Source organism: Aplidium turbinatum, chromosome 9 (assembly GCF_918807975.1).
Source record: "Aplidium turbinatum chromosome 9, kaAplTurb1.1, whole genome shotgun sequence".
In the NCBI taxonomy this organism is placed as follows: Eukaryota; Metazoa; Chordata; class Ascidiacea; order Aplousobranchia; family Polyclinidae; genus Aplidium; species Aplidium turbinatum.
The window spans coordinates 4,579,424-4,651,512 of record NC_137480.1 but is presented as its reverse complement, the minus strand read 5'-3'; the positions used below and the strand labels follow the sequence as shown (position 1 = coordinate 4,651,512).

The 72,089-nt window shown below is 36.9% G+C and overlaps 2 protein-coding genes and 1 long non-coding RNA gene across 3 annotated transcripts in view; 1 reads left to right on the top strand and 2 right to left on the bottom strand.

The window, feature by feature from the left end:
• Window positions 1–18,599: 18,599 nt before the first annotated feature.
• Window positions 18,600–40,935, top strand: LOC145777721 (uncharacterized). The gene is made up of 9 exons (XM_082589160.1): window positions 18,600–18,723; window positions 19,036–19,160; window positions 24,215–24,272; window positions 26,280–26,428; window positions 27,595–27,679; window positions 35,181–35,281; window positions 36,103–36,289; window positions 39,010–39,523; window positions 40,141–40,935. Exons 1-9 carry the CDS (start codon window positions 18,687–18,689, stop codon window positions 40,433–40,435), a joined length of 1,551 nt encoding a protein of 516 aa, XP_082445286.1. The 5' UTR covers window positions 18,600–18,686; the 3' UTR covers window positions 40,436–40,935.
• Window positions 29,767–32,760, bottom strand: LOC145777685 (uncharacterized). The gene is made up of 3 exons (XR_014290349.1): window positions 32,637–32,760; window positions 32,274–32,464; window positions 29,767–29,939 (listed from the first exon to the last, which is right to left on the bottom strand). It is a non-coding gene; the product is annotated as an uncharacterized LOC145777685 (long non-coding RNA).
• Window positions 40,936–59,646: 18,711 nt separating the features above from the next.
• LOC145777251 (uncharacterized) overlaps window positions 59,647–72,089 on the bottom strand; it is a 13,535-nt gene continuing 1,092 nt past the window's right edge. Inside the window, exon 2 of the mRNA XM_082588585.1 lies at window positions 59,647–68,583. Coding sequence (XP_082444711.1) covers window positions 64,473–65,378 — 906 coding nt within the window. The 5' untranslated portion in view covers window positions 65,379–68,583 and the 3' untranslated portion in view covers window positions 59,647–64,472. The remainder of the gene's footprint in view (window positions 68,584–72,089) is intronic.

Genomic DNA, 72,089 nt, shown 5'->3' with positions numbered 1-72,089 from the left:
AGTGCTCAATGCTAAGCAAAAAAGCAAAGCAGATCGAATTAAATCAAATATAGTTATTACTATCTGAAGCCTTTACAGACTGTTTCACCTAACGGATCATCAGAAGGTCTTATTCAAATAGAATCTATTTGAATAGATTCTATTTGAATAAGACCTTCTGATGATCCGTTAGGTGAAACAGTCTGTAAAGGCTTCAGATAGTAATAACTATATTTGATTTAACTACCTATTATATATTATATATATATTGATCAGAACTGACGATGCACTAACAAGTGCGAAATATATTTTCTGTTACATCTACTGACTACCGTACTGATCCCTGTTACCTTAGCAATTAAGGTTTTAGCTTATTATATATATATATATATATAACCTAGAAATATATTCAAAATTGCAAAATAATTTACAGACTTTTGGCATCTACATCATCTATTAGTTCCTGGAAGAATCTCACGATACTAAGTTTTACAAACTTGCTCAAATTGAATTTCTGAAGTGAGAGTTAGCCATTGGCCTTAAGGTTAGAAGAAAGTTTTTGATGAAATTTGTATGTCCGAAACCACCTATGATATGAAGCATCAATTATATCTTGAATTCCATAGTCTTGCATATATTCCAATTTCCAAATTCCTCACAGCAGCTTTATATAATATGTGAAATATTTATTTGCATGCAACAGCAGTTTTGTTAACCTGTAAGATACACCATAAAATTGTACAACTTTGCCCAGAAATTACAAACTAATTGAAAATAATTTGTTGTAAAGTCGGTTTTAAAAGGGTTAATTATAGTGGCAATGGTCATTGGTCAATATAGTTAGTAAAAACATTTGCTAAAATATACAACTTAAAGTGTTGGAAGTTGTTTTATTCAGTATTTTTTCATTTTGTTTTGCTGGGCAATGTTGTTCTAAAAAAGTAATCGACAAATAACCATATGTATACAGAAAATATCCCGAATGGAAAATATCTATATGATATAGGTTTCACCTATTAAAGAAGGTTGCCAAGCTGCTTTGCATATCAATGATATCCGTAAACGTTTTATTTTATCAAATAAAAATAATGCGCATTGCATCGAACAGCCTAAAAAGGTTTTGTCATCATCATTAACTTGTCCCTTCTTTAATGGGTGAGACCTGACGTTTGCGATGCGAGAGGAATCCGCCACATGTTGTATTCCTTTGCCAGGCTTCCCGGTTATTAGATTTTTTCTGAATGAATACTTTCTGTATGGATTTTTTCTGTATAGATATTTTCTGTATTAATTTTTTTTGCGTGGATAATTTCTGTATGGATACTTTCCATTCGGGATTCTTTCCGTATGCATATTTTCTATATGGATTTTTACACTAAATTCTTCTAAAAACAGCGTCTTTACCCACAGATGGTTTTCTGTTTATATAAGGAATATTAGGCTATAGTATGACCCAAGATAATTATGTTTACAACATTAAAACTTCGCCGACAAAAGATTAAAATAAGTGCTAAAAAATAAATGTTAGTCTATTTGGTCAGTTTAGTTCAGTTCAGTTTATTTTTGCTGGCGATAAACAAACAAAAAGTACATACAAATTGAGTGTCTATCAGCACAGTAGGACGGCAACGAAAGACCTGTAAGGTCATCTATGTCAGCTGCCACCCTAGCCTGTTGCAGGTAAGACAGTAATAACAAAAAAACAAATAATCACACTAAAAAAACAAAACAAAAAACGGACTTTAGATTTAGACTGTAGTGTGTTGTTGAACAAAGCATTAACAAACTTCTCAAAGTTTAATTACACTTGCAAACAATTGTACAATCAAACCACACACCTTTGAAGGCCAATGCATCCAAGTTAGCCCACGCACATTCCCAACAATAATACCTGATCACAATAAGCCTCTTTTCTTGAGCAAATTGGTTAAACATATCAATCAGATAATTGTATCAAAACGTCTGGCAAATGGCTGATATGATTAACCGATTTCGTCTATAATAGGGTACACTTCAGACTTTTCTGTTTTTGAAGCCTTCACAAATTAGACATAGTAAGTTTTGTATAGTGCACTTGATGCATTTCTTTCACTACATGCTGATAATAATCTGTAAGCAAAGTGATCAGACAAATCAGTTCGAGAAAAGTGACAGTTTTTTTTTTTTCTTTTTTAGATCTTAGTAACGTATTTCATCAATACGCAAATCCGCACTGAGTTCATTTAATTTTCTTCTTAAACCAAGTTGGAAAATGTTGTCAGGTTTCTTGTACACTGTTACATTAGATGAGTTACATCTAAAGAATTCAAAATAAAAATTCAGAATTCAGATTGATGCAGGTTTCGAAATATCCTTTATACAGTATAAATTTTCAAACTATCTTTCTAAAGTTTGTTTGTTGGTACATGTAAAAGAAAATTCCTTTTTTGTTACTGATAGAATAAGAGAGCTTTAGTAGAGAGTTAACTTTGTTGAACCACAGTGGGTGTAAACATTACGAAAAGATTGCTGATCTCCAACTTTTTCTATCTTTTCCCAACATAGCAGAGGTTTAGAGAAAGGTAAAAGCGACAAAACATAATGGGCTTTCTAAAACAAATTAAAATGTATATTAATGGTCACTAACACCAAAAAATGGCCTACTTTCAAATCTAATAAAAAATTTAACTTCGCAAAAAGTCTCAAATCTAAAGGCTTCGGTTTTCCTGGACAACCAAACAAACAGCACTGCAATCATCGTGTTGCCATTGTCAAAATTTAAAATAACTGTGATGCCGATACAGCAGTCCCGGCTCACTATTTATTAAGTCAAGTCAATTTATTTTGTATAAAATAATTGTGCTTTCTTGTCAATATCATCTTCTTACTTTATTGTTATTGTCATCTTCTTTAAAGAAATGTTAAACATACACATTTTATATTACGTGTAGCCTATGAGAAATGCTAATGGTTGGTTGGTTTTGAGTCTTTATCCTCGGACTGACAAAGCCTTTGATAGGCAGTGATGGGCATTATCGGCGATAATTTACTGGCGATAATTATCGGCGATAAATTTTTATCGCCTATCGTTATCGCTCAATTATTTTTTCAGTTATCGTTTATCGTTATCGCCAAAGGCAATATTTGATTATCGCCGATAAGCTATGGCGCTTGAAGGAACTGCTAGTAGTGTGTTAATGTCTAAGCAAAACGCTGTTGGTCTGCAATTCTGATAGACTTGAAATTTCTTTCTGCTTTAGCTTCTATGTCTTATAATAATAATTGAGAATTACTGTCTTATTTGCTACAATAAGTAGGCAAAGTGGGTTTCAGTTTGTAGCCTTTTTTTGCTCCTTTACTTGTGAAAGCAATGCAACCTATCACTTATGGCCTACTTGCACTGAATATGAACCAACTGAAGTAGGCTAATAAGCTGGACTGCCATTCAATCAGGGCCGTAGCCACTAGCCAGTGTTCCCTCTAAGGTGTGCAACTGAGCAAATGCGCAGTAGCCTACCACCAGACTATTTGCGCAGTAAAATCTCATTCTTGCGCACTTGCAATTTCCAAATTTAAAAGTAAAATGATCTTCAGCATTATTTTTGGACAGAACGCTTCTGCGCTTATCGTATTTATACCGTGTGCTGATGCGCATGAGCATACAGTACCCTTTTGTTACATCACAATCCTTTATCTTTGCTTCAAAAACAAACACAATTTGTTCGCTTTTTATTAAACTTCTTCTAGACCAGTGGTTCCCAAACTCGGTTCACAAAGTTGGTAATTCATTTTAACTCAGCATTAAAATGCTCATGCTAACTAAATCAAATATTTGCTCAGCATAAAATTTTCTTAGAGGGAACACTGGCCGTAGCCTAACTTCGTCAGTTGGGGCTCCGATGCAAATATGAGGCCTCCATTTGTTTCTGTGCTTATTATAGAACGTAGAAATGACACATGAAAAGCTCGCAGGAGCTACAGACCACGAAACACCGGTGTGTATTAAACCTGTCAGTTTTGCAAACTTAAGAGGCTTTGAACTAGTGACGCATCCCCGGTCACCGAGATTGACAGAGTGGAGTTTCCGATTGTTGTTGAAGTGTTGTTATCGGGAAATTATTTCATTCATTAGGAACCGCTGAATTTAGAGCAGTCCTGAAATGCGTTCCGCAAGCGCACATACCGAGAGCCAAACCAGTGCCTCTTGATCTTTATTCAGGCGTGAAACGAATTGTCACAGGCCTACGCAAACACGAAAACTATGAAAACTACAACACAAAAATTTATTCCATAGTTTGCTTCCACATATATATGCTACAATACAATCGAAATAAGGTATTTTTGACCAGTTGAATACACTTGGAAAATTCGGCTCTTAATTCATTTGCAGAACAATAGTCCTAAAAGGAAAGAACTTGTCTAGTGATATCGCAATCATCACGCAAGTCATTTCTTAAATGCATGCCTAAGTAGGCTACTTGGCTCGGGACCGGATGATTTTATTAAGCTGGTGAGCCTATAAAGCGGGAGACAAATTTCTGCGTGTCCTATCACATAACTGACAATGGCCAACTGTAGCCAACCGTGGCTAAAATTTGCTTAAAAGGTGCACTGCAACGAAAATATATAGCTTTTTTATTCATAAATTTTTATGAAAAAAAGCGATTTGTAACAACAAAATTTTTTGGGATTTGTCATTACCTCAAAAATCTAAAAAACGGATATTGATTTGAAGGATTCTGATTGGTCAAAATCTTTGATGACGTAGTTGGTTGTTCAGGCAGAATTCAGAACCATTATTTTGCATACAAATAAACTATATACAAGTGGGCTACATATACAGAGAACAATTTTATACTTGAGTTTTACGCGTTGAGATGGTTTTTTGTATGGCCCCCGGTTAAGTTAACGGAAGAATCGTGAAAGGGGTAGGCTAAACTTTCATCGTTTATCTCTGAATAATCAAGACAAGCTTAAGAAATGGATTTCTGCGATGAAACTCAAAAATCCACCAGTCAACAAGCACTGCCGTGTGTGCAATGACCATTTTCTGGCCAGCGATTACCAGCTTGATCTACGGGCAGAGCTACAGGGGACCACAGTCCACACTCAAACATTTGCTCATCTCTGAAGCTGTGCCTTCTGTCTTTGATTTTGCAAGGTATGTGAAAGCCACTGTTACTGTAGCGCTAGCAAAACTTGATTGACCTGGGTCCTATGGGTCCACATCTCTGAGTAAGTGGACGTTCGGATCGAATAACAAAGCGGGAAATGAACAAAGTTTTAAAACAGGTCAGGAAAACATTGGCAGGGGAGGCAACTCTAAGCATATAGTTTTGTTTCATGTAAACCATTTGGTTCAAGCCAATTATTTTCTTGCATTTTTTGCAGCTTCACCAGACAGTGGATCAACAATTGATATCTACGCCAATCCCAGATCTTGAACCACCTACCCCTGTAGAACCTAAACTTTCCATCCCTGTGGAAGTTTCAGAAACTGAGCAAGTAGTCACCAAGTTATTGCCTACCTGCATACAGGCACACAGACAGACCCTCTTCCCTCGCCACCACTTTGCTCTGCTCCATGTTGCCAGGCACCAAGGATCAGCACACCCAGAAAACTAGCCACACAGGGTCCCATCACAGCGAGGAAGTCTCGGACCACATTAAACCTGGATTGTTCATTTTTTAGTGATGTGTCATTAGAAGTCGATGAGACGTATGAGCTATCTGACTGAAGCAGCAGTGAAGGCCTATATGACTCATGAGACAGATGAAGAAGAGATTGTCTGTTCAACAAAGACTGTACCCAACTGTTAGATTTTGAAAATAAATAAAATATATTGTTTAAAAAGTGCCACGCCATCATTTCATGTTGCTCACCAGTGGATAACATTATCAGAACATTGTACAGGGTCCATGATCACAATTCACAGTGACGGCTACATGCAATGAACACCATGTCTACACATGGCGCTTGTGCAACGCTTTCAATGTAAACGTATGAAGCTGCCAACTGAGTGAACAACCAACTACGTCATAAGGCACATAGCGCCATCCGGTGGCTGATTTTCTTTTCGTTATATTGACCAAACAAAAGGTTTATAAAAAAAAAAAATGGAAAAAGATAATACTTAAACACCAAAGAATCACCAAAGAATTTTCATTTTTCATTTCAGGTCCCCTTTAATCTGTTATCAACTGTAGACAACGATCGGTTCTTTTCTGTTACACGCCATACATTTTTTGCGACGTGCTAAAAAATGCGTTTTTGCGAGTTGTGTCAGCAACGAGCCGTGTTTTATACAACCCAACGATCACATACTGGTAACATTAATAATGATCACAGGCTGTGATCTGTGATCCACAGCGGATTAAAGCTTGAAATTTTCAAAAGCAATACGAATAATAACAAATTAGTTATTCTTTTTCCACAACTTCAATTTAACCGAAAGTTGAGCTTAGGCCTATTAAGCTGGTTTTGGGCTTGTTAAGCTGGGTTTTTTATTTCAAGAATGAATTGCCAGGAGTAATTCTTTACCGGACCTAATTGCGCTCATTAAGCTGGTGGGCATATTAACCGTGGGCTTAATAAGTGGTATTGCGCTTTATAACCCGAATATCGCCAAACCCCAAGAATCAAACTAGCACCGCTTAACCTTGAAGCTTCTTTGTTCACGAAGTCAGGCCCTTAATCAACTCAGCTATCAGGGCGGACAAATGCACTTTGTACTTGATTAACTTCATCAAATGAAAACTTAGAAGTTTGAATTGCCAGAAGCCCGTTTCTTGCAAGAAGCTCAAAGAACATGATGGATCTCATTTACAAAACTACAAGAAGAAAACTAAGAAGAAAACATTTACGATTGTTTTTATGTATGAACTTACAGTAAAAGGATTAAAAGTTCTTCAACTTTGCACATTTATTTGACGCCACGACAGACTCATATAGGGCCTGTAACAGGTTGAGGGCAAAGTTAATTTTTGCATTTGCATAAACCAATATATTACTGTGCTGTATCAAGATAATTGAACTCTCAAAACTGTTGTTCTAGAAAACAGAAAACCTATGTTGATTGGTTTATGCCAAAGGTATCGTTTGTAAAAGAGACAAGTCACTGTTGAAGAAATAATTAATCAATGACAACTTATTCGTGATTTGCTTTGTCAAATTGCTGAAACATTTCCTTGGTACACGTTTGTTCATGTTAGCAGCTAGCAGGGAGATTCCTACAAACTCACTTGACCACAATTTCCATCCTGTTTCGCAAGCCTGACAGTGTTACATATTCCCGAAATCGAATTGGTTTTCCGTTTTGATTCTATCTAGTGCCGTACCGACATAGCCGTAGGAGATGAAGATGCGAGAGGGGCAGTCGCATTTCGGCTACAAAAAAACCTTGAATTTGACCAAAAATGTAGCCTAAATTGTAAATTGTTGCGGTTTTAAAAGTATATTTGCAAAAAAACAAATTGTAAAATTTTGTTTGCACCAACAAAATGTTTTAGACTATATGCCGTACCCTACGTCTATGAGTAGAGGTAGGCTACCTTATTTCAATGTTAGAATTGCATAATTTGTATTGGCATCTCACACTATGGACCAGTAGGCTAGTTGGACTATTAGCTTCTGCCTGCTCACATGTCTTGAAAGCACGTTTTTAAATTTTTTGTATTGACGCAATCGGTAATATTGACGTAAGCGCCACATCAAGTTGTTCAAAATGACGTAGGCTACAGTTTTCTAATTTCAACTCAAAAATTGCAAATTTGAATAAATGTCGCTGATTTCAATTTATGCTAAGCCTACTTATTAAATAATCCTGTCATCTGCATCATCAAGTTAAATCTTAAATTACAGTAAAGAAACTTACTGTGCTTTAATTTCAAAGAGTTTAAATTCAGCTGAACAATTTTCCAAATTGAGACAATGTTTCAAAACAAGAAATTTGCTGGAATTATTTGTTTGCTACTTTTATGTACAACTTTTATGACCATAGTTTATGAATCGTGAATGCTACTATTATTATTATTTTTACTGTTGTTATAGAATACTTGCGAAACTTCAAGAACTTCGAAAACTTCAACAATCGGAAACTTCACTCTGCCAATCTCGGTAACCGGCCCTGCGTCAAAAGCTTCTACAAGTATGCGAAACTACCAGGAATAATCTATGAAGGCTTTGTCAGTCCGTAGATAAAGATTCAAAATCAACCAATCCTATTCACAGTGAACATGTTTATGTAGCCTAAGCCTACATGTCAACAATAATTGAACCTAAATAAAGTTTGGTTTACTTTTGCAGATTACTTATTGTTTGTATTTCGGGAATTTTTTACGAAACACTTTTGGACTTAATAAGTTTTTTCCAATCGCAATGCACAAATTCAGTTAAATTCAGTAAGAAAATACTTTTTCTATTAATTTCTTCAATCGGTGTGTTTCTTTCGATGTGAAGCTTATGTTGACGAAGTCATAACCGGCACCGGGAACCTTTTCTACTTTAACCTAACATAAATATGCTTTATGACTTTACTTGGTTGGATGTTGACTTTTTGTTTTCCCAGACAATTTTGTTCATTTGCATTTTTGATGAATCATGTTTAAAGTATCACTGTAAAAATAAAATCTTAAATTATGACATTACAACAGAAGTTAAATTTAAATTTATTTCATCGCCAAAATTGTTGAGAGACCACAACAGGATGTGACGTCAAATCAAATAACAATCAACAAACGAAACAATCTTTATGACCGCAAAATCAGAACAGTCTAAACTCTAAATATTGCATTAGTGTGAAAATAACCCAACACTTGTGTGAGTTTATTTGATATGCTATTGCCCTAACTTAGACAGTATCCGGTTTTAGAATTCTAAGTAGCTATATCTACAGCATTGGTTGACATGGTTTCGATTTGTGGTGTGGCAAGTGCTGCCGGGGTTAAGGTTAAAGTCAGGGTTAGTATTAGGATTTGAGTTTTACTCTCTTCCCAATACTTTAGAATTTGTCTTCAACGGCTTTGAAGTTTTCTCAAATTAGGGCAGAATTCCTTATCTGGGAACACTAGTGCTGTAGATATAGTCAGATCCTTTAGAATTTGCTTTTGATTAGGCTACTTCATTTTGCTCTAGTTTTGGGAACCAAACAGCGACAAGATAGCGTGAGAAAAGATTTTTTTAATAGCAGAATTAATATAATAGTAGGCTAACATAAATCATGAGAAGTTTAGAAGATAGACATCCTGTGCTTTTGCGGATTTGATAAATTTAAGCTAACTTAGCTAAGAAATCCTCATGTACAAAGTTAACTTTCCGAAAATTAAACTTGAGTGGACATCGCTGTTCCGACATGTTGAGTCTCTTGTCCCAGCACTCATTCCAGCAGTTGGTTGTCATTGTCAAACGGTATTTTTAACAGTTTTAGTCTATTTACTGTAGTAATAGGTTTTAAACATACGTAATTCTTTTGTCGGTTTTTAAAAGAAAATTTCTACTAGCAGCAATGATTTTGTGATCAACCCACTGTTGGTTGAGGTGCTTTTGTCTCCAGATGGTTAGTATTGCAACAAATTACGGATTTACATGTCGTCTCTTTTAGTCATCTCACATTGAACAAAGCGCAAGAAATTTTTTTTTTGATTGATTGATTGATTGAATCTTTATCCTCGGACTGGGAAAGCTTCTTGCAGAGCTTAATCCTGGCAGTTTCGCATACTTGTAGAGGCTTTGAATCACTGACGCAGGCCCGGTCACCGAGATTGACAGAGTGAAGTTTCCGATTGTTGAAGTCTTGTTGCCAGGGAATTATTCCATCCATTAGATGCCGCTGAATGGAGAGCAGTCCTTAACGTGCGTTGCTCAAGCGCACACCCCGAGAGTCGAACCAGCGGCCCTTGATCTTGAAGCTTCTTCGTTCCAGAAGTGACGCGCTAACCAATTAGGCTATCGGGGCGGACATGCTTGGGGCATTGAAAATCTGGCATTCCATTCGAGTTTCGACTTGTCGATCGGACTGGAATTTACAAAACACTTTTTGCCTACATGCAAACAGTATTGCCAATGTCTTGCTTTTCATTTACTATGTGGCAAGTAAAAGACTGTATATATCAGAAAACTTAATGTCTATGTTGTGGGGATCTCGCTAAAGTAAGACCACGCATTGACAGGAAGCAAAATATTATCATTTCTAAAACTTTCCAAGCAAAATCTGAAAATTGTTATTTGAATCAATCTTAGACTTAAAATTTTTGGAATGTGGTCAAGTTAAACTGTTTATAAAGTTGTAAAGATCATAGAACAGTAACTTGTGGCAACAATTACATCTGAATTGAGTTACTGCATGTTCGACATAGGCCAACCGTAGACAGAGAACTGCATTTAGTTTGGCATTTGAAAAGGTAGCTCAGTCTGCTTTATCATTTCACGTTGATTTTGCGCCATGTCTTGCCTTGCTTGTCATCTTAGGTGTCAAAAGTGTCAAATCTCATTGCTCGGAAAAAAGAAAGTTCACATTTGTGAATGATTTAATTTAGACGCAGACTAGTAAGAGGAGCAGTGCTGCATAATGGTGTATAAGTTAGCCTGTGATTTTAGACTAAAAAATTAAATAAGTATCGTAAGGAATGTAAAGTGAGCCAATGCGTTTATTTTATTATAACATGGATTGTGAAAAACATAGATGGTTGGTTTTGAATCTTTATCTTCGGACTGACAAAGCCTTGATAGGTTATTCCTGGCAGTTTTGCATACTTGTAGAGGCTCTTGACGCAGGCCGATTACCGAGATTGACAGAGTGAAATTTCCGATTGTTGAAATGTTGCTGCCGGGGAATTATTGCCTCAGAATGCGTTGCTCCAGCGCACACCCCGAGAGTCAAATCATCGCTGTTTGATCTGGAAGATTCTTCGTGCACAAAGTCACGCGCTAACCAACTGAGTTATCGGTGCGGACCGATTGATTGTTGTTTTCTCCAGAAACACTCAGGGATTAGAACTGGGTGAAATATTAGTTGATTAATTTTTATGCTACATTTATAGCAACTGTAGAGTTCGCCTACTGTTTTGGCGTACTTTCAAAATCACAGATTTAGTCCACAGAGCACTACTTTTGTTGTACAGTGTATGACTGGTCTTATACTTTGTTTATGTAAAAGCTTTTTGCTTAGAGCATTCGTTACATAGTAAGCAAGCTACATCACTACGCATTTAATGTGTCTATTCATGCCCCTTATGTACTGCAGGAGAAGTTTTTATTGACCTAAAAATCTAAAAAAAAATTGACTTTGAATTTCAAAAGAGAATGGCTTGATTGAGCTGACGAAAATTTGACTTAATTATTATAATTAAGTATTGTTTTTGGCATGCCATATTTAAAACAAAGCTTTTCAAACAAAATGAAAATGTAAATCAACAAAAAAACGTTGAAATTTTCAAAAGAATATAGTAGGCAAGACTGAAAGCAGTATAAGCAGGCAACTAACTCCTGAATGAACATCACGTTCATTATGAACAACAGTTGAAATGTGACATAATGTTCAGTTCAGGTAAAAATTTCTTCCTATAAGAGCAGTGTAGGCTACTGTTCATAATCATGAAAGAAATCAAGGGCTATACTCGAAGGGGCGTCACTCTGCAATCGATTGCACGCATTTCTGTGTCTTGCCAAATACACAGCTACATGCTTTTGAGCGGTGTCGAACCGGCACTTAATTAACTTTCTGGTCTTTCAATGTTTATTGCTCTAGAAAAATTGTCGTCATTGTTTTGCAGTGGTTTCAATGTTAAGAAGCTAAACGAAGCACAGATTGAAATTGGTATACAAAAAGTTGTTTAAGCAATAGCCTATCAGTTTTTCTCAGCATTTGAAAGAAAACATTTGGACTGGACGTGCCAATTACATAAAGTCTACTCTATTGACCTAAAATTAAGAACTTGACCAAACGATAATGAATCAAATTAGGCTTTTGGAACCTACTCCTTGTGTCCAGAACTCTTACTATCAAAACCACCCTGCAATAAGTTACTAAACCAACTTAACTTTGTTGACTTTGCTTGCCCTAGTAGCCTATGCCCCTTTTACAACTCAAATCTATCTTTGCTTTCGAGTTCGCTTCTTTAACGAGTTAATGGCCTAATGTTTTAGTGTTTTTTCCACTTTATAAATCGGTTGCATAGTAAAGACATATTTGTTTTTAAAAACTTCGCCCACCGTTTCTCGGGTTGCTTCAAAGCTTCAAAGCAACTTCTTTCATTGAAAGATAATTCCTGATCCAATGTGTGATTGTGGCTTAGACCAGGGCTTCCCAAACTGGGGGTCGCGACCCCTTGAGAGGTCGCGTAACGAACTTTGGGGGTCGCAGAAAGTATACAAATTTTACACAAAGCACTGCATATTAACACGTATGTGCAAGATGCTGTGAAAGTTATTAACTTTATTAAGAGTCGTGCACTCAATAGACTACCCGTATTTTGTAAATTTATTTAAGTTTGTGAAATATGGAATAGGAGTTTAAAACCCTCTTTGCTGCATTGTAAACGTGGACTTCAAAACTAAAGTTATTAGTGTTAAAAAAATTAAGTCGTAATTTTTCCAACGGAAAAAAGTTTAGACTTTGTTTAAAAAGGCTTTTCAAATTATGCTATTTTTCCGGTTTGTTTGAAAAAGGGGAACAAATTTAATTTGTCCTTCCAAGGAGAAAACATCGATGTTTTTACATTGAAATCTAAAGTTGGAGCGTTCATCAAAAAATTAAACATCTAGAAACAAAAGATTGAAAATGATTCATTTGAAATATTCTCATTTATTGAAAAGTTTTTGGCTAACAATGGCGTGGAATCAAACGTTATTAAGCTTCTGGTTATCGACACTTGTCAAGACTGTTGAAAGAGGTTAAAAAGTATTTTTATCTAGAGTTGGACAATATCAATTCAGATTGGATCCAGAACCCATTTGCAATGCAAAAAACAAAGTACCGCGCACCTCTCTTTCAAATCTCAGGAAAAATTTGCAGATCTATCTTTTGACTTGAAGTAGTGGCTTGAATTTTCTGGAAAAAAGTTTCACACTTTTTGGCTTAGCCTAACGTTAGAGCGGAATATTCACCATTATAATGGCTTAACAGTAACTGCACTCCTACTGTTTGTCTCCACGACAGTGTTTTCAATGTTGGTTGATAAAATACGGTTCCAGCGGAAGTAACGTTAAAACCTCCTTGAGATCAGCATTGACAAACATCGAGAGATGGCTAGAGTCTAGCCTAGTCTAGGGTTGCCATACCGTCCGGAAAATTCCGGACATGTCCGGAATTTAGGGTTAAATTTTGCGTCCGGGAGGAATTTTAAAAAATGCTCAAATGTCCGGAATTCTATGATGGGCGTTTTGGGGGAATTAAACTTGCGGGAATAATCCTGTAAATTAGGGGTGTCCTAGAAAATTTGCTCAGCCAGCTCATTTTACTGCATCTGCAATCGTACTGTGCACACTGCCAATGCAGAACATTGTTATTTCGTACCGTGTGCATTTTTTTTACTACGAGGTTGTACGGAATTATGATGTAACAGAGCGTTTTCCTTATCAATGATGTTTACCACTTAGAAGTCAGTGTTACCATTTTAGTCTTTTTAAAACCAAATCTGGTTTATTTTGCAACCGTTTGGTTTATTTTTTTTCGATGTGGTTTATTATTTTTTTTATTTTTTTGGTTTATAATTTGTTATTATTATATTGAAGAGAATTAGATCTTCAGAAAAATATGCATGGTCAGAAGAGTAAACTTGTAGTGACTTGACTTACAAGCGTGTCTTTAATTTGTTTTAAGCATGTAATTGCTGTTCTTCCTTTTTCGGCACAACCTACTTCTCATTATTATTTTTCACTCTGAAGTTGAGATTTTTTTCAGTGACGGTCCGTAGCTATATTTAGAGAGTGCTTACCCTGCCTGGTGTGAGATTCTGCTCGTGACAGAAGACAATACTTTTCATTTCGGTAACTGGCGCTTTAGCATGAGTATCGTACAACGTTTGCAGCTTTAGCATTTCGGTAGCGCATATATAATTGTCTCATGAAAATAGTCATGCACTGTCCGGAATTTTGCTTTTTCAAATATGGTAACCCTAGGCTAGACCTGCTTTGTAGTAGAGAGCAGTCGCACCCATCACACTGAATAAATGTGTTTACTTTTTGGTTTTGTTTCCAGCAGGCTACAAGTAGTAGGCTTTAAGTACGGATGGCTTGTTCTTAGTTTTCGTTTAAACTAAGCCTTTCAATAAATATCACAAACGTATATTTCGCATTGTTTGTTCTTATAATCGTAAAGGGTCGCGGAAAATTTTAGGAGATTAAAAAGGGTCGCGAGCAAAAAATTTTGGGAAGCCCTGGCTTAGACAATCAGACAATGAAAGCACATCATCGCCAACAGTCCCTTTGGCCCTTCTTGTGACGACAACGACAAACAATGCTGTTATCTGGCCCCGAAAGTGACGTAACAAGCTTTGCATGAATTGTCCCTAAGCAACTTTGAATTCCGGGTGTCGTGTCGAATGTAAACTTCAATTTCTTTACGATAGGTTTAAAAATATTAGATACTTATCAAAATTGTAGCTTAAACATGTTATTTAATAGGCTAGTTCTAATAACGTTTTTTAATAAGCAAACAATATTAATCTGTTCATACTAAGTTTGAGGCCATTAGATACCTTCCTTGATTTTGTTTTTCTGTTAAAAAACGTTGTTGAAACTATTCGATATTAGTCCAAGCCATAATTTTGACAGTTTCTTACAAACGGCTCGAGGCGTTGCTCAAGATGAATCAACGCGTTTACTCAACCACTTTAGACACAGGTCAATAATTTCTATTTGTGGTTGTTACCGTGATATTTCAGGGTACGCCCAGTTAGATATGAAAAAACTGACAGATCATCTGCTTTAATCTTATGAATCTGTAAAAATAGTTCGATTTCCTGTTAAAGTTCTGTGAGTTTTGTCAAGTTCAATTTGAGACTATCAAGCTGTGGTCAATAGCTTGAGATTTCCTCAACCGTCGAGTGGCGTAAATAAGAAACAAAGCTTGAGAAGAAGTGAAATTTGTTGCTGTTGGTACCGAAGGATTAGTGTGGAATTCGATGCATAGTTTTGTTTTGTTTGTTTTGTCCAAGTTTGGAAACCAGTAGCAGCAATAGATATTTAAAAAAGCCGATATTAAATTAAAGCAACTTGTTTTAAATTGAACTTTTGTTTAAAACATTAAAAAAGGTAAAGATGGCCCTATACTTGATTCAAGTGTCGGGTATGAAAAGATAAGGTTCTCATTGTACTAAGCCTTTGGCACTAAGGAGAGTAGTGTAGCCAGTTCCTTTCTCTCGGCCGCATTTCCTGCAGCAATTATGCCCACCCAATTTATTACACCCTAGGGCCTAAGTAGAGCCTAGAGGTGACCAGCTGAAGCCGGGAGTCGAACCAAGTTTGCATAATTAGAAAGTTAACGTCTTATCCGTTGCGCCATTCCACCGCCGTAAAACATTACCGGTACTAAAAACATCTTCTTCTCGAGCACACATATCAAAAACTTTTTAATAAAAGTTTAGCAGTTGTCCAGAGCTGCCAGTTACAAGCCACTTTTCATAGGCCAGAGGTTCTTAAACTTTTTGGGCTGTGCCTTCCTTGAGGTAACTTGTAAAATTTTATAACCCCCCTACCCCCTAGTTGTAAACAATGCACATCGCATCCGCTTGTCAGCGTCACAGTCAAGTTAGTTCTGAGCTTGTTACAAAATAACGTAATAAACAGCCATTGCTAAACAACAATGAACTAAACAACAGCCGCAAAAACAAGCGCTGAGAGCTAAAGTCACAACTAGATCACACCACCAAATATTCGTAACACAAGTAATGTGTCAGCAACATTTCTGTTCACGATTTGCACAATGCAGTAGCATGCCATTGCAACAGTCTACCACCTTCGCGCCCGCCTTGGAAAAATTTTACCCCCCAGTTTAAGAACCACTGTCATTGGCCATCGCGATTCACAATTGCAACGCGTGAGTGAATGACATCATTAGAAACTTGGCAGCAGTTCAGTCAATTTAGTTAATTTTAAGGCCAGAGCAATACAGACTCTAATGTCGTAAACAACAGTTAACAAATCTATGAAGAATTCAGTAATTGCTGGGCAATTTTCTTTATCACTCTAAACTTTAAGTAAATAGAACCATGACCCATTCGACAAATCGGTCGTTCTTTGCATTGATTTAACGTCGACAGACGTTAAATTAATTTAAAAAATGACTGATGATTGGCTGGGTTGTTTAGATAATTCCTTTTCCCGTGGCCTTGAAAGTATTCTCTTGTAAAACTTAATGTTTTGGTGATAATAGTGGCAATCGTTTGGGCGACATAATTGAATGCTATTTTAAAGAAATAATTTCTTCACTTTTACAATGCTATCTTCAAACGGTTGGCTCTGTAGACAAAGGCATAAACTTACCTCTGACAGCAAAACCTGTTTTTCAAGCTGAGATGTAATATAAAATCAACATAGAAATTATGGTCGTTTCGTCGAAACAGAATTCTTTACAAAAATCTTTAATTTTTTACAACATCAAGACAAACAGTTAAGTGCCGATACAAAGCAGAAGATTTCGAAACATTATGGTCTTATGCAATCAATCAACCAATCAATGGTTCATATTCCAGAAACAGAAACAGCACATGTTTGAACACATGCAAGTTGCATACACTCGTTAGCTTGAATGATCAGTAACTCATTGTGAGGTCACAACGAGACAAAACTTCCTTTCGATCTGAAACGAAGCCAAGGCATCTTGCGTCGAAATAAAACTTTTTTTTTTAATTTTGAAATATTTTTATTAATATAAATAATTTTTAATATTTCCTATTAAAATAAATCGAATTAATTTGGATTAGTCTTAGGGCAAATGCTCAATGGGTACTTTAAAAAGTGTGAAATGCCCAGTTGTACGCTTTAGTTGACAGGTTTTGCAAGCAATGGCTAGTAAAAAAAACAAAATTGGACAAGTCACACGTATTTAACCTTTCCAAATTAATACACAATAATCAGAAATTTTAATAGAAAGTTACACCCTTTGTTGGTGTAATTTGTTACTGTTAACTTTTGATCTAAATACAGTAGACTCTCTTTTATCACTTTTGTCGAACAGTACTGCGGGGCTTAGCCGAACGTGGGTGGGCAGGTGTGTTCGTAGCCCTTGTATGTAACTGACTCAGTTATAGCTTTGTCACCCTTCAAGTGTTGCCATCAAAGTGAAAAGGCTGAGACCTACTTGCGTTGCTAAAGCAGGCTGCAAAGAACGTAAGAAAACTTGAAAAAGGAATGGTTAGAATCCACAACTATACTTTGATTTGTTGAATTTTTTCACAAAAAGACATTTTCTATTATGTCGAATGAACGCAAGAACAGAAAAGCCTTAAAAGGCGTTTGCCCAAGACAAGACATCTTTTATTTAAAAAAAATGCTATTTTGAAAAGAATGTTAAATATGTTGCTTGTTCACGTTGCGTCAATAACGCAGCAGATTTCTTTGACAATTGAAATGGACCAAACATGTTAATTATATCGCTCACGATTAAAGCGAAAATACTTGCTCTGGTTCTGACGTCATCATAGCGACGCGAGTCTAGTTGGGGTTGAGCCAATCAAAGACAAGTCTTGATTCTGGCTTGCTGCTGCTGAAGCTCACTCATACTTAGTAATTAGTTTCCAAGCAAAGTGACCAGTCATTAGCAATGAGCTCTTCACAATTATATCGTTCTCACTAAGAAGCTAAGAGTAATATCGGCAGTAGTTTTAACTGTTGTTGTGTGGGAAGCCAAACTGAAGCAAAATCCAAACTATACTATTCAGCTTAAGAATTCTACCAACCTTCAAGTTTGTTTTTTTTGTGATTAGAAAAAGTAGAAAGACTTTCATTTTGCAGAATATCTTTTAGAAATTCTAAAATAGAGTTGAGTATAATAAAATAGAGTAGACAGTAATTTTCATGTATGCATGTTGAGAGATTTTTTAGTTTTTGTCTGGCTTGCAGACTTTTCATTAGCCTAGTCTTGCTTTAATTAAAAAGCATTGAATTGACATTGTTATATGATGTGGCGCATTTAGTTTGAGAGTTTGAATCAGTCCTTTTTGAAAACTTATTGTGTGATTAATAATATTGAATAATGAAAAGTTTGAATGTTTATCAGGATTGTTGTTATCGTTTGTAGCGCAAGTTGCAACGTTCGTCTGATAGTATGCGAAAGTAGAAGCAGCAACGCACACGCGGTTATATTGCTTCACCGACGCTTTGCACACCACGGCAAAGCGCATCCTCAGAGAGAATAACGTACAAAATATAATTTTAAAATATCAACAATTGTATTAATTTCAGGCAGTAGTAGTAGCAGTGTAGCCTACTACTACTGCCAATTAAAATAAAATAGAGTCTATTTGTATAAGGACCTTCTGATGTTCCTCCTTTTAGGGTGAAACAGGCTGTCAAGGGTTTAGAGAGTAATAACTATATTTGATTTAATTCGATCTGCTTTGCTTTTTTGCTTGGCATTGAGCACTTTTTGTACTATTGATAGTATTTATTGTTCAAAAAAATATTTCTATATTTCATAGAATACCAACAGTGAGCATTGTTGCGATTATTTTATTACCTTTTGATGGGTTTCAAAATACAGTAACCTAAGTTTGGTTGGATAAACCAAAAGATGGAGCAACAGCAAAAGACCTGCATCATTCAGAGAGGTTGGAATTTTATATTTTAGTTTGAATAAAGAGCAGACTTAGTTAACTTCTATAAATTTCTTGTCAGTTTCTCCACAACAATATTTTTATTTTTACAGAGCGATTCATTGTCAGTTTACGTAATCCTGGTGGGAGCCTATTATTAAATTTAAACAACAAATTTTCATGGGTATTTTAAGATTAGACTTTTTGTTTATAGTTTGTTATTGTTTTTTCATATCGCCGAGTTAATTTAAACTCACTACAACGTGTCCGCAAAGGATCATGTGACTTTCCCACGCTAAAGTGACACATTTTTCTTTGCTTCTTTAGGTTCAAATGGTTTTGGTTTCATTCTTTGTTGTGAAAATGAAACAACAGACACGTACGTTCTTCACGTCCTTGCCTCCTCACCAGCAGGGACAGCAGGGCTGAAACCTGGTGATCGGATAATAGAGGTACGGATGAATTTATGGAAAATTATTTCCGTCATTGTTTTTATTGTTGATGGTGATAGACATGCTACTTGTTATAATTATGTGTTTGAAAACGTTAAAAGTAGGAATCGATTTTAAACTTGGTCTTTATTAAGACTAAAAATATTAAAACGTGTTTGTCACTTTCAATTGGATGGAATCTTTTGTGAAAGAAAAACTTGAAAGGTTTTGGAAGTTGAAAGACATCGGAAAAGTTAAGTTGTAAAAAAACTTTTAGTTTTTTCTTTTAAGCGATTCATTTGATGAAAATGCCTCTCAAATCCTACTTGCGCTAACCGAAGAATATAAAATTGTCTCATTCTGTCTTTATTGGATATTGTTGCACACGCGTCTATTGTAGTCCCAGACAACAAAATCCGTTTTTTTACATTAGTTCAACGTCTGCAGAGGTTGAATCAATGTGAAATGGCGGATTTTCTGTCTAGTCTAGGGTATTGTTGGATGTCATATATAGTAGCAACCAATGACGTTATGGTGTCTTGCGTCGGTCGTCATGTAAAATGTCAATCAAAACGTTGCCATTTATGTTTTGTTATCTTTTTTATAATAGTCCGCTTCACTTTTGTTGTCTTGTTTTTTGCGTTGGTTCTTTTTCACTTGATTTGACGTTTGGGTTGCTAAACAACAGCGTTGCCAAATGTCGCAACTCCAGCTACAGACAACCTTAGCTAGACAGTATCAGCTTTTTCTACGTTGATTCGACACAGCTAGCCAACATTGTAATGTTTCAATCTTCTAGTGGAGCAGTAGGATAACCTTAAACTGTAATGCGCGGATAGTACAACATACGTTTATTTTAAAATACTGTATTAGAAATGTTTTATGTTACTTTTAGGTTTCTTTATTGTTGTGATGTTGAACCTACGAAACGCATTTCAAGCTATTTGGTGTCACAGCTAAAGATTTGCTCTTGATTTTCAAGGCGTCATCTAATGAAGACTATGAACCTCATTTTACACTTTAAATCCTACTCTACTTGTTTGTGTGTATGTTTTGTGTCAAAGTAAAGTAGTTCTGAGGATCTGTGATTCTATTTTGAAGCACTGTATACCATACAAGGTTTTTTTAATTACTGCTTACACAACTTAGGTACATCATGTATTTATGCAACTCTTGTGTTGCTCCAGGCAACACCATATTAGGTAAACCAACAGAAAAAAACAACTTCATTCAGTATTCCGCTGTTTGTAAAACAAAGTATGAAGAAATTTGGCTAAATGACGGCAAACATCAGAGTTTGGTACAGTTTAAAGCTTCACATTGTCCCCAACTCCAACAGTTTTAGTAGGTTTATCTTTTTGAGTCTCAAATCTCAAAGTGAGTATGACTTGGCCGCGTTGATAGACTCGATTAGGCGTTTCGAGCTACTTTTTATGATGTGTATGTGTATCTGTAAGATGTATGATGTGTATCTGTATGCTTTTGGAATGAATCAAGACATGTAATATTCTTACGAGTGCTGATCGAAATAACACAAAATTATTTTTTTTACAAAACATTTACTTCAAGAAGCATAGCGTAGAAGCATATAATATGTTTTAAAAAATTGGATTCTTATGAAAAACTTAAGAAACAAAAGCAAACTAAAATGTTAAGTGGATGGCCTTCCGCCATGTTCCTTAATGCATTTAAGGTTCAAAGATTTAAATTAGCAATTTGTCGAAAAATATGACGCATAGCCACCCGCTTTTTAACTTGTTTTATGCGTTTCTAGATTGCAGCACGTTTTCTTTTCTGTTCAAGAGTACAAGAAAACGCACTTGATTTTATTTAAAAACAAAATGAAATATTTTACTTAAAAATTTATTTAAAAAACAATTAGGCTAGAGCGAAACAAAAAATTTTGAGTCAAACAAAATCGCTCGAAAAACCGAAATATTTTGATTCGAACAGCTCTTAACCTTTTGTTTACACTTTGTTATTAATATCCACCCGAAAACATTAACAGCGTCGCTCGCACTATCGTACGCGGTATGCATTTACGTGCGTCATACTATGGAGACAAAGTGGATTGTAAGCCTCTAATTTTCGCGTATTGTAAATATTGCTTCAATGCTTCATGTTATTGTTCTTTTGACCTTGAGTGAAGCTTGCATACAAACGTTTACATTTTTCCAGCGTGACACGTCTGTTGACTAATACACTTTCTAAAAATGAACAACTGGTTGAAATCTAACAAGTTATGATATATATACATTATCTTGAGAGTGATTTATTTCCATCAATCATTTTTACTGTACCTATAGCTTCGTTGTATTTCGTGCTGTCTTACAACAGAGCAACGTAAAAGTAATCAATCAGCTTTGTAAAGCAAACGTGCCAGACATCTGGGAAAATTTGCATAATTTGTCATCTTACTGATTTCAGTCAGTTTAAATTGACATGATAATGGATGATTTTCGGATCTGCATGACTTTGTTGTCTTTCATTGTAGGCCACCTACCGAACGTGAAAGTTTAACAAATCTAGAATTTTGTTTTTTGTTGTTTTGCAACAACACTGAAAATGAATGTCAGGCATTGATATCTGCAAATGTTTGAAGTCTCGATGAGCAAAACAAGAACTTATTTGCTTCGAGATTTGGCAACATAAATAAAGTTCTCACTTGACCCAACAACTTAAAATGTTTTTGTTTGAGCTGATGTGTTGTGAGCTTTAGAAATGACAACATCTTTGAGAAATACTTTAAGCTACTGATGAACGGTACTTCCTAAGTTTTGAGATTTTCATAAATTCTGTTTCTGACCCATAACAAATCATAATGTTTTTACTTCAAGACGAAACGTAGTAAATTGTTTATTTGAAACGAAACGAAACTAAACCAATGAACCAGATCATAGTCCGGCTGTGACTAAATTTTTTTTAGTTTCTGAGAGGTTTCGAAATATCAAATTTCGTATCAAAAAACTTACTGAAAATTGTCTTTATTGTAGCTTACCTAAGCTTATGGATATGTGAAAAATGATACAGGTCAAACTTCGATACAATGCTACCTTGCTATTATGCCACCCTCGCTACTATACCACTTTTGATCGTCACCAGCTAAATTCAATAGAAAATATATTTACTATGCCACCCCTTACCCTCGCTACTATGCCACATGAGAGTACAGTATTACTGTATTAACGAAACAATTAACGGTACGTACAAAACGATTAAACGGTTGTAAAACGGCAAAAGTATATGTATGTGCAATTGTGCATGTAATGTATTCTCTCAAGTTATCTACTGTAGCTCAGCCCAAACCTATGAGGAATCGTCAGCTGGCGCATGTTCTTTCGGTGAATTTCGTGCACCTCATCGTCTAGCCGATCGCATCACACTGGGCTTCCCGCTTCTCTGCTGCTGCATGAACTTCCAGACAGTGCTTCATGCCTGCGCAACATCTCCTTCGCAATCACATCCAGTGTGAAAGATCCACCAGTCTCGAGGCGCTCATCACTCATTAGCATCAAGAAAGTCAGACAGCTCGATCTCTTTGTTCTCGTGCATCCTTTCCTCGGCAGGCAGCGCTTCCCAGATTAACATCATCCGGCTCAGATTGGATTTCCTCGTACAATTATAATCGTACAACACAACGTGGCATTACATGGTCAAGGCTGTTTTTACAAACTCTCGCTACTATGCCACACTTTCTCTTGGTCCCAAAGGGTAGCATAGTATTGAAGTTTGACTGGTAACAGCATTTATTTAAAGCCACACCCACAGTAGCCTACAAACTATGCTCCTGGGTGCTGAATAATAATGACAGTGATGGTGACAAAATAACACTTTTAGTCATAATGTTCAGTACAATAGAATGTTTTTAAGCGAGTTGATGAGTTGAAAGATGATTGTGTTGGTAGCCCAATTGCTTTTTGACTGATATCCACATGAAACCCCAGACAGCCAAAACCCTCATTTTTACATTGATTTAACGTCTGCAGATGTTGGCGGATTTTGTTTTTTAAAATCAAAAACGCAGTGGCGATATGACTGTGGTCTGTTGGTTGTCTGGGAGCAATATAACAGTAAAGTGCTTTACTCATGAACAATTTAGTAAAACAGAGTAGGGAATCGAACAATAAACCTGTTACTTTACAGCCCGAAGTGATCCTGCTCACTGCAGGCTGTTTAATAATGTGTTACTAAGTGTGTTTGTCAGTCATTGATTCAGATTAAAATACTTTTAGTACGGTAAAGAAAGACTGAACTACCAATATAACAAGCAGCTTATTCGCCTAGACCAGGGGTGGGCAAAGTTGTTCAAAGAAAGAGCCGTTCGCGGATAAACCATAAACACCAGCAAGCCGCAAAATCAGTTGACATAACATAACAGCAATAAAAACATAATGATTGTTTATCCATATGAGTTTTGTAGGTACTTGACTCACTAATCTCTGAAAATTTGGACGATAAGTTGTTAATGCTGTGCGAATTAATTCTTCCAAGTGTTCATTTGTCAAGGTTGCACGATGTTTTGATTTTACAAAGTTATAAATTCTTGTAAAAATGAACAAGTAAGTTCTGGCACTACTTCTAAGCTTCAACTAATCGCTGCTTATAGCGACTTCACTAAACTTCCAATTGTTGCTGAGTGCACTCAAAATGAGCCAGGAGAAGCACAATGTTGCTTTTGCAAAGTCACAATTCCATTGTTTAACAATGGCTGCAGTAAAGGAGAGACTATTTTTTGATCTTTGTGTTGTATTGGGCGCAAATTAGATTTTGAAGACAGTGTAGGCTAAGTCACAAATTTTAGTTTATACCAATCGATTTTTGCGCCCCTATCAATGTGGCACCCATTGCTCGAGCCATACCTTCTATACCCTAGGTACGCCACTGCTTGGTTGACAGTCCAAGATAATATATTTATAAATTATAATCTTAATTTTTTGTAATATTACGATTCAATACAAAAGCCACAAAATTTATGTTGAAGAGCCGCATGTGGCTCGCGAGTCGCAGTTTGCCCACCGTTGGCCTAGACTTATCAATTTCATCGTCAAAAGTAATCTGAATAATAATATTTGTAGGTAAACGGAATTAATGTTGAAAAAGAAGAACACAAAAGCGTGGTTGAAAGGTTGCAAGGTAAGCTGAGAAATGCAAAATTAAGTTTAAAAAATTCTGTAAAAGTTTTTGAGAGCAATATTACTGGTGGAATGGTCCAAATAAAATCGCTAAAGAAAGCTTGGACAATCTTGATGAGCCTTTGTCGTATTCACAAATCACAAACCAGAATCAATGATTCCGCGCTCTACAACTTTAAATTTTATAAGCTCACGTATTTTAAGCAAGCTACAGCAGTATAAACTTTAATTTCAATTTCATATTCAGTTTTTAATTATTTCAGTGTTTGTGTAATGTACACTACTAAACAGAAACTTATTTGTTCGTTGTGGCCAATGTCATTTAAATAAATGTTAGCTAGTTGTGGAAATATTGAAATATCATTGGAGGCTGGTTAGTAGGCCATAGCTCTTCTTGTGCATTCGTTTTGAAATAATATTATTTCTTTTACATTGAAAATCAATCAATCTACTCTAGCATGATTGTCATGATAGCACATAATATGGCACTGGCTATTGTGAGAAACAGAAACGTTTGTGAGAAACATATTTCTAGACCGCTTCCGGACTGTACAAATTTTAATAAAACTGCGCCATAGTGTGGTTGGAAAATAACACAATAAAACTTCACCCTTTCACCTTTAAATTGTGAATGCGCTGTAGGAGCATAGTCTACACTCTACAACATTAGATCGTTTTTCAATGGCATTGAAGCGTGACTAGCACTTACAGTAACATATTCAATGTTCATAGACTAAACAGAATGTTTTTAGGGGCGTTTTAGTCTTCATACATAAAATAATATTCAAAGAAATTTAGCTTCTAACTTTCTATTTTAAATTAATAAATTTACAAAAATTGTTGATTCTCTACTTAGTCTTTATGAGCAACCGGATGTTGTTTAGACTTGCGCTATGCCAACTTATATGCTAACTTTTAACCTGCAATTAACGTTCATGTAATTAAATATGCACTTTGGAGCAACGAAATGTCACCAAAAGTTATTAAAAACTTATTTTCACAACGTGCAAGCATAACAACTAATGCTGCTGATAATATGTTGAAAATCAAAAAGCAAAACGCAGTGAATCAAATGTTCCAGTGTGGAAGGCTTTAAAACAAAAACGTCTTTTAAGTCTTGCACACTAAACGTAATGAGAACGTTGCCATGTTTTACCATAAAGCCAGAACAGAAAAATTGCTTTCGACTGTCTAGTAATGGAACATGTTGATGGGTTCTAGTGAAGCAGCAAATAATATTTGATCTTTAAATGCCATAAGCAAAACGTGATTTAATTGCAATATGTGACAATTTTTAAGCTACGCAAAAATAGTCCTTCTAAAAAGCACTTCTTAGTGCAGAGGAGGAGGGGTTACACCAAAGTTATAGCCTTCAAGAGGTCTTAAAATATCCTGTTGTGTTGAAAAATCAGGGTTAAAATTGAAATGATACTCCATATTGTCTTAGTTGCACAGCAAAAATTTTCACTCTCCATGCACTGTGTCTGAACAAAGAATGGAAAGCTTTGTGATATTACCTGAGAATTACGTTTAATTTACGTCTTTATCACGTTTGTAGGTGAAATCACATGAAGCAAAACATTTCTAGCCTGTCAGGCTCAATAAATTTTGATTCGGATTTACGTTCACGTGATATTTAAAAGTTTAAGTTTTGCATTCTTATTATTACACATAGTACCCGTTTAAACAATAAATACTATTAATGCTACAAAAAGTGCTCAATGCCAAGCAAAAAGTCAAGCAGAGCGAATTATTATTGGAGATTAATTAATTATTAAGATTCTATTTGCATAAGGATCTTCTGATGATCCCCCTTTTAGGGTGAAACAGGTTGTCAAGGGTTTTGTTTGCAAATTTAACACAAAAAGCTGAAGTCAGATGTGAAATGCTTATTCACTCTGAAGGCAACCCAGTCAAATATTAAAATTAATATATCACAACCAAAAATCAACCTTTTTACTTTGGTTAGTGTATCCGGATGTATCGATGTCAGATTATTATTCTTTAGGTCTGCAAAGTATTCGGTTGGTGGTGGTACATAATGACGCTGCTGAGGACTATTTCAAGAAGCCGTCCAATGGTATGACAGTGAAACCATTGGAGGCAGAACCGCCAGCGCCTAGGCCTAGGCTGATAACGGTGAAGAAAAGCGAAAAGGTAGGTGAATTGAGACAGGTGGGGTGTGTTTGCAAAGACAATAACAAGCTTTTTGTAGGCGAAGTGGGGTAGCATCATATTGCTGGTATGTATTTGAGGTAACAAAGTCGAAAAACTTGGCCTAATATTGGTTCCGGTGGCTGCACTCCAATGCTAAGCTTTAACCAAGAATTCGGATCTTCTGATGAGCTACTGGAACGTCTCGCCTTTATTGTGGAAGATAAGTTGTTCAACTTGATAGTTGCCACGGGTCATGCGCAATTTTTAAAACCTTTATGGCGTTTTAGCCACTGAAGCCCATTTGTCTCATGAGACCGACAGCAAAACCATGGTTAAAACACGGCGGGTCTGCAACTGAATGTATAGCGATCGGAAGGTTTCTTTCAAAAATAATTAATTTAGCTCACATATGGATTAAAAGCTGGATTGTTTATCAACAGACGCATTTCTGAGAAAGTATAAACGCTTCAGCTGGTTGTTGAAAAACACCGCTCACTCCTACCCAGGGTGTAATAAATTGGGTGAGCGTACAGTAGTTGCTGAAGTAAAGGGGGCCAAGAAAAACGAACTGGCCTTCTAACTCTCCTTAGTACCGAAGGCTTAGTATAATGAGAACCTTGTCTTCTCATCTCCCAATGCTTGGATCAAGTATCGGACACGCCTTCACTTTTTTATATTATAGGCTATCTGTAAAAATAACCGTGTAAGTAGAGCCAGAACCATTGAGAAGATATTTTGGGTCTGGTACCAATGAGATTGTCCTTGGGCCCTAAATATGGACATTTATAAGAAAACAGAACACATTTATAATAAAATATTTAAAGAAAATGCTGTGTTTTGTTTCATGTTTCTAGGCCCCTTGAAAGGGTTCCGGGCCCCTAAAATTATCTCGGGCCCGGGCCGGGTTCAGAAGTACCTCCTGGACCTCCCTGTCAACACTACTGACTGGAGCCTTTGAACATAGATTGCCTGTTTAATTTGTTGAGATGAAGTGCAGACCTACAAGTAAAGGCCACATGCACTTACAGGTCGCTAATTTAAAGTAGTTCTTAGTCTTGACTATTCATTTCTTCACTGATGACACAGCCTCACTATATATGACTTGCTCTACGCGTGCAGTTCAAACAGCACAATTTGTGAAAACTAAACCATGTAAAACTTTGCAGGGATTTGATTTCGCTCTTCAAACTGTTGGAAAAACAAAAAGAAGTGGACACGAAAGACATAGACCTCAGCTAAAGGGCATAACTGGTAAGCTCTAAATATTTTTAAGGCTTCTCAAACGTAGATACAAACGACCTGTTTTAGCCTGATTCTGCGGGTTCTCTGTGGCAATAGCGGTTTGTACTAGCTTTCGGAAAGCGGTTCCCTAGTTATTTGCTTTGACGAACTAGAATAGATCGTCATGGCACATCACTGGGAAACTGTGTTCCGAAAGCTAGTGCAAACCGCTACTACCACAGCGAACCCGCAGCATCATGCTTAAACAGGTCGTTTGTATTCACATTTGTGAAGTTAAAAAAGATCATACTGCTAAATGCGAAACTCAATCTATTGCATGTTTAAGGCTGCATACTTTGTTCTGGTGGTGGAATAGTTAGTTGTTCTGGTGTTTTCATTTGGTGTTCTTGTTGGATTCTATAGCGAATACCTCGTATCCCGGTCACTACTCGCCATTCAATCATGCCCAGGAGTGTCGTCGTCCTACTGACGGCTGTGTATGGGCGGACATGCTAATTAGCAACGTCCGCTACTTTTGTCGACTTGTGTCCTACATACAAGGACTTTCTGAAGAGTAATCAAAAAGTGCAATATTAATTACACAAACTGGGAGGAAGCTGAAGAGGATAGGTTGGATTAGAGATCTTCGCTGATGAAGATGTTGCAACGTTTGAAAAGAGCAAATCTCAAAAGTTAAAAGGAAAAAGACTACAAAAAAAAGAAGGTCAATTACACCCACAACAGGCTCTCTCGTAAGATCTTAAATATCTCAAATGTAACTGAACTTTTAAAACTAGGCTTGGACTCATTAGCCATTTAAAAACTCATTGTTAGCGTTTTCATTACAAAATCCATCATCCTTGAAGAAGAGGGACAGCCATCATAGCCATCACAACATTAGCAATATATTTTGTCGTCACCGAAACAGCTCTGAATTCCTCACCAAAATTTATAAAGCATTAAATTGTGCTTAAAAACAATAAAAACTATTAATACTATAAAAAGTGCTCAAAGCATTGCTTATATATTAATCTTCTAGTTCAGTGCTTTTCAACCTTTCTAATCCATGCACTCTTGCAAATTAAGATAGGCGTAACAGTTAACAAGCTTTTTGGGCATGCTGGTATTTGTAAGTTTTGGTCATTCGACAGTCTCTGGACTATAAATTGAAAATTAAAAATCTTTAAGTTAGCCCCAAGAACAACTAACGAAAGATGAAGAAACTCTCATCACAGTCTTTAACGCAGCACCTAACCGCCGTTTTGAAAAATGGCATAAACTTCATCGCAGTTTCTTGCAAAATTCACACCGTAGATTTTATATGCAGCACCAAAGTTATGAAAAAAGGTTTACCCAAAGACAGGGCCGTGTGAGCCCTATCTCGCCCTCCCCCTCTCCCCGAAACCCATTAGTGGGCTTCTATGTTTAGTGATTGCACTTAAAAATAGAACCAGAATGCATTTAGGGCGGCACACTCTTTCTACGTTGGAAAAAATTTACATTTATCATTTCAGCAACGAGTAAACTACTTTTAACATATTATAGAATAAAATAGTTGAAAGACCATGCCGACAGTGCAGAAGGGGATCTAAAAAAAAATTGGAAAAGGACCAGAGTTTTAACAAAGTAAAATTTATAACATAAATGAACAATGCAATAGAAAACTTAATGTCCAAATAAATGAAACGAAAGGGGGTGTGGGGGCTTGCTCTCCAGAAAATTTTGACAAATAAGTTATAACCTTGTTTTGGTCACTTTTTAGGCATTTTTAGAAGCAATATTTTTTTTATCGAGATGTAAACTTTGTATGCAACCAAATTCATCAAATTAAAATTGGATTGGGGTACCGTTTTGTTTAAGATTTACGTTAGCCCACAATTTCAATTGTTTTATTTACAACCACAAAAGGAGTTCAATAATTTATTTCTCGAAGTTTTGTATAGTGTGTTGTAGCCTTTCAGCAGGCTAGAACTTCGAAACTTTTGCCTGAGGTTTCCTTATCTTCCAAGATAACATTTTCACTTCGTAACCTATCTCAATTAGTTAATATAACATGTGCTTTATTGAAAAAAGGTGTTTTTTTATCAATCTGATAAACAAGAGTTTTCGCGATATCTTTAACTTTACTAGACACACTTTGGGAATGACATGATTTTATTTTCTGTAAACACACATTGTACATTAATTTGAGGTTTTCGTAAAAAAAATTCTCGTGCAGTTTTATCAGCATTTGTATTGCAAAGTGCGCAAAATGGTTTCTGAATCTTCTTTTTCAATGTCATTCCAATTTCTGAAAAAAACAACATAGATTGTCGTTAAGTTTTAAACTAAAGATATGTTTTTTTTTTTTGAGAGGTAAGTGTTCTGCACGACACTTGGCGGCATCTAGCGGATGGAATAATGTACAGACCACAACAATTCGATCAATCTCACTAATAAAATTCATAATGCAGATACGACCTATCAAGATAAATAAGCAACGATCATGTTGCTAAAAGCGAAACTCAATCTATTGCATAACCTCATTAACAAAGTTTGCATTAATACTTCAAAGCATCTACAAGTATGTGAAGTTGCTTCTGGGATGAAGTTTGTCGAGAACATTTTTTCATCTCATGTTGAGCATTCCAAGAACACATTTTGTTAACTTAAGAGAGTTAATCTGAACTTAACTTTTTCCCTTTCACGTATTATTGAGGTAAAAGACCAATGTTACATCATTGTGACGTAGTTACTATCCATGCATTTGTGACGACTCAACAAGTTTTTATGACATCGCAGCATTTTATCAACATTGATCAAGTTTGTTGCTTGTTGGAACTAAATTTTCTAAATGTACAGCTGATAAACTGGTTAGAGGCTTTCACTAACTAAACGTTGTCCGATCTTTAAAGCAACGTTAAACTTTATGAATACACATTTAAAAAAAATATTTGAAGCGGCCACTTTAAAAATGTTTCATATTTAGCAAATTATTGTCCGTCAACTTGTATTGTCCATTGGCCAAGTTGGATCACATCGAAGGATATTGAAACGTGAATCTTATTCGTACTTGGCACTCGGCAAAGGAATGTTTCAAGATAATAATGTATTCATTGCGTTGGCACTGGATGCTTTGTAAGCGCTTGGAGCGGTGGTTTTCTAACTAGTGGTGCACGCACTACATATGGATTCGTGACCTGCTCCGATGGGATGCGGGAGTGTTGAATAATTGAGATCATATTTGATAAAACTACCATTCAAAGTTTTATAGGCAGAGAACACTTTTTCTCAAACCGTTGAAAATTTCATGATCAGATCACCGCTTCAATGCGTGATGAAAATCTACAGGTAAATCTGCATCAGGCGTTGCAGAGTGCAAAAACAGTGTTGCAGAACGCGTTTTCGAATATTAAACTTTCATCAGTGCAACTACGTTTATGAACGCAATAACAACGGTTAAATTTAAACTCAACACAATACATTACAAACATTATAAGGACATATTCTCAGTGTTCAATTGAATATTAATAAACCCAAAGACATCCAAGGCGTATATGATCAATCAGAGTTGACTCTATCAAGGTAACAATCAAAGATGGTCCTTTAACCGGTGGTGAAATCTTCTAAAATGACTGAGACTTTTGATAAATTCTTATTTCTTTTCGAATTAACGTGTACTTTAAAATGTCGTCGCTTATTAATTAATTGGATACGCTACCATGTTACATTGTATTATAATCACTGAAATCGTATTGAATTGATATTAATAACAATACCGTCTATTAATTTTCATTACTTATCTAAGTACTGTAAATTAGTATACTTCGATAGATGTTCATTGTGATGGCTGTTTTTGCTTTGAACATTAAGTTTGTTTTAACAAACAAAAAATAACCTTAAGCGAGTAATGTCGGTCTGGAATTGCATGCGGGAAGTGATTTTCTGATGTCTCTGGATTTATTAATATTCAATTGAACACTGAGAATATGTCCTTATAATGTTTGTAATGTATTGTGTTGAGTTTAAATTTAACCGTTGTTATTGCGTTCATAAACGTAGTTGCACTGATGAAAGTTTAATATTCGAAAACTCGTTCTGCAACACTGTTTTTGCACTCTGCAACGCCTGGTGCAGATTTACCTGTAGATTTCCATCACGCATTGAAGTGGTGATCTGATCATGAAATTTTCAACGGTTCGAGAAAAAGTGTTCTCTGCCTATAAAACGTTGAATGGTAGTTTTATCAAATATTTCTGGAAATTTCCTTGGTTTCGTATTAATTGAGATCAGTTATAAATTGTCGTATGAAGGCATGTTTGTTTACAAGGCTTTCAGGCAACATTCTAAATTATAGGTGGCTTCTATCTTTATCCATTCTAGGGAAGGATGTGAGAACTTGTTATATAACAAGAAAAAAGGTTAAGAACCACTAGGTTAGAGCAACGCAAACATGCGATGTATGGGCGAAAGTTGAGATCGTAAAATATTACTTTTATATTTTTAGTTTGACTGTTAACACAAACCTTCAAAAGTCTACAGATTGTTACAAGCCTGGCCCCATTTTCAGATATCTCTGGTTGATTTATTTACAAGTTGAAGAGATGAATATGAAAAAATACTCATTCACTATTTTTAAACTTACCAAAATCATTTGTTGGTTAATAACCCTCATCAGCGTCAGCATCATATTGGGCATCCTCTTCCAACCAATTTCCTGGTGCATCACCTCGGCGACGGCATTTACGAAAACATCTGGATCGTCGTCGTATGATACAACGCCGATCCTGTCTGCGGCACCGTATTGACCGCAGGCATCGTGCCACGCAAGACGGTCTGCAAAATAGAAGTTCAGTAATTAAGCAATGCCATCATAAAAAATACTGCATTTTACCAAAATAATTTTATGTGAATGCTACAGACCTCATTGTGTAGTTTAGTAATTAGGCAATGCGGAGTTTAAACAAATTATTTTAAAAAAAACTAATTTTAATCAAATGTTACAAACCTCCTTCTTCTTCTTAATAATGCATCAGCAGACAGAAGTAGCACGGCAAAGAGCAAAGCGAACACAACCAACTTGTTCATTGTTGATAGTTTTGTATTTAACTTAATGACAATATTTGACTTGCCACGAGTTATATAGTTAGAAGTGGGATGTTAGAAGCAAAACTAATTTTCCTGTTCCTGTCATGATCTTTGATTTATCGTTCGGTAGCGAAACAACAACTGCACGGACAATTGTTGATAGTTCTGCAGGAAATATGACAGACTGAACATAAACACTTTATCCGATAGCTCGTTTCAACATTTTTCGATATTGGTGAAACATAGAACCTATTGTTATAAATTTAGGTTTATTCTACATATGTTTCTACATTATTGTTTCTTTTCTCGGGCAGTGTTACCTTCATTGTTTTCTCTGTTCGCACCCCTTGGCTTCCTAAGTCTCAGCAAACCTGTTTTCATGTTACAGTGTTCAGTTGCAGGGACGTTTGAAGGGATTTTGATTGTGTGAGACTGACTTACTTTATTTGTTTTATATTCATGGCTTGTGTTTTGCAGACGTACTTCGTTTTTTAGTTCATTGAAACCTAATAAATGGTCGTCTCATAGGCCTGCCTATACACAGGGTGAATAAAAAGTCCTTTGACCAACTTATAAAAGATTCATTAACAGAAAATAAACAAAATTTAATCAAAAAGGTGTCACAATGAGAGCTTACAATACTAGGCATAATTTTTTTCATTGACTTTCACTGCGTCCGCCCTTCACTTGGATAACTCTCTCAATTTTTTGTCGAAAGTTTTCGACGGATGTAGCCTATACGCAGCTCATGCTGGGGTATTTTGGCCCATTCCCGCAGGAGTGATTGCTTCAGAACATCAACACTTGGGTGAGCAACGGAACAAGCCTTTGCCTCCAATAACGATAAAACACAAAAGTCTATGGAATTCAAATCAGGTGATAAGGGAGGCCACATTACCTTGCTCCAGAATCTAAGTCAACATGAGTACCAGTCCTGAGTTTTTCTTGAAATGTGGGATGGTGCACCATCTTGTTGGAATGTATTGTTGAAAAGAGTATTGAGCATTTTGAAACAAGAACTTGATTGAAAATACTATTGGCAGTATTTGAATTTACTAAGTTACAAATTAATTGCACTTTTAATCATGATTTTTTTCGTTAAGTTTAGGTATCCATTTACAGCAGTAGATGCGCAGCAACACCTTTTTAACATTCCTTCATGTATGATAGCCATTTTGCAAGCGGGATGTTCGGGCAAAACTAATTTTCCTGTTCCTGTCATGATCATTGATTTCTCGTTCGATAGCTAAACAAAAACTGCACGGACAATTGTTGATAGTTCTGCAGGAAATATTACGGATTGAAGATAAACAATTTTTTCGGAAGCTCGTTTCAACATATTTCGATATTGGTGAAGCATAGAACCTAATACCTATTGTTGTAAATTTAGGTTTATTCTACATAATATGTTTCTACATTATAGTTTCTTTGTTCGGCCAATGTTACCTTGATTGTTTTCTCTGCTCGCACCTCTTGACTTACACAGTGTTAGCAAAACTTAGTGCATGGTCCTCTCACCTATATAGGCTACTGTTACGCTTTTTATTCGATTGAAAGAAAATAGTGAGAGTTATCGTATACATCTTTATGCTAACATTCATCGATAACAAGCGTTCAGATTTGTAATACAAATTTTATTGACTTCTTTTTGTGAATTCATTTCATTTTCACCATACAATGGCCTGCTGAAACCGTGTAGATTGTACTTTCGACGGTCGCTGGGAAGCAGTAGAATCACACCAACCTCTGCTGAAACAACATTCACTTTAATTCTTTGTCATTAACCGTGTTCTCAGAAACTCATAGACTAACATCCAGCTGTTTGTCACCAAACTGGTCTTAAGTAGCAGAATATATTTCAAAATGTTTACTTTTTATTCATTTTTAAGTTTGCTATCACTTATGTACTGTATGTTGTGCCTTGTAGCCTATACCATTACCAGTTTACTTTTGCTTTTGCCAAATGCGTTTATTTGAATGTTGCCTGGTTAATTATACCTTTAGGTCGTAACATCGGGTTCTTGGGATGTGCTCTTGAGCAACGCATTTCAGGACTGCTCTCCATTCAGGGGCACCTAATGAATGGAATAATTCCCTGGCAACAACACTTCAACAATCGGAAACTTCACTCTGCCAATCTCGGTAACCAGTCCTGTGTCAAGAGCCTCTACAAGTATGCGAAACTACCAGGAATAACCAATCAAGGCTTTGTCAGTCCGAGGATAAAGATTCAAAAACCAAACCATCATATACCACTGTCGGTTGTGTGACCGAGTGATAAGAACTTCTGCATGACCTTCGAAGGGACGTCGGTTCGACACCGCTCCTGAACACGCGGCTGTGTCTCGGAAAGACACTTCCAGGCATTCCAAGATAATGAGAGCAACTAGTTTGTTGACTATATGTCATTTCGCTGCTTCTTGATGTCTGAACAACAAAACCTTTGATACTTCTTATCTTTCAGGTCATTACGCATCCAGTGTACGTGTTGATGGGGTGGCCTACTGTGCCGGGTTGAGGGAAGGTCACAGAATCATTGAAATCAACGGTGTGGACATAGGGCAGGTAAGATCTGAGCCAAGAAAATGTTTTTGTACTTTTTGAAAATAAACACTTAAGCTATTTCCTGTTTGTTGCTGGTTCAACGTAGTTTACGATGGCATAAAAGTTATATCGAAAGGATTAACGAGTTTCTGAAACTATGTAGTCATAAAGGTTATTATGACGTATTATTTTAGTTTTGGATTCAGATTGGTTGGTTGAATGAATCAAATTTGAAACTTTCCCATTTCAAGAAGCGAACACTGATTGAAGGAAACTTTACTCTTCGTGCTTTCGTCTTTTTAAAAGCTCACTCATAGCAATTTCTAATACTTGTACGACTTTGAACCTTTGACGCAGGCCTTGTCACCAAGCTGGACAAAGAATAATTTATGTTTCGGCTCTGCTGTCAAGAGTAGTTGTCTGTATATTATACCAGCCACTACGTGCTGCTAAACAGAGAGCTATCCTTGAGTGCAATTGAAGACCTGAGTTGAAGAACTACTAAGTCTAAAATACCACTTTTGAGGAAAAACAAGTTAAAGTTTTTTCAACGCTGTGTAATCTATTTCTGTGCAAACACCAGCGCGTGTTATAACAAAATTGAGCCGTTTTTTTAAACAAAATTTTGCGCGGGACAGGCATTGAATAGCATACAACGTATTTATGGTGATAACTCAATTTTCACAAAATGTGACTTAAGTAGTTCTGCAACTCAGGTCTTCAACTGCTGATAGCTCATGACCACACCTTTGGGGTTGAATTACTTTTGCTTGATTTGATTGCAAAGTGTTAATACACTCAGCTATCATCATTTCATATTTTGAATTTTTTTTTATTATTAGGAATGTCATGCTTACGTGATATCAGCCATAAAATCGTCAGACCCCGTCAAACTGTTAATAGTTGATCAAGAAACTGATGACTTTTTTCGACGTCATGGTGTTTCCCCAACTTCGAAACATCTGATGGGTGAACTTGATTTCAAAACCACAACGCCTGTCAAAACAACAAACAACAACTATAAATACAGTAAGTTAGAAAGAACTTTATTTTTGCTGTTTGTGGCTGATTAAAGTAAGACATATACAAATAAGCTTATGTAGGCTACTAGCGCTCAATTCACAGGGGCTCTATCCAGCAGCAGAGGCTCTAGCCACTTTTAGATATTGAGCAGGGGCTCTGCCCACTTTTAGAATTCGAAAAGGGATAATTATTTGACAATGGGCTTAAATCGTCAAAGTCATTTCAACTTTTGGGGGCTATGCCCCCAAGACCCCCCATTGTAGCATCAGCTTCATTCTGTTTGATGCTCAATCAGCATAAATGTTTTGTGAAGTGAAGACATGAGCTATTTCTATGCAATGAATGTAGTGACAGGGCTTATGAGAGAGGGTGCGGAGGGTACGGCGTACCCTTGAGGGCTCAGGCCTATGTTTGTTGGGGGGCCCGAAATTGTGATTTTATAGTTTGCAAGCAAAAATGTTTGGGTTAAAACCATCCTAAACGACTAAATTCAAGCATAAAAGTGGAGTCCTGGGGGGTCCGTAATGTCCGGAAAGGGCCCGGAAAGGTAAATAAGTGCATTGCGAGCAAATTAGGGGACAAAGTGGTAATTTAATTCTTTATGTGCAAAAATGTTCTGTTGAAAGCACCCTAAATTAAATCATAAAAGTTGGTTATTCTCCTGTTTGGGGGGGGGGGGGCATAGTGTAGCAAGAAAAACCTTGGCAAAAAGCCCGGCTTTTTTGTGTTGTTTAAAACTATTTGAAAAAGGTATTTTCACGCTTATTTTACTTCAAAATGAATTTCGGAGTTGCAGCAGGAGCCGGAGTCAATACTTTCGGAGCAGAAGCGGAGCCGGAGTAAAAAAAAGTGACTTCGTTCACCTCTGCTCAGGCCCGGATTTAGGGGGGGGGGCAGGTGCCCCGGGCCCCCCGACTTTTGAAGGGCCCCCCTACGTGGAAAAAATGTTGTGTTATGTGTTATTTTTTCTTCCTTTCAGCCTTTAAAGTTTCTGCAAAATGCTGTGTAGTGCTGGATTGATGCTACTGTAGACGCAGAGGCAGTTTTTCGCGCCGTAGGCACGAAAAATTTTTTTGCAGGAGGGCTCCCCGATCTACAAGTGCCCCGGGCCCCCTATCAGCTAAATCCGGCCCTGCCTCTGCTAGGCCTGTGGTGAATGCAAAAGTTAATGAAGAAAAGTTATTGGTCCGATGATTAATTTAATTATGTTTTAACAAGATGTTATGTTTGAGCATTGGTAGAAAGCTTGGGTTGTACCAGATACATGTAGGCCTAACACTCAGTGACGTTAACAGATTTAACATTTTTTATTAAACACACAAAACAACTAAATCCAACGTTTTCGACACCCGGTAGTGTCCTCATCAGGAATAATTATCGGCTACATCTAAAAAAAATAAACAAATGAATTTGAAAATTTTGCATTAAAGCTGTACAAGCGACACCTCTCAACAGCACCATCAACAACTGACACACGAATTCAATGCACGATTTACAAATTGGCGAGGGACAGATCACATGACATGTACAACACAAAACACTAAATAATAGTTTTAATTATTGCAACCTGATACTATTATTGAGCACAGATGTCCAATTCTGCATTAAAATGTTGTATGGTATGCAATACGCCTGAGCAAACGTCACGAGTTTTGCCCAAGACAAAGAAGGCCCGTAGTGAAAGGGGGCCCGGAATGACTCTTCGTACCCATAGATTTCTAATTTCTCTCAGAGGCCCTGTGTAGTGATGGAATGCATGAGCAAGGGTTAACAAATACAGTAGGCTACACTTGCACAGTAGGCTATACCCTAACAAAATAACACTAACAACAGCACAAGAAATAACACACAACACAATAACACACTCAGTAAAATAGCATCATACACTGTATTGTAGATGCCATGGTATAACAAGTAATACAATAAGTGATTGCCACAAGTTCACAACAGTCAAAAACGCCCGAAGATTTTATATCTGTAAGAACTGTTAAAAACAAATTCTTGGCAGATTCGATCCACAGGTTTCCAAACCGTTTCACAAAGTATATTTCGGAAAGGGCATTTTTGGGTAAGCAAACTAAGTGAAAACACAGTGTAAACGCCTGGCTCATAGTTCAGAGTTGCTCAATCAAAAATTCATAACTTATTGAAAAAATTCAAAAAAGTGATAACAGCTGAAATATTTTTTTTAAAATTTGATCAATAAAATATCACAAAACCTTTTCAAAGCCAAATGAGTGGGGAGGTGATTTTGCATTGCTCACCCCCTCACCCCCCCTCCTTAGATAGAGCCCATGGGTGAGTGAATTATTTACATCGGACTATTCTTGTGAACTCCAGGCAGAGAGTCATTGCTTTAGTTCATTAAGGTTGAAACATTAATAGCCTACTTGATATTGTATTGCAGTAAATAAGTTTTCATTTCTTTCGACCACAAAAGTTAGTTGTGAACTGCCATAATTGCAACGAAACCATTTTAACTTGCAAAAAATTGTGCGATTGAAAAACTAAAGTGCAGAATAATACAATTCCTTTGGACACGCTATTATGTCTTAGATTAGAAGACTAGGCCTATATCCTTAAAAAGTTGCCCTTGACTGACACATCAAGGCCAGTCGGCAGAATGATGAATTCTAAGAAAACAGGTGATAGGGTTTAACGGTTTAACACACTGTAGGCCTACGTAGGCTGGATATCATTTAACGTACGGTATGTTTTCCTTAAAGGTCCAGTGACGTCAAATTATTATTCGGAACGTCAAAAAACAAGAGACAGACCTCCAATGTTACTCCCTACTGCCACCTCAACGCCAACCAATCATTCAACAACTCCACCACTTTATGACGCTAGATCTCCTATTATGGCAATGTCTACTCCCAACCTTGCTGCTGTGGGCTTGGGAAGAACAATGTCTATGCACAGTGCCACTAGCTCTAGTGTTAGCGAATACGGAACAATTGACAAATCTAACCGAAAAGAAACAACAGCAAAAGCAAAAAAAGAAATTAAGAAACGACTGAGTCGTCGAGAAAAAAAATCAGCAAAAGCATTTTACACCAAAATGGACTTGCCTGGGAGTAGACGTCTTTATGACGACACAGTTATAAGTGATGACGTGGAAACAGCAAGCATATCTTCGTCATGCACTGCAATATCGTCGGCATCAAACATTGACCGGAAATTTGAATCCTTAGCCATTCATGAAGGATATGTGAAAGAAAATGGATTTTCACACCCACGGTAACTTTATTAGATAATAATTTGTCTTCCGGTACATTCTTTGCTAATTCTTTCTGGAAATCGTTATACTCGAACTGACAAAGCCTTGATAGGTTATTCCTGGTAGTTTCGCATAGTTGCAGAGGATTTGAACCACTCTCCCAGGCCGGTAACCGAGATTAACAAAGTCTACTCTTTGCTTGTTGTTGTCATTGAATTATTCCATCCACTAGGTACTACTGGACGGAGAGGGGTCCTTAAAGTGAATTACTCAAGCGCATTTTCTGTTTATTTGGTCACTAAGTTGGACGCTTTTGTGATTGAGACCGACTCTATTTTGATTTGTTATTGAGGACATTTTTGTGTCCCGCTTGGGCTCAATTAATATACATATTGCACAGCATAGGCCTGGTAGTAGCCTACACATAAAAAAATGTTTCAGACATAAATTGAAGCAAAACATGACAATTTCAAAATTTATTTTCCTTTGAAAATTTTATCTCGGACTAACCGGTATTGTTGATAGGTCATTGTCGAATTCGAAACAAAACTAACTGGACATTTCTTCGGGAATATTTAATTGCATGAGTAGTTTAATATAAATTTAAGACAAGTAAACCCATTTGTATTAATTTCAGCGTTAGCCGAAGTGTGTCAGACGTTGGAAAAAGCAAGATGTCGCCATTGTTCACACCAAAACTTCCACCCACAGACGAGCAAACACTGATGACCTTCGAGAAATCGGAGTGCAAATCCCCGCCACCTGGCCATGAATCTCCCGATGAACTGTCGGCGGTCGGCTTCAACGTTGACTTGAAGACTTTAAAAGAGCGTGTCCGCAAAAAGTCGAGTCGCTCCAGAAGCGAGATCGTAAGGTCAAAATCAAAACTCTCGGATTATTCGTTGGCTCATATGTATGTCAATAGTTATTGAACTTTTTTTTTAGAATCCTAATCTTTTTTGTTGCAACTGAACTTCCAACATTGCAGCCACTTATTGTCTTACAGTGCAACGAATGCAAGAAGTCACATTACAGCATTTACGGCTACAGTAGGCTACCACTTTTGTGTAACCTTTGTTTGTTGTAAGCGAATTGGATTATTTTTAAAGTAGGCCTGTAGTAGTCCAGTTTTAATCCGATGACGTCCACGTTACCGAGAGTGGCCGGATTCACCTCCAAGTTACGCAATCGTCTTCACACCATACATCCACATCGATCTTTCTCTCGCGTCCTCTCTGTCTAACGCAGCCTGCTTTCCTGTTATTTAATCGTATTGTAAGCATTTCATTTATCTTTGCTTTTCTTACCGCGCCAATTTTCATGCAACTAATCCTCAAGTTTTAAGAAGGATTAGGTTTTTTATGATAGTAACCTACTCAGACAGCCAAACCTGTCATTTTTACATTGATTCAACGTCTGAAGACGTCTACAAACGTTGAATCAATGTAAAAATGACAAATTTTGCTGTCTGGGTAGGCTACAATGTTTTTAAAATATTTAATACATCTTTGGTTGCATTTCTGTCGTTTATCCAACGTTTGATAAAACAACGTCATTTGATTCCCTGGACAACACAGTGACGTGGTTTTAGTTACATCACTTGTTGCTGACTCATTATAGCATTTTCCACACCGCATGTGCCACATAGTTTTATTTTGTGTTTTTTACCTGATTTATAAACTACAACAATGTGTTGTCTTTCTATTGAAGATATTTCAAAGCTTTTTTGCTTTAAATTAATCGACAATTTCGATAGGTCTATCGACATTCACAAGAATTTGAGTTTATTTAATTACGGTAATAATAACTTAAAAATAACATTTATACAGCGTCACATTCATATTGTAAACCAGGCTATGCTCCTGGGCGCTGTAGGCTACATGACGACGGTGATGAAATTATTCTTTCAGCCATAATGTTCAGTGAAATATAATGTCTTCAAGTGAGTTTTGATAACAACAACAACTGGGAAAGTAGGCCACCGCAGTTGCCATATTGCGTCTTATATAAAGGTTTTCCTAAGAACAATTTATTGATATTGAGAACGTAAAGCTCTGGCAGGTTTATAGTTTGAAGGAAAACACTATACCCACAGCATGTTTCTCAAAGTCAAAGTTTATAAATTTTACAGTTTTAAGTAGGGAAGGTGAATTGTGTAAGGTACAATTCAAGTAGGCTACATGTCCTAACTTGCTTTTGCCTTATTCAGAAAATTAGCATCATTGGTGTTATTTCAGTCCAGGGACTTATAACTTCTGAAAATTAATTAAAAAAACATTTCAGTACGAGACATATTAACATATTTATGCTTTTTGCTAAAAGCTGTTTGCAAAATGAATTTATGTAATTCGGTATCGTAGCTTACTAGGCCTACTTAGCACTAGGCATAGGCTACTAACGACATCATACATTAGGCTATTCCCCTGGAACTTTGTTAAGTTCAATTTCAGTTTTTTTTTTTTAAGTATTTTCGCGTCCGCCTAGAAATTCAGCCAACTTCACAATAATTTAACGACTGGCAAAGCACTAAGCACATCTAAACCATGTAGAGGTAGGCTAAAAATAATGAAGTGAAATAGTTTCACCTACAGAATCCTCAACCAGGCCTAACGTAGCCTACCATTACTTCTCAACTCAACGTACTAGTAGCTAGAGGACTAAAAAGGTAAAGGTGGTCCCATACCATACTTGATTCAAGTGTTGGGGATAAGAAGATAAGGTTCTCATTGTACTAAGCTTTCAGCACTATGGAGAGTAGGGTGGCCAGTTCCTTTCTCTCAGCCGCCTTTACTTCAGCAACTCCGCCCACCCAATTTACTACACCCTGGGTAGAGGTGAGCGGTGTTTTCAACAACCAGCTTAGCCGGGAGTCAAACCAGGTTTGCATAATTGGAAAGCCAACGCCTTATGCGTAGCGCCATCCCACCGCCAGATGACTAGAGGTGTGCAAAAAGTAACAGTTCGTTAAAAATTAGCAAATATTTCCCTAATGGCTATTAACTGGTAGGCTAAGCCATTTGCAAAGTAGCCTAACAGTTAAAAATAACCTTATCTTTAAGCTGTGTCATATTTCGTTTTCGTAAAAAATAAACGCACCAGAAATTTAATTTGCATTACGACCTGTTTGTGACAAACTTCTTTATTTGAACTGGTTGCCAGAAAATTTAACTTTATTAGCAGGTGAAAATATAATTTTCTACAAATATAATTGTAAAACATTTTTAAATATACGTAGTACATTTTAAATTTTGAGGTCCCCAAAATCTTGAGGCCCTAAGGTTCAGCCTTTCCAGTCTAGTCATTTTAAGTCCGGCACTGAGGCTACCTTAAAATTAGATTTTATGTAGGCTAAGCAGTAAGCATGTCTTTAGGAGCGTATAACCAACAAGAAATTTTTTATAAGAGGGCAAAAAGTATCATAACCCTTGTTAGTGAGCCTGGTGATGTGTTGCCAAGGGCGACACATTAATATGGTAGTCTGGGGGTCCTCTCATAAAATTTGAAAAAAGTAACTTAAAATTACGCATTCTCAGATTAGAGCAATCAAGTACTTCCAGTATAAATCAATAGTAAGACTCTGTTAAATGATACAGTAGCATAAGGTGAAAAGTTTATTTAAGTTCCATAAAACCAAAACAACTGTAAAAAGAAATCGAGTGGGCCTATAATGGTTGGTTTAATAGTAAGCTTCAGTTTGTCATATCGTTCACAACAAATACAACACTGTCACAAATTTTCTATCTCTTACCAGGAAAGAGACTTGGAAAAGATTAATAACGTAGTTTAATGGGATATCACCGAAAAGTAGTCAATTAAATGGTTGAATAGTTCTACTAGTGAGATGATAAATGAAAATTCTTGAAGGATTTTAACGAACAGCTCAACACTTCCAGCAAATATTCAAAGTAACAATGGACAGCAATAGGTTCCAACGCTTGTAACTCTTAATCGACTTTAACGTGATTCACTCACAGCTTCTCATATGATTCTAATTTCGATTACAATTTATAATAGCACCAACTCTCATCTACTCGTATTCAATAACTTCAACTCTCAATCAACAGTAATCTCTGCATCTAATACCAACTACAACTCAACAACTACAATCTACAATAACAATAATTTTTACTCAAATTACACTACTATTTATAACAGGTTTGTTGGTCTAGCTAGTAACTTCGAGAAGGTACGATAATGTTACATCATAAGAACTCATAGTTCTGGTCAAGTTTTACTACACGTACTTTATGACACTACATGACGTACTTTTACTACACGTACTTTATGACACGATCTTTATGACGTCAAAACAACCAACACCTAGCAATTGTGAGAAGCAAGCTGGAGAAGCTTCCAGACCTGCACGTACGGAGAAGCTTCCAGAAATACGTCACATAATAAAGATATCGCAATCAAAGGTCACCACGGTAGGTACTTTAACATAGGACAGTTTTCTGTGCGAACCAGCTACCACCATTGCGCCGCGGCGCATTGGTTAAGAAAGATAGGACAATTTTCCTTATAAACTCAATTGATTACAGTCATTAAGATCCTACTTGCACTCAGTTCAGTTTCAGAAGAAAAAAGAACATTAGCAGAGGGTGGGAATCGAACCCACGTAATCGAAATGACTATTCCCTTGCCCTAACCTCAACCCATTAGGCTACGCTGCTTGTGACGATACAATTCGATTTAATTTTCTTTTTATCAAAAATCTTTCTAGTAGATTGGTCAGAATATCACGTGCTGAGTCGCATGACTGAAATCAGCTGATTAGCAAGGAAAACTGCCCTATGTGGTAGCCACTTTACCAAGTCGAAATTCTGCCACTAAACTTGACTAGAATGAAACCGCCAACCAATCATAAGCTACGGTTTAAGTGACGTAAAAAAATGGCGAAAAGAAGATGATAGAAAGCAAATTAAGTGATGGATTTTTTGTTAGCTGGTTGGCTTAGGGCTTAGGGTTAGGGCTAGAAGTAGTCATTTCATTGACGCGGGTTCGATTCCCACCACTGTTATTGCTCTTTTTCTTCTGTAATTACCATATAAAGTTCAAAACAAGCATTAACTCTCTGGATGAGTGCTAGAAGGGTCACAATTGGACGGTAGCCTCGTATAACATGTTCTGATTGGTTGGCGGTTGCACTGTAGTCATTCGCAATGGCAGAATTTCGACTTGTTAAAGTGGCTACCGTCCTATGTCAAAGTGTCACCACAGGACAGTAACCGAGAAAACACATCGCATAAGAATTTCACAATTAAAACAGTACGCTTGGTCAAGACATAATGTAACCTGTAAGACTTCGCATATTGATTGTGACAAACACTAGGCACTGATATATCTAATTTTTTAGTTGGCAACTCTGATTTTCGGGCCACTTATAAAATGTGCCTACAGGCCAGCAGACTCTTAATCCGGTACCTGCCTAACATGGCATAGACTTTCAGCAGGCTAGCACTTCAAAAATCTATCTGAAGTGTTTTTACTTTTGCTTCACATAATGTATTTTCAAGGTAGATGCATTTCACGTTATAACAGTGATTCCCTAATCTTTTCTATTCGCTTCCCATTCGGATGTAATGTTTCATACAATGTTTCGGACGTTTCAAGACCTCGTGTGATCAGAAAATTTCAAAAATACACAAAAGGCGAGAAAGTTTAACGAACATCAGCACAGGGCTCCATGACAAAAAAATTGTTTGTCATCAGACTAAATTTAATTTCGCTGTTTAGCTATCGCATCACTAGAAAACTCATGATTAGGCTGCACTATACTACAGCTACCATCAGAGGAGTAGCCTACGCAAAATTTTCTCAAGGGGAAGCAATTCGAAATTTTTTTCGAATCGAAACGAAAAAACACTCCTTTGCCAATAATAACCAGTAAATCATGTTGTGTAAGATTAATTTAGCATAGGCCTATTCAGCTTGCCTTAACGATAATTTTTTTAGTTTGAAGCAACTAGTCTACTCAACTGGATTGAAAACAAAAAAAATGTGATGTAGCCTATAACACTTTTGACGTCGCTTATAATGTTTTACGTGGACAACTTAGTGAGCTTACTTAACCCAATGAGCCACCCGTAGGTTATTGACTTTAGCCTACAGTCGGCAGCAGTGGCCGAGTGGTTAACGCGTTGGGCTCGCAGTCGAGAGCCTGCATGTTTGACTCCAGCCACCCGCACTTGCTGTTGTTCCTCTGGGCAAGAAACTTTACGATAATTGCCTCTACCCAGTGGGTAGTACCAAATTTAAGTCATAAGTAGAGTAGACCAGGGCTTACCAAACTTTTTTGCTCGCGACCCCTTTTAATCTCCCAAAACTTTTCGCGACCCTTCACGGTTAAAATGATAAATAGTGCGAAATATAGCCTAGATTTGTGATATTGATGAAGAGGTTTTCAAATGAAAACTTAAAACAAGCTAACGGTACTCAAAGACTGTTAGGACTTTACAGTTTACACGCAGCTTACTGGAAACAAAATAAAAAATCAAACACATTTAATGGTGGTATGGCTCAATTGGCTAATGCTGGTCCCAAGGCGGTTTCAATGTTGCTTAGGTTTGATGGTATCTGCTCATCAACGTTAAAAACTCTAACTCGCACAAATTGTCGTCGTAAGCTCCAGCTTGTGTCCGAGCATTGGTTTTATTTCCAGTCGGGTGTGGCTTTGGAGGCCTACTCTACAGTGGAAAAGACGTGTCACATTGTATGATCTTTGTAATTGCGCCATTGGTGAGACGATCCTCTCAACGAGTACCCAGCATTTGCCTCAGTTTCCTCTGCTGGAAATTTTCAAGAAAAAGTCAAAACAAAGGACAGGGGTGCGGTTAGGCCTGCTGCTGAATCAGGTCATGGTAGCCTACATATTCCGCTCCAACGTTAAGCCAAAAAATGTGAAGGTTTTTTTGCATAAAATTTATAAATTTCTACAAAATTTAAACTTTAAATCAGAAGATAGATTAGTAATTTCTTTTTGAGAGACGTGCTCGGTAGGTTAGCTAGGCTACTTTGTTTTTGCGTTGCAAATACGTTTTGGAGTCAATATAATTTGGTATTGTCCGATTCTGGAAAAAAATACTTCCAAATGAATCAATGAATCAAATGAAAAAAAACATTTCAAATGAATCATTTTCAACTTCTTGTTTCCAGACGTATAATGTGTTGATGAACGCTTTAATTTTAGATTTCAATGTAAAACAAATGTAAAAACATAGATGTTTTCTCCATATAGGGACAAATTAAGTTCGTTCAGTTAAGAAAATCTGATAAATAGCTTAATTTTACGAACCAGATGTCATTGCGAAAATGGTGGGCAAAGTCTGCAATTTTTTTCGTTGGAAAAATCACGACTTTAATTTTCAACACTAATAACCTTTTTAGCTTCAACTTTTGAAAGCCATCTTACTTCACATTGCAATAAAAGGGTTTTGAATTTCGATTCCGTTTTACCACACCAATTTGCGAAAATACGCGTACTGGGTGCGTTACTCTCAACGTGTTTGGTTACAATTAATAACTTGCACAGAAGTGTTAATATGCAGTACTTTGAGTAAAATTGGCACACTCTTTGCGACCCCTGAATTTCGTTACGCGACCCCTTGCCGCGACCCAGGGGCGCCGGAAGCGGGGGGCAGGGGGGGCGAATGCCCCCCCTGCCCTCAAATTTTCTGCAGATGGAGGGGCAGGGGGGGCAATGGTGCCCTTTTAAAGTCATGTAAGCTACTGCACATTTTGCAATATAACAATTTCTGCTATTCGCTTTTAGCCTAATTATAATCTTTCATTTTTGCCTCAAAATAATATTTACGGCACAAAATTTTGCAACACAGTAGGGGAGACCCAGGAGAGTTGAGCCGATTTTTCAACTTTGGTAAATCTCTATCGAAATTTTTAGGTTACACAAATAATTTGTTTGGTAAACTGAAGGGTAACCATTCACCTTCATTCACAAAAAAGGAAATTAATCTAACATCATTGCATATATGTGTATTTTGTCGATGAAATAAAAAAGTCAGTTGGCTCAACTCTCCCGCCGATCGAGGAGAGTTGATCATAGTGTCAAGGTGAGTTGAGCCATTGCTTACCAAAACCATCTAAACACAAAAGATATAATACAAAATAAATTATCCAATATTATTCAGTACACAGTGTTACAATGTCACTTGTTAGATTTATTTTTTTCACTATTTAATTCAAAATGGTGGTGTTGCGGTAACATTATCCGCCATCAATGACGGGCCCCGATAGTTTTTTGGTCTCAAAAGTAGTTTACCCCATTTCAAATTGCAACCCAAGCGCTTTTTCAGCCGTTTGCGGTCACTCCAAGCGATAGGCTAGTGTAGAAGAGGAAGTGCCTCTTTGGAACTTGTTTGACAGCAAAATAATTGAATCAATAATGATAATCAATACTGTTATCATTAATATCCAATTATCATGACGTCACACACGTTTCAAAAGGGAAATTTTGAGTTCACAATTGCCCTCTGGCCCCCTGCTGTGAGCAAGTCTTTTGATCATTCACGATATTCTGGTCAATTGCAAGCTTTTAATAAATCTAATAACAAAAAACTGATTTTGATAATAAGTAAACCAATAGTATTGAGGAGAGTTGAGCCATTGCCTATTTAAACTATGTAAAAGCCATGGCTCAACTCTCCTAGACACCAATGGCTCAACTCTCCTTATGTCACCTTGTTCGGTAAAACTTGCGAGTTTTATTAAAACAGCGCTGCAAAGTTGATAATACTTATCATGATAAAAAGGCATCACATTGACAATATATTACACATCTTACAATGAAACTATCTGCCACTACTTTGTGGCTATAAGCTGAAAGACTTGTAACTCAGCAATCCACTTTTAGATTTGATTTTCACATTGTACTACTTCTACAAGCTATACTAGATATAACTACAAAATTGATTGAGTCAAAATGGCAGTAATGTTGCATATGTCACGCAGAGGAACCCAAATATTAGATTTCAATACTAGAAATTGCATTTTTTGGGGGTGGATCAACCCTCCTTGCGGCTCAACTCTCCTGGGTCTCTCCTAAAGGCCTCTCCTAAAGGCCTTAAAACTCGTTTTTTTTCGACAGCCATCGTGGCCTAACGGGAGCTCCTTCTCGGCGGCCAAATCTGCGTGCCTGGAGGCCAAAATACAAAATAAAAATAACGATAGCACAAGTAAATAGAATTAAACTTGCAACAATGCTAAAATGATCACTTAGGTTGTTGAAGTCTGGGCCTGGGCGACGTCCTACAATAGAATCGCTGCACCACGCAATAACTGCTTTATCGGGATTGTAATCCAGTACTATTCAAACGACACTCGCACGAGTGTCTCCAATGTGGCTGATTTTATAAAAGTTTGCTACTCCCCTAGAATTCTTTTTAGCAACGAAAAACAACGTTCGACATGTGTTGACGATGACGGCAAGGTAATAAAATAAGTATTTCAATGATTAAAACATTACATGTAGGCTTTAATTGCCCTTTATCAGAACTGACGATGCACTAGCAAGTGCGAAATCTACTGACATCTGATCCTGTTACCTTAGCAATTGAGGTTTTAGCTATTTCAATGATGTACATTACTAGAAGACATTACTAAAAGAAGCATAATTTTTGCAAAATATGATCAAAAAATGTCTTCCCATTGATGTCAACTAACTTTGTTCTCCTTTTTAACAACGATTCAATGTCCGACAACATCGAATCGACATAAAAACGACAATATTGCCAGCCGATGTAAATTAGCAATTCGGATTAAGACTTTGTTAAAATAAACGTCGGGAATTACAAACAAGACTTACAGCGCTGGCGATCGCAGATGGATATTCCATCAATAACAAATATTCCCCACACAATGCAACAGTGGCGATTATGACGCGCTGATCTAACTTTGCGTCACTCTTTGATACTGCATGTTTTCGACAGTTAATCCACGATCATTGTATTGCGAAATTAAATAATTGGCTAGGAGAAACCGGCGGCCAAACTTGGCCGATTGAGGAGGTAGCACCTGCGGTTCATTCAAGCACTACTTAGCGGCCATGGCCGCAGGCTGCTTTAAGGCTTGACAGTAGGTTACATCATTATAAAATAACATGATGCCCTTCTTTGTATACCGGACACTTGTAGGCTATCATTATTCAATACATAGTGAGCTGATAGATTAGCATTATCGCTATGTCTTATCTTAAAACTTGAAAAAAAATTGGCCTTTTAGTAAACAAAAGTGCCCTTTTTTCGTAATCTTGCCCCCCCAGTCAAAAATCGTTCCGGCGCCCCTGCCGCGACCTCCAGTTTGGGAAGCCCTGGAGTAAACAACCGGAAACAGACATTGCAGTCGGCTGCAGCGTGGGTCAGGTGTAGCCTACGTCGGAAGGCGCTCAAGCCGGCTTTCCCGCAATGCAAGATAAAGATAACACAAAACAAAGCCTACCTCTAGAGACGTACGCAGGTTGTTGTTGCTGGGAGAGTAGATTTAGTGTTCGATTTAACCTGACATTTTTTTTCATCAAGAGTGCTGAACAAGGTTTAAAGTCATACTAAAGGAAAAACCTGACTTGGCGATTTTCCACGTTCTTTGTGTTTAACATGCTACCATAAAACGATATTGAAAAAAATTTGGCCCCATTGCGGTCTGATCACCATTTCGCGCGTGCTTTTGTCTGAGCTTTCAAAACGGGAATGGGCTTCAGCAGCGAAGCGTGCGATTATACAGTCTACGTCACCGGCGACTAGCAATCAGTTGATCGGGCAAAAGTTTTTACTGTGTGAGTTTCAAATGGCAGATCTTGTTCTTCAAACAGTAAATCAGCCTCTTTTACATAGATTTAACGTATTCAGGCCTTCAATCAATGTAAAAAAAACAAGTTTTTGAAGGCAAATTCCACAAAGGCATGTAAAACGATTTCAGCTAGGCAATTCAGAAGGCGTATTAGTAATCAGCATTTTTTACATGGATTCAACGTGTCCAGGCCTTGAATCAATGTGAAAATTCTTGGAACACAACACCTCTGAACTTTCCAATCAACGCGAGAAAAGGCTTTTGATATCGCTACAGCTACTGCTAGTCGCTGGTGACGTATTCTCAAGCAGTTTTTCCACTTCTTGGTCATTTTGCAAAAAATAAAAAATAAATGAAACACTGAACTTTGCGCCTTGCCAGCGCCATTGAAAACAATTTTTTTCCATTAATTTTTTATGAAATGTATTTTTGAGTGTTCAGTTTACCCATTTTAATGCTTAATTCCCGTTTGAAATTTTCATTTAGTAGGCCGGAAGCCGAGGCTGTTTGTTGGTGAAATATAAACTCTCACAGTCTTTGCGTATGTCACTGTACTTTTGGATTGAATTATTAGATATGTAAATATAAAAGCATGATGGTAGGGCTAAACGGATAAGCAAAAACTGTAATAGTGCGATTAACAGGTGGTCACAACGGTAAACCATAATCTCTTCATGGGAAATTTGTAACATAAATTTTCCGGATCCGTTCGTCTGCATGCAATGACCGAAAGAAACACTCTTCTGAAAACGTCTATTCAAGAATTGTATTTCTGTAAAAATAGCCTCAATGCTGTCGAAGAATGGGGGAAACACCGTGCCCACTAAAACTTGTCACTACAATACAAATTACTGAGATAAAGACGGAAATTTCGTGTAGTTGGTATAAGCACAAACAAAACCGTTTTAATATGCGACCAACTTTTCAAGCAACAATTTTAAGAATGAGAGAATAAATTGCAATATTCCAAACGCACGTAACCATCTTCTGTGACGTAATAATGTTAAGCATTATGAAGCTATTCAAGCACCTGTTCAATTTGGCTTACACCATATCTCGTAATTCAAGATTTAACGATGATGTAATGTTTCAACAGGTGTGACAAAGGTGATGCAATCTTTGCTTATTTCTAGCAAGTCCATGACGTAAGACCTCAGGTTCAGTAGACAACGGTTTTATGTGACGTTTGATTTGTACAGAGATTGTCCGTAACATAGCGGCCCCTAGTTATGACAGTCTAACATGACATAACTAAAAAAGAATTTAAGGACAATCGTGAGCCAATGAATAAAAACACACGATACACAAATTGTTTGAATCCCTCACGTTTAAGTTAATACGCAACTACAAAGGGCATGCAAAGAATGAACAACAATAAGAATAATATGCGACAATACATGAAACTGGTACCATAGGTACACGCTATATACAATGGTTGCGATAATAACCGACTGTTCTGGGCTCAGACAAAGGTCGACCACCGCAGACAGAACTAGGCTCAAACCCTAACATTGAAGCAGTGGCGCCGGCAGAGGGGGGAGAAAATGGGGCAGCTGCCTCTCAATGTTTTGGGCATCATCTTTTTTATTTTTTTATATTACAGTATTACATATTGTTATTATTTTTTTAATATTTGGATCCCAACCTGAAGTCAACTTTAGATGCAAGGGGAGGGGGGGGGTAAAAGTTTTCTGTTTTATTTTAACTTTGCTCTTCTTGCTGCTGTTATTCTTATGATTTTGTGTTTCTATTCACGTACTTCGCCTGCTGCCTGTCACGTAACAATTTGTTACCGGCTGTTCAGCAGATTTGCTCTTACTTGGTTCTTGTGTGGTGGCAGTGCATACAGCAGTGGGTCATTCAATGTTTCAAGGATATAATGTAGATTAACTCAACGAAGTCTACTAAAGTAATATAGTAAGTAACCAGTGGTTTGATGACTATCTCACCACATTTTACTTTCCCTGTCGAGTTTTCAACAGCATGGTATGTTATAGTCCTGTTAATATTAGTTAAAGTTTATGCTATAAAAACTGCAATTATGCTCCACCGGTGTTAAATGATTTTTTATTCTTAATGTTTCTTTATCCTATCCACGAAGATTTCATGCGCAATATAATGACGATAAAGTTTAAAACACAAAATGAGCGAACAATTATATTATATGCCTATTAAGATGCAAAAAATGCAATATGACGAAATAATGCAACTAAAGTCAACATGTTCCTACGTTTATTAGACGTTAAAATACGTTTCACTTGTAGTAAAATTCTTTTCTCATTCTTTTATTTCTGAGGATATTGCGTTGCTTATTGCCTTTAAATTCAAAGACTTGCGTCCCCGCGAGCAAGGTTGTGCATTTTTTACATCGATTCAACGCCCTACAACGTTGAATCGATGTAAAATCAGCAGATTTAGCTGGCTGGGGTTAGCGTTTTAATTGATTATTTTTAGTTTCAGTGAAGCTTGATTTTACGTCTAATAAACGTAGAAACATGATGACTTTAACTGTATTGTTCCGTCATACTGCATTTTTGGCAGAATAATTGTTTTTCTTTTATATGTCCGAACCATTATGTCTTTAAACTCCAATAAATTATTCAAAAGATCTGAAAATAAGATTTTGTTTAAGTTTGATTTTTTTCACGTGGATACTTCGGCCATTGTGTCCGAAGTATCCCCGACCACGTGACTACAGGTAAATAAAGAAAATATGGCTACCTGATTAACTGCTGATCAAAATCATCACTTGCTTATCTGAGTATAGCTTTCTAACTACAACCTCAATCAATAAAAAGTTTGTTTTGGTTAACTGCAACGGAATTATGACCTTACACGTACAACTTAAAAATCTTGATATCACTGATAAAATTACTTTTTCGGCCTCAACTTTCTAAGAAAACCAGACATACTTGCAAACTTTATCATGATTTGTAATGGAGCCACAAAGCTTTGGTAAACGTGATTTAACAATACTCTACTGTGACCAGGGCCGCTGAGAGAGCTTTTCACTAGGGCTATGAAAAGTCATGTCGGGCCCCCCTCTCACTTCGGGCCCCTTTGTCTTTGGGAAAACGCGTGATGTTTGCTTAGGCTATTGCACACCATACAACATTTTACTGCAGAATTGGATATCTGTGCACAATAATAGGATCAGGCTGCAATAAAACTATTATTTAGTGTTTTGTGTTGTGCAATGTGCATATCATGTGATCTGTCCTCGCCAATTTGTATAGGCTATCCCAGGAGTGTGCAACGTGCGGCCCGCGGGCCAAATGCGGCCGCGAAGAAAAATTATGTGGCCCGCGAAGATGTGCCAATTTTGAATTGTGTGCGGCCCGCGAAACGTGTTTATAATTTAGTTTAGTCTGGTACGTGTGAACAATTCATTGTGGAGTGGATTATTGTAAATTTCGCACCTTCTGTTAACCATTTTAGAAGTCTCCCACCGGCCACCGCTAATCCATTGTATTTAATTATTTGGAACGTAAAAATGTATGGTCACATAAAAGACATTATGAACAAAGTAGGCTACGACTTTGGAAAGCTCACGTACAGACAGGAAATATTTTCCACTTTCCAACTTTAAGAGACTATGGAATGCATCCTAAGAAGAAAACTGAATTTGCTGACCAACTTGAAAAATTGGTGTATGAATTTTTGCCTCGTTTCAAGGACTTCAAATCTCATGAACATTTGTTTGGTATATTCGCTTCGCCATTCAACACAGACATTAACAAAGCACCAGAAGTAATAACTTGAACTGATTGATCTTCAAGAGAAAACGGATTTGAAAGCAAAGTATTTAAAAATGAATCTTGGCGATTTTTACCGAAAACATTTCAACTAAGATAACTTTCCACATTTGAAAAATCCATGGCTTCAAAAATGGCACTTTTTGGCTCAACATATTTGTGCGAACATTTTTTTCTAAAACGGGCGTCATGAAATCTTCCTATTGATCGGTTCTGACAGATGAACACTTGGAAAATGGACTTCGAATTGCGATCACTTCCACTAAAGTAAATTTGGAAAAAGCCGTCGGGAAAAGAAGCCAGCTGCAAACTTCTCACTGAGCTCGTTTAAAGACGGTGTGACAATAAATTTGAATAGCAGTTTTCTTCAGAAATTTATGTGTCCTAACTTATTATTTCTGGAAGGAGATAACCCCTAATATAAAAATAATATGAATAACAAAAACACTACTCTTTTGTGCCTGCAACTAATAGAAATCATATGTTAAATAAACGTGCGGCCCGCGGTTTCACCCAGTTATTCATATTTGGCCCTCCTGTAATAAAGGTTGCACACCCCTGGGCTATCCTGCATTGAATTCGTGTGTCAGTTGTTGATAGTGCTGTTGAGAGGTGTCGCTTGTACAGCTTTAATGTAAATTCTTCAAATTCATTCATTTATTTCTCTTACATGCGGGCTCGGATTTAGGGAAGGGCAAAGGGTGCAGGTGCCTCGGGCCCCCCAACTTTTAAAGGGTCTCCCTACGTGGAAAAAGTGTGATTTTTTGTTTTTTTTTCTTTCAGCTTTTGAAGTTTCTGCAAAATGCTGTGCAGTGCTGGATTAATGCTACTGTAGACGTAGAGGTGGTTTTTCGCGCCATAGGCACGAAAAAATTTTTTGCACGTGGGCCCCCAGATCTAAAACTGCCCCGGGCCCCCATCATGTAGCTTACATGTAGCCTATAATTATTCCTGATGAGGACACTATGTGTTGTCGAAAAACGTTGGATTTAGTAGTTTTTTTGTGTGTGTTCAATTAATAAAAAATGTTAAATCCGCTAATGTTAGCCTACTGAGTGTTATATGTATCTGGTACAAAAAGTCAAGCTCTCTACCAAGGCTCAAACAAATATCTTGTTAATGCATAATCAAATTTATCATCTGACCAACAACCTTTCTGCATTAACTTTTGCATTCACCACATGTCTAGCAGAGGTGAACGAAGTCACTTGTTTTTTTGACTCCGGTTCCGCTCCGATTCCGAAAGTATTGACTCCTGCACCAACTCCGAAATTCATTTTGAAGTGAAATAAGCGTGAAACTACCTTTCAAATAATTTAAAAAAAAAAAACTCCAAAACTTTTTTCTCAACCCTGCTTTTGCTACCCAATGCCCCCCTCTCCCGAACAGGAGAGTAGGCTATAAAGCAACTTTTATGGTTTAATTTTGGGTGCTTTTAATAGAACATTTTTGCACGTAAAGCATTAAATCACCACTTGGGGCCCCTGATTTGCGCGCAATGCACTCAAATATTTTTCCGGGCACTTTTGCTAAATTACGGGCTCCCCAGGACTAAAGAATAGTAACTTTTATGCTTGAATTTAGTTGTTTAGAATGGCTTTAACCAACATTTTCGCGCATAAAGTATAAAATCACAATTTCGGGCCCCCCAACAATCACAGGCCTGGGCCCTCAAGGGTACGCCGTACCCTCCGTACCCCCCTCTCATAGGCCCTGACTGTGACGTCAAATACCTTATCCGAGGTATCCCCGCGTCCAAACTATTCCCGGTCTCCACTACTTTCATTTGGCATGCTAGCGAGGGTAAGGGGTGGCATAGTAAATATATTTTCTATTGAATTTAGCTGGTGACGATTACAAGTGGTATAATAGCAAGGTGGCATAGTATCAAAGTTTGACTGTAATCGGTTTGGTTGCAAGTTTCGGTCTTTTCTAGCTGACGTCAACTTCTTCTTCGAATATCTCCGTGTGATGAAGCCTATTTTCCAGGCTTTAGACATTCTCCAGGGCGAGTCCAAGGCGTATTACGGAGTCTTGCTTCTAACCATTACAATTTGCAAGTACAGTGATCTTGTGACTTGTGAGGAGTTGAAAGTGAAAGTCTTTGAAGGAGGGGAAAAAACGATTCAGCAAGTGCTTCAACGATATGAAATGCGTTGTGGCATCATGTCTTCATCCCTCCTTCAAGACGTCGTGGCTACAATTTCTGCACTACGTTTCCACGGATGATGCTCACGCACTGCGAGAAAAAGTCAAGGCAGATGTAATTCGACTGTTGCGGCAGACATCAAGCCAGGTTGATACTGAAAAGAGTGACACCAGTCACAACTCCGAGGATGAATTTTTTGGTGTGTTGGCGCCATCCCGTGAAACGTCGGTGCAGAAGGAAGCAGCAATTGTGGATGCCTTTTTTTCGGACAGGAGCACGTAGGCTACTTGAGCTTTTCGAATACCGAGTTAAAACATCTGTTCATTAAATACAACACCCCCATGCCTTCCAGTGCTGCGGTGGAGAGACTTTTCTCTGTTGGAAAATATGTGCTTAAGCGAAAGCCGGCAGGACTTAATGACTCTCATTTTGAAATGCTCGTGCTTTTGAAAGATGCGTAACAATAAATTTCCTTTAGAATGTGTTTCTATACAGACGTTAAAATGACAGAGTAAACAAATAATAACATTCGTTTTCAAGGTCATTTTTGCGTCACTATAGTCTATAGTATAGAGACTTGAAGATTGTTTCCTAGTGTCATTTTAGACAAAAGTAGCAAAAGAAGTAGCGGTAGCGCGCTACTTTGGTCCGAGTAGCGGGTAGCGCGCTACTTTTGTAAATTGGTAGCAGGTAGCGATAGCGCGCGCTATTTTGGCCCAAGTAGTGGTAGCGGGTAGCGCGCTACTTTAAAAGTAGCGGGTGTCCACCTCTGCTCGTAGAATAACTATTGCCTTCGCGGTGAAGCTCAACAATGGTGCTAAAAAGTTTATGTGCATTATTAGATGAGTACAATTAGGGTTGAAAGTAACGACTAGTTGTCACTATTCGATAGCGATATTCGTTGCTTTCTGAATAGCCTATCGAATGCTTATACTCATTCCTTTTAAAAATAAATAACTTATCGAACGCGCGCTATCCACTGCTTTTTATGCAAGCAACGAAATCATTATTCGTTTTTCACTAATCGATATTTATGGGATGGAGAACTGCTGAATCATTTTTTGTTGTTCACTTACTTCGTCGTCAAATGACTTTACGAGATTTAGTTTTCGGATTACTATCCGACTTAGTCCCCTTCCGGTTTTCGAACTATAAAGGATTAAGTGATGCCAACCTTGTGGTTTTCCCGCAAGTTTGGGCTTTTTTTTTCGAGTTGCTTGTTTTTTGGCCACTCAATTTTTAGTAATTGCTTGCTTTTCATAAGTGTCTATAGGATAGCGGAAAGTCATTGCTTTTTTAGGCACTATCGAATAGTAAAATAGTCCTTGCTTTTTGACTAACGACTTCCAACCCTGAGTACAATGCTTCATTGGAACATATAGCCTTATCTTGTTATTTCTAGTTAGTGACTAAGGCTAGTTTTAAAATTGTAACATTCACACTAACATGAAAACGAGTCTACCTATAACACAAAAAACAAAAAGTCAATGAACTGTAATTAAGTTTAGCTTATTTATCTTATTAGGGTATTTCTGAGTTTCGGATAATAATGTGTTGTTTGCTACACAATTACTTAACTTAATTAACTTACTTATTATGAGTTTCGATCAATGGATCGCAACATTTTTTTAGTGCAAAGAAATGTTTCGTTGCCGAAAAAGGTTGAAAAACACTTGCTTTTCTTGGTAGCCTTTCTGGTTTAATTAGAGAAACGTGAAATCGTGAGCAGGCTGCTGAATAGTGGCAAACCAACGAGAGTAGGCTAACGGTTGTCTATCTTTGTGTTATATAACAACATAAACAGCAAACCCATGTTCAGTTTCAAACTCAGTAAATCAAAAAAAAACGCAAAATAAAAGTAAACAAGCTTTCGAGACTGCTGCTTCAGGCTCTAGTCTATAACATCATCTAGGCTACGTCATAAAATGGCGACCGAATCATCACAATCTGCTTAGCTTAGTGACGTCAAACAGTTTCGAGTCGATGAGGAAAACAAACAAGTGCGAAACAAGGAAGAAATGGGACTTATTTCATTCTATTTCAGACAACACAAATTGCATTAGAAATTTTCCATTGTTTTCAAGCGTAGCCTAAGTCTGGTGTTTGCCTTTTCGATGTCGCTTAAACGCTCTCAACAAAAGCCTCGACCACGCAAAATAGACCAAAAGATGGAGTAATCAGTCACTTATATATTTTACATTGCGTTATTACACTGCAAATTGCACGTATCACAACACACAGCACCGGCACATAACTTGGAGCAGCGAAGCACTTCGAGATAACTGGTCTCAATTCTGCCATATCGTTAAGTGTCGTGCAACAAGACACAACGGCGTGCGCTCGAGCGGTGTCAAACCAACGTCCATTCGAGTGTCGTGCTCTCACCATTTGGCCACGCAATCGACAAGGTTTCAACTTCCAAGGTCTTTAAATTAAAGCTGCAAGCACTGCACATTTGCAGTAAAAGATGGTCGCAGTTGTTCTCAACCTTTTTGTCTTGACGACCCTTTTTATTGCCGTCAAAGCGGTCGCGGACCCAAAAAAAATTATCTGAAATTTTAGCATCTTGCGTCTCCGAACGGAAAACAAATATTTCCTCAGTTCCGAAACGACGCACTTAAAAGAATTTGCTAAAACTCGTGACGCACTTTTGAGGATTGATAACATTGACGAAGTTATGTTATAAACTTATAAGCTATATGTTAGCAGACAGGATCAAAAATCAGTAATCTATAGGCTATTCTGACATAGCTTAATGTTTTTATGTAATTTTTTTTTTAAATTAATAGACTGTAATTAGTAATTAATTAATTCTTTAGGTTTACAATGAATTTCTCTCTTTTTTCATTGGTACCGCGCCAAAATTATCCTCCCAACGGCCCTGAGTGCACGAATAGAAAGAAGTGCACAGGGGTTCACCAAAACAGCTACATGTGCTTGCGCATGACAGGACTTTTTAAGCAATTAAGCATCTACTTCGTCTGCCGTTAATTAGTCTATATGAGCTGAAATCATCCAATGTTTCATCAGAAAAAATCCATACAAAAGCCAGTGTGCTGATAAAGCAGGTCAATAGTAACATTAATCATAACTTATAAAGGTGCAAATAGGCTATTGCATCATCAATTTTGCAGGGTGCACGAAAGAAAACAAAGTTGATGCGTTCACGTAACATTGAACCAATGTTGAAAAAGCTTGCAAGCAGTGAAAAATCTGTTTGTTCCACCATGGGTCTGTGGTGATCTAGGCCATCACAAGGATTTGATTTTAACCGTGTGGAATAGATCAAGTACCGGTAGCCTACCCTACATCAATGTTCAAAAAATTAAAAAAAAATGCTGAGGCTAGTGCCCGATTTGCCTTACATGGAACTTTTAATGACTAACCTAACTTGTTGATACACGTTGAACTCATTCAACATATAGCAACCAAACTGGTGTAGGCTCATCGGCACAATTTATTTTAAAAAAAAACACAATTTTGATATACAGTATGGATCACTGCACACGAATGACAAAAACGTTCACACAACACAACGACCACAAAGTGAGAAAGATTTTCAAATTTCAATGTAACAATGATTCATGGCTTACTGTACCTGATAGTGCAGAAAAGATTTGTAATAAGCATACATAGAGAAACAGTCATAACTAGAAATCGATTCACAATCGAATTTTACAAATGAACACGATTGACAAAAATACACATTAATATTAGGCTTCAATAAAATGGTTGAAACGCTTGGTCAATCCAGGGGTCAATCTAATCTAAAAACAAAAGAGCCCAAAATGTAGATAGGCTACTGAGCTCATGCACAGAAAACATTTCGAAAAACTAGACAGTTTCATTTTTAGTGCTACTCAATAAAATTTCATCTTCAATTGAAATTTGACTGATAGTCTAGTTTTCCGAACGTTTTCTGAACAAGAGTTTACTAATATTTGCATTCCAGGCTCCTTATTTTTTATTATTTGAACAAACTTATCAACTGTAAAATTTAGTCTTAGGTTATCATAATGGCAACAAGTAGAAAGAGTCAATTCAATGATATCGGGGGTGCCCAAAGTGCGGCCAGCGGGATCAATATCTGCGGTCTTAGCCTAGCTTCATAATCTACATAAGTTAATATCAAAGGATAAAGAAAACTTAGTTGTTATGGACAGATTTCCTATAACTTTTTTTGGATTTTTGTAGTTGAAGCGACATGAATTCCAAAACTTATAGGCTAGCGTAGTCCAATACACTGCAAAGGCATTTTTTAGCGTGCAAGACCAACAAATCAAACCAACTTTCAGAAAATAAATATCATTTCTACAGTAGCTAAAAATTTCGTTTTTCTTTTGATTTGTGCAAATTTCAAATTTTTGGCTACTTTTGAGCTTGTTTCCACTTGTAAATGCATTGGGCTACTTTTTAGTTGCAATTGGGCTGGAAATCAGGGATATCTAAAGAAGGGGATACGAAGGCTTTTATTACGTCTGACAATAGAAGGGCTTTTGTTTATCGTAAATAATCTGTGTTTATCGTAAAATGGCAATTGGCACCGATAGTAGTTCAATAAATTTTGTTATGATAACTTGCATTGCCCTATTAGCATCAGGCCTGGATATTCACAGCATGCTCATGGTTGTTTGTTAATGCAACTACCCATATACTTGCTTTACATCTAGCCTACTGCGAAGGCTTTGTTCAAAAAAACAGCTTACTGATAACTTTTCAACTGTCTTTGTAAGCAAGTATTCTTTAAATATGCTCTACGTAACATTTGCTAACTGTCTCCTGTAGCTCACTGTACCAGCTGCACTACAAAACTTTCTACGATTTTAAAAAGAACCACATGCTTAAAGCACTACAAACTACCGCCCTGGTAGTGTCACGAGAATAAGACAATCGCTGCGAGCCTTCATATCCCCTTCTCTAGATATCCCTGCTGGAAATATAAAAAGTATCTGGTGATCTTGCCACTAATAGCTTGAGAGAAAACATAGCACATTACCTGACATCAATTTTTGAAGTGTAATCTTGTTAAACAGCAAAAAAAATGTAAACAATATAACCTATTTTTGGTAGGAAAGCGGTTTGCTTAAGCAGGGTAATGGTCCTACAAAGCAAGATAAATTGTACAAAAAACCTATTTAGAATTGAAACCAGCGAAAAATTGTCGGATTAAACGGGGTTGACTATAACCTAAAACGTTTATAACATACCCTTTTAAACGTTTAAATTATACTCTGTTACACAACCTTAAAGCTTAGGCCGAATTTCAGGGGGGAAATGAGTGCAAAATTTAATGCAGCTCGCCAAAACTCGCGAATAGCGAAATGCAACCGGTGGCTACAAAACTTTAGGCACCCATGATTTAAATCATCACTCCCAGCCTCATAGTGCTTCGATACCCGTCTAATTGCCAGTAAAAGCAATGAACAATACACCAGGCACTGTACTGTACTTAATTCAAAGCGTGGCACGTATTTTCTGGTTTGTTCAAGCAAAAAAAAATACTATAAACGTGCAATGTGTACTGAAGACCACTAGAAATTCGAAACAAAATTAGATTGACCAGCTGGTCAGAAACAAAAATTTTGAAAAATGAAAGTAATTATTATCAACACACCACCGCAGAAAGTTGCTTCATCAACATCACATCCAAACATTGCAATGTACTCAATCGGAACGACGGAAACCTTTTACCAAAACCTTATAAATCATTATTGTCTCGACATGCAGGCTTCAAGCTTACTTAAACACAGTTAGAAAAGTTATTGCAATCTAATTTAGTCTCGAATTTCTAGTGGTCTTCAAGACTTCAGTGCTTCGAATTTATGTTTATTGTTGGAAGTTTTTACGTAATTTAACGTCGAAAGTAACCACACATCACTAGCCAATCTTTAAAACATTGTGTTCTATTTCTCTTGCCTTCAATCGACGACCAAGATCTGTTGGTCGTCACCGCTTCGAAGTTTTATGTTTATTGTTGAAAGTTTTTACGTAATTTAACGTGGAAAGTAACTGCTCACACATCATTGGCCAATTTTTAAAATATTGCGTGTTTTATTTTTTCTTGCCTTTAATCGCACTGCAGTATATAACCTGGTGAAATTTTATTTTGTATGTTATTCGTTCTAAGGATGCGCATTGTCATGGTGCGCGAAACGTCAGTGAAGCAATAAACCATCTTGTTTGTTGTTAATTTTACTTTCAATTTCATCAGATGAACGTAGTAACTAGTGCTAGAAACAATAAAATTAGACAATCGTTGTCGTCAGCAACGAGAATTTTATACTGTTGCAGTTACACCAATGCCGTTGACACACAACATATTAAGCCCAATACATGTTTTTACAAGTTTTAAAGTATGGCATAATTGTAGCTTCTTTTCTAACTTCACTAGAATATTCTTTTGTTCAGTCATATATTGCACTACCTATGTCAGGACTCAGGACGGTTATTTCTAGGAAAACGATAAATAATACCAACATTAAATCACAGACTGTTGACGCAACAGCAATGTACATCTTTTTAACTGTACCCTGGTAAATTATGGTACACAATAAAGAGTAGAATCAAAAAGAAAAAAGAGGCACGTTAGAAATCAGATCACACCCACATTCCCACAAAAGGTAACACGATGAGGATACAGCACGAACTGTACGAAATAACCAACGTTTGAACTGAGATTGGAACTTGTATGCAAATTGTATTTTTTGTATTTGATTGGTCGCTTTGTTTGTGATAATGAGAACTGAAAAGTAAACTCAACCAGTGAAAGCTAACCGTTTTACATCGCTTCAAGTTAAGTTGAAAAAAAAAATTCTCAAAACACCAATTTATTATCACGATTTTTAGCTGGCTATGATTAGAATTAACCGCTTAACTTTTCTACTTTTGCATGATCATATGTTAAGCGATCTCTTATGAAAGCAGTACAACAATAAAGACTATAATGTAAAGTTTAACTTTAAAGCAAGGTAGTAAAAACATGCAGTAAAATATCATGTCATTATAAAAGAAATCATGAAAGCATGCAACATTTGATACAAGCACCAAAAGCAACACCGTGGCGAATAGAAACGATACATTGTGGTTGTGTAATGTGGCCTATCAAGCTTAAAATAAGATCAAATGGAAAACATCCTATGTAAACTTGGTTAAATATAAACAAATAAATAAAACATTAACCACCAGTAAGTTGGTACGCTAGACTCAAAATCACATCATTTTTGAAAAAAGTTTACTTTTAATGTGCGTACTACAAATATGAGCATATCAAATATCTGAATCTTACATGTAAGCCATAACTCGAAAACAACAACTGCTGTACCACGGCGACCTTTATACACAGGCCATGCCAACATGCAGCTTATTTGACTGAAGGCCGATCTGTTAGAAGCCAAAATTGCTAGAATCAGTTGATTGTTTGAGTATTAGTTAACAGATACACTATTTGTGCACATGTGTAATTTTAAGCTACTTTTGTGGTGTTACTACCATACAAATAATGAACTAGATTTTGGCATTTGTGCTGGAAACCCAAAAAGCGTCTGGCAGCACCGTTAATAGGAAAAGATTTGTTATTTTTTAAAGTAAATTTAGGAGTTTTACAGTAATTTGAGTTCAGTGATGACACTTTAGCAATTTGGATTCTCAAAACTATCAGTTCAAAGGAATATAAAGTAACATTGGCCTTCAGTCAGGCCTCCAGTTCGCACGTTGTCAAGACCTGTGTAAGTGTGTATACAGATCGCTATGTTCTGTACCATATAATAAGCTAAGTTACTTCAGTAGCGAAGGTGAAGCTTAAAAGGTAAATTTATAAACGGAACTCAGTACAATAATCGAAAAAGGCAAGAAGGCTATAGTTTCAAAGCAATAAAAGTCGAAAAAATATGCTGAAAGTAGAACTTAGGTCTTTACAAGGCCTGAACCACAACTTCGACTTGATAGTTTTTTTGTAACACGGTTCGAGTGATTCATTGGGTTGAGTCATGTAAACCTCGCTTTCCAGTAGCAATACATTAATTCAACAGTCAACAATGTGAACTGTAAATTGTTTCTTCATATTACTCTAGCTTATCGAAAGTAACATAAAGATATAAGCTTAACATTACCAACTCTGCTTTAAGGAAGCGAACGTCAGTTTCCTCCGACAGTAAATAAGGAAGTTGCAACTCTCGTACAATTCCTGATTGTGTAAGCCAAACAGAATATCCTTATTCGTGTTATTTGCACTGTACGTTTCTGCATTGTGTTTTTGTTGTTTTATTGTTAAGCAATGTGAACACTGTTGCTATTAATTGCATCGATGAGGTCATGAGGGTTATTGACATAATCCACGGGCTCCAAGTATATTTCTGGATGATGTATTTCAGGAAAAGGTAAGCGTAGAGAAGGGTCTGTACTCCATTGTGACTCATTTTCAGCACAACCACTGTCAAAAGCAACAGAGTTTGGTTGAAGAATTGCAGCTACTTCCTTGTTCAAATCCTCTGACATCAAAGTTTCCGAAATGACGTCCGCAGGAAAAGAATCGTACCTCAAACTACATTCTTTTGAAGAAAAAGAAGCGTTTTGTGGGAACTCGTGCCAACAAAAATCAAGCAAGGTTTCATCTGATGGAGGGACAACATTCAGTGATCGTTGGATTATTTCATCATGATCTGACGTGAGAGACATATTTTGAAAATTTTTACTGCTGTCATTTAAGTCGTTAAAGTTGTTCATTAATTCACGCCGATTCGGAAACTGTTTCACAAAACATCCCATATCGTCAAGGGCGGCTTTCAAAAGTGGTCCTGCTTCATTTATATCTGGATTGTGATACGTGTCGTGACGTACTTTATTAACAAACGAAACCCCTCCGGGCGCATACACTTCCTGGTCAACAAGTCTAAAATATAATCCGTTGAAGTCACTTATTAGATTGAAAGTGCGAATAATATGACTGGAAATGTCTTTCACGGGTAGCCCTTCAATGTCACAGTATTCGAAGTAAGCAAAAAAGTATTTCCCTTCATTTTTCTTACTGAAAAAGTCACGATGGATATTCAGAACGATAGGAGTAAAGGTATCATCAATAGCGCTGTGTGAGGTGTCCCTGCTGTTCCATCGCTCTGTGGCCCCAGGTGACCATACCACAATAATTTTGTCAGCCTTTCTCATGGATTTTTCCATCCATTGTGTGCTATTTTCAGACACATTACTCTCATCCCACAACTCAAATATGACGTGAAAACCGAGATCTCTCTGCAGGTATGTCGCAAACTTCACAACTACATTTTTGTGTTTGGGGTGATCATTGACAAAAACGAAATAAACAACACGTGCTTTTGTACTGGGTGCAGCAGAATGGACGTTGACTTCACTCGCAGGTAGAAGAACCGCGTTGCAATCGGATTGTTGTTGTTTTATGGTTTCATAAGCTTGCTTTGTATCATCACGAGGGCCATTTTTATATGACCTTAAAAAATCAATAATATGACTTTATTTTTTGGAAAATATGACTTTAAATGACTTTATGTGAAAATCGTTTATTTTTACATACGAACAACGTCACTCACGGAACTAAAGAGTAAAACATACGCAACATAACAGTAATACACATCCATTTTTATTTTAAACCACTGTTGTAGTACAGTTTCATGTAGTGTGGAATGTTAGAGTCTTTGAAGTTACGATTTGGACGTAAAAATGACTTTAGTAAGGAAAATGAGCGCTCCACAGACGCTGATGTGGGTTGACACTTTTGCAGTTTTGCATAAAGCGCTGGTGAAATGTCTTGTCTTTGTAGCTCCATAATTTGTTTCACATCGTTTTTGTCCAATCGCTTCTTAATGTTATTTTTGAGCTCAAGCGAATCTTTTCCGAAATCAAGGGCATTTAGATCAGCCTGGGCCTCTTTGATGGTGTACGTACAACTTTCCATTTTGAGTATTAAGTTGACCTCAATGTGTGACCTCATAAAATATAGGTTTGTGACTGTAAGTGTTATGTTGGCTAATCCTACAGTTTGCCTTCGTTCAATCAGAAATTGCCTTACTTTCTTAGTGCTTAATTGCTTCACCGCTTAAATTGGTATTTTTTATTTAAAGTATACAACGGTATGACTTTATAACTCAAAAATATGACTATATAACTTAAAAAGCTGATATATGACCTAACAAGGAAAATATGACTTTATATGACTTCATAACTTTTTTACTATACCTCATAGGGATGAGGTTTTTGCGTTAAAATTGATTTCACGACTTACTGATGCATAGAAAAAAATATGACTTTAATGACTTTAAATGGCCCTAATCATCACATAAATCTTTCCTATCTTTGCGCATACGAAACAAGACCACGATCACTACAGTTACAATGACAGCTACCACTGAAACTATAATCATAAAGTAGATATTGAACGGGTCTTCAATCGGGCAAGACTTAAAAGTAAATTTGTCTGTAGCTACCCAACGGTCAGTGCTAGAACCCCGAACTTCAAGTGTATATGTCACTGTTTTATTAAAGCAGTGGTTCTTAACCTATGGGTAATTACCCACATGTGGGTAATTTTCAGGATAGCAGGTGGGCAATCAGCTGAACCAGAATATTTAGAATTATAGATGTAACAAACAATGTCACAGCTGTAAGTGGTAAAGTTGCTTTATTACTTATGCTTTTTTTTATGTTTTGAGTCCGTTCAAAACAACCAAACAAGCACAGTGATATTTTATCATTTTTAGAATTGTTTCGTCATAGTGATTTATTTTTCGCATCATTTTTGTTGCCGGTTTTATGTATTTCATTTTTGTGACATAATAATAAGATTTTTCTTGTATAATCAGTTCAGTTACAGTTGTTTTATGAGCAAGCTTGATGGCTGCGTTGCTGTTAGCAGTTGTTTGAAGTACCGTACAGTAGTTTATATAGCCAAGTGTACATTTAGAGTTAGTGTTGAGACGAGCGAGCTATATTCTTTGGGTCTGCTACTATTCGGCGAGTCCGATTCGGTGAGTTCCTAACCTCTAACCTTAACCCTAAAACGGCAATGATAATTAGGCTACGGTACCCGATGGTTTAAAAAAAAAAATTGAAAAAATCCCCCGTTAAGGGATCGGACTCACCGAAACGGGCCATTCCGATATTCTTTTGAAGATGAAAGCTTGGGAAAATTCTGGGGAATGATGGGAAAAGCATACCCAAAAGTTGTGCAAAATCACTAACATTGTTGACTATGTTCCCTTCCACTTATCTCTGTGAATCAGCATTTTCAAGTGTTGTTGCTTTGAAGTCAAAATTTCGAAACAAGCTGTTAGATCTGAAGTCAGATTTGTTTTGTGCAGTATCCAAAATCGCACCCAATATTGCATCGATTGTACACAAAAAAAGCGCAAATGTCTCACTGAAACTATTGATGCCGTTCTTTACGTTAAATGTTGTTTTTGTTGAATAACGCTGTTTTATATTTTTAATATAGTAAAATAGATAAAATTAGATTTTGGGTAATGGGACTTTGATCTGGACAGAAATGGGTAATAAGGGAAAAAAGGTTAAGAACCCCTGTATTAAAGAGTTGTGCGGGTATTAAGAAGACCATAGAAGAATTTGTAAAAGAGTTGGGACTATAGAAAAACTGAATGCAAGTCGCAGTCTCTTCATTTATCGGACAAAGATTAAATTTTGCAAAATCCCCATACTCTTTTGGTAGATTGTAAAAAAAAAGGTATTGAGCTATTTCCACAGTGCACAGCTGACACCTTCACTTGAAATTGTCTCCAAACTATGCAATCATGAACAAAATCCAGCTCTTTATGAGAACAATCCGGCACAGCAATGACAGCACGCAATGGCTTGTTTGAAGTGTATGACGAAACAGGAGTGACAGATGTAACAAATCCATCTCCGGGTGATACATGAGTAGAATTCGTACTACCATAGCAATCGTAATAAAACTCGGCTAAAACGTGGCTATAAAAGTCTAGCTCTGTATGCAAACAGAAAAAAACTTTTTAAAGTATTTTTCAGGCAACGATGCATCAAAAATCGATATTTCAAATCCGTGGATGTGTTGTAGAGATCTGTCATGGCTGAACTTAAAAGAAATATTTAGTACAATGATCGTGTAGTTATCAGAAGGATGTGTTAACAAGTTCCACTTTGTAAATACAAACTTAAATTCATTGAGAGGCCGTTCAGTTTGTTGTTGCTGCATTGTTTGTTTTTCACCGAGCATGAAATTGAATTGTTGGTTCCTTTCATGTTCACCACCCCTGGAGTCCTGGTACAGTGGTGTTGCAAGTTCTTCTGCATTGTAATGAATCTGATAAGACATGAAGAGCAGCGGAAGCAAAGAAAGGATACACCACAAAAAACAGGACGGCACAGGCTCGCATGTCTGAAAATGAAGCTACATGTAAAAAAACGTGAATAAAATTTATAACTATCTACAAATAAAGAGTCCAATTCCAAAACCACTTAGGCGCCACTGTTACCAAAATTGAGTTTAGAGTGTCATTAGGTAAAGTATTACCATAGGTACCTACTATCAAATTCTTTCTTTCCAAAATCTTTTCTATCTGCTTCAAATTCGACACTAAAAATTGCGTTTGTTTCCAAAACCACTTATAAATGCGACATCACACTTTGTTTCCAAAACCATTTGTATCCACAATTAACCAATCATATTAACCCTTTGCTTTTCAACGTTTTTTTGGAAGTTAACTGCTCAAGGGGGGGCCGTTTTTGGATCAAATTCAATCAGCTGTTACGAGTTATCCGCTGATGCTATTTCAACAGAAGTTGCACTGGTGTGAAAGCAAATCACTTGTCTATAAGTTTGAAAACTCATTATTTTAAAATTTTATATGTTAAACTTGATATTTCAATTTTTGCAAAGGTACCCAAAAACGACAATTTTGATTTAACTTGCCGCCTTTAATTAACCGTGCTAATCCGATTTCATGCAAACTTCTAAATAACAAAGAGCTCGATCGAACGCACGAAGTGTGTGTGCGGTGTGCCGAATCATTGCATTGATTTGAATTTACGACTTGCGAGCAAATCTTGTTGTAAGCTACTTACTGATTCTAAAATAGTTACAATCAGAGTAATATTGTTACACGAATTTGAAAAAAACAAAATTGCGTTTGTTGTCTTACATTTTTATCCTAAACTAATGCATTCCGAAACTCATGGCTAGCTTCTAGTTTTATGGAACCAAATTTCTCATAAGTAACACCTTAGCCTGCTTGAATAGCTCTTTACATCTTCGTTTGTGTATTTTAGGTCTACAATTGAGTTTGTAGTATGAATATTTTTAGTAGAGAGAAGACAATTGAACAAGTTGTTGAAATAATCTGAAATTTCTAAGTTCAAATTAGGTGCTTTTGAAATTGTGGATTTGTGTCAAGTCGCATCACAAATATCATGCAGGCCACATCATAAGTCATTTCGCTTACGGGTGTTTATAAACATGACTCATAAATTACATCCACAAAAAATACAGCATTTACATCAACAAAGCTAAGTTCGAAGCTCACTTTTTATTGAAGATTGTGTCAATCAATTTGAAAATACATTTTTAGTCAGCCAGCGTCGAAATAATGCAACAGCGAATTGAGGAACATGCGTAAACAAAGGAAATGTGAAATAACCCACAGTCAGCAAATCTACATAAATTTAACGTTTACAAATGTTGAATCAATGTAAAAGGACTGGATTGCTGACTGGGTCCTTATTGTTTGAAGCACTAAAAATACGCGTAAAAGGGACAACGTCAGCAAGGCAGTGATTATGTTTCTGGCCAAAAAAAAATAACGTTTGACTTCAAAGATAAAAATGATTATAACGAAGCTTCAAAGTTTGTCGTAAAACATTTTACTGAGATACAATAAATATAATCATTTTGTGCCAGATTGTGAGAAGACTTCCTAGATTCTTTCCAACCATTTGCATGATTGCAAATTATTTTCTATAACTTTACACTGCTAAACAATGGCTTCTTTGTTGAAACAACGTGGCTACAATTCTATAAAAAATTCTTAGGCCTACTACATTGAAGTAATGAAATTTTTTTTGTGATTTTGCTGATGACGTTTTACCATATCCGAGAAGTAAAAAATAATAATGATGAATTATTTTACAAAACCGTGGTTTGCAAGTGCTTCACAAAAAATTGTTGGGGGAAAATTTACTATTAGACGTAAAACGTTTGTAAAAGAAAATTGTCGGTTTACGTATTTATGATGTTTATTGCGCTGTTATCGAATTATAAACTGCCTGTAGGCTATTGTCTACCTTTGTGGTTGCCGGCCAGCTTAGAGCAGCATGCAAACTAAGCGTTTATGGTATTTGCATCGTGTTATGATTCTCGAAAATTTCCCACAAGGTCTTTATTTTTATCGTGATATTTTGTGCCTCTTCTGTCCTAAACTTGAAGTTATTGTGCAGCACTATCCACATCGGTTTTTAGACTCAGTCTTCATTGAAAATCTTTTGTGTGGTGCATCATTTCAAGTAGTGTCTTTCCCTAAACTGTTACACAAATCGCCCAGAACCAGGTTGATTATTATGTATCTTACAGCAGTTGAGAGCCCGTTATTGTATGTGTGGAATTATTACTGTAGATGTCTGACTAAATTCATGCCAAAGTCGAGCAAATTCTGCTTTCGGGATCCTTGCCGTTATTTACTGTATTTTTTGTTGATAAGTTTAGGCAGCATTTTTCCAAGATAAATGAAGACATCGGTATTGTTCGTCACTTAGATTTTATTTTCTCAGCATTATTTATTCATTCTTTGATCCACTAGTTTGTCCCACTTTTGGTATAATCGGATCGTTTATAAATGGCGGGTCTTCACAATAGCCGGCCTCTTATACATTGGCGCAACGTATTCAGATGTTGAATCAATGATGAAGAAAGCTGATTTGTTGTTTGTCTTATGTGACGCCTAAATTTATGCCTCGTCTACAGTACAAAATATTTTGTAATGTACATTGTACATTTTGTTTGTAGGCCTACATTACAAAATATTTTGTAATGTAGATGAGGCATTATCATCTTTATTTTGCGCTCTTTGGAACAAAACACAGTGCACTGTGAAACAAAAAATACAGGACATAACAACAAGTAGGCGACATAAAGCAGTGAAGGGACGCCATCGAGTTAGCTGCTACGTGTAAATGGAGCCTATCTCATAATTTTGAGTGTATCTCACAATTACTGTTTGCAAAAACGCTATTTCTCCGGCTTCTCCCAAAAGCATTTGCAGTGATACATTTCCACAATTGCAAGTTTTGTCAATGAGAGCATTTCCATAGAACGTTTATTTCGAAACCAGGTTTTCGTGTCTTTATCCAAGAGAAGGTTTCTTATTGTAACGTTTTTTATTCGTCAATGAATATTATCTGCTTGAAACAACTGTTTTGAATAGTTTGTGGCCTCCATAGCCTACTATTTTGATCGTGGATTGCTATTCTTCTTTGTAGAGCTGATAACGCAAAAAAGCTTGCTATTATTGTTTCTAATTAACAGCTTTGTGATCACTGGCTTTTCTTTGTAGCATAAGAAATAACGCGCTTTGTATTATTGAGGTCAAACTAAACAAAAGAAAGCAAGAGGATGCTTCTCTCTGCTCGCGCATATCGATGCACGAAGCAATTATGAGCTTATGGCTTGTCATCGCAATGTAATCCATTTCACGCTTTGCTGGAAGTTAGCTAGAAATAGCAAAAATTCACCAAAATCTTGAATTTACAAGAAAACTACACAACTTTTAGCATCAAATTTAATATCATCAGATCCGCCTGGCAATTTTAGGAAAAGTCAAGAAAAACCAAGTGCATGGCGTTACTGTGCTTCAAATAATTAAAGGAAATATGAGGGGGGGGCCAAATCTGGCC

Coding starts and splice junctions, on each gene's coding strand:
- LOC145777721 (XM_082589160.1), top strand. CDS start 18,687: ATGGAGCAACAGCAAAAGACCTGCATCATTCAGAGAG. Junction 19,161..24,214: donor CTGGTGATCGGATAATAGAG/GTACGGATGAAT, acceptor TAATATTTGTAG/GTAAACGGAATTAATGTTGA. Junction 39,524..40,140: donor AATGGATTTTCACACCCACG/GTAACTTTATTA, acceptor TATTAATTTCAG/CGTTAGCCGAAGTGTGTCAG.